Genomic DNA, 72,089 nt, shown 5'->3' with positions numbered 1-72,089 from the left:
TGGACGGTATCTCGGAAATTAGTTTCCAAATCGACGCACAAAGGGAATTTATTTTTATTCTAGCAATATTTTGGGAAATTGCTCTCAAAATACAGACGACCTTGTCTAATGACTTGACGTGACGATCTTCCGTGCACGGCGTCGCGTTCATCCGTCTACGTCGTCAATCTTAACTATGATCGTCAGTCGTCAACAAATAATCCTCATTTATTCACCGATTTCTCAATTTTTTTTTTTTTTTTAAACAAAAACAAAAACTCAGTAATTATCAATTTGACCTATAAATACCCAAAACCCTTGACCACTACTCACCCCTCAACCCCTTTTGAGAGGAGAGAGAAAATCAAAAAAAAAAAAAAAAAAAAAAAAACCTCCATTTCCCCAACAATGGCGGTTACCATCCATGAAAACCCACCTCCATCCCACAATGTCCGGCTCTACACCATCAGCATCTCTTCCACCCACACCATCTCCACCACCGTCACCTCCCACCCCGGCGCCGCACGCGACTGGATCCACCGCACACTCCACCAATACCGCCGTAACCGCCACCGTCTCATCATCGGCCTCGGCGTCCAGTGGACTCCAAACACCATCTCTCTCATCAACAGCCCCGCTTCCACCATCCAGCTCTGCATCGGGTCTCGCTGCCTCATCTTCCAGCTCCACCACTCTCTCTCCTCCCCACGCATCCTTCGCCGCATTCTCTGATGCTTCGAAGCTTCTGGAGTGTGATCATAAGCTTGAGATGGTGAAGGGTATGCCGATTGATCTCAGGAATCATGTGTTTGACCGCCATGGGAGGTCGCTTCAAGGTGGTTCGATTGTTGACATTGCTGCTCAAGTTCTGAAAATTGAGATTGAATGGGATCGTCAAACTTCAATGACTGATTGGGAGGTTCATCAGCTTAGTCGGTCTCAAGTTCGTCAAGCTACTGTTGATGCTTTTGTTGCTTTCGCCATTGGTATGGATGTTCAAGCTTGGAAACTTAACAATTATATCTGACTTTAAATGTCATAATCCCACTTTTTTTTTTTATTAGTTGATTAAGTGGTAATTAATTAATGTGTCGGATGGTTTTATGTTATCCTAATTTTTAGCCTTTTAGGGTTTGTTTGGAACTTTGGATGATGGGGTTTTTGATTTTGGTGATTTTGTTTTACCATTTTGATGTAATTTTTGGTTTAGGTGAAAACTGCCATTTTGATGGAATTGTGTGTAGCACCAAAATCTGACATGTTAATTTGTGAATTGTGAATTTAACCTTTATCCGATTTTTTTTTTTTTTTTCACAATTTATTTATTGTAGCTTAGATATTACATGTGGAATTTTATTGGATTTTTTTTTTATTTTTTTAAAATATAATGTAGGAGTAATGTTTCTAAAATGAAAATGTAGGAACAACTTATATAAATTATTTTTTGTTTGAAAAAATGTGATTATTACTTCGTATTAGGATAATCTTGTGGGATGGTGTTGAATATAGTAAAATTTAATGTACTCCGTATACCTTTAACAAAAATTGATTTGTACAATTTAATATAAACCTTTGCAAAATTAAATTTGCTAAATTTTTACTAAAAAAAAAAAAAAAAAAAAAAAAAGATTAAGGTCAATTAATCAAAATAAGTTGAAGATCATGCAAAAAGAAAAAAGAAGTAGGGAACATCCCATGATCCCATCAACCTCTCGTCTGGTTTCCGAATCAGGTGAAACATAGCTCAAGGATTTTTCAAATTGTGCACAGCTAATTTTGGTATAACTGGAGAAAGTTATGCATCCTTGACTGTCATTCAACAAATCAAATAGGTGCTCCTGTTATTCACTTTTGGCCAAAATGTTACAACATCTTCTGTGGAAAACATGAGAATTGTCCTAAAGTTCTATGTTGATCTCATCCATTAATGCCCAATATCTCCATCATATAAGTGTTTGAATCAATAAACCCATTTTTTATGTTTATTACTCCACTCAGTATGTGCTTACAAGTTACAACATATACAACGTGTGTATGAGAAAATACGTCTTTACCTCATTAGTAACCTAAAAAGTCCATCATTTGAGATTGTTTATAGCTTATAATATTAGTTTTAGGCTCTAATCTAATAACTTAATAAGGGCGTCAAAGCTCAAGTTACAACAAAGAGTACATTATGTTCACTTAATAAAGATCATCTTATCGTTTTTGAATTTAATTGAACTTATCTGAAATTACTATAACTTATTTCAAGTAAAATTGAATGTGGTTAGCCCTTATTAACTATTGCCAAAATTTATTTTTCCTTAACTTAGCTTATCAAAACTAATTTTCTATAAGAAATAGAATAGGTTTAAGCAAACATATTGAGTTTTGTTAAAATCTAGTAAAAGCTTAGATAAGGTAATAAGACAAATTAAAATTAGTGGAAATGAAGTAAATAAAATGAATTCTTAGCAAAAATAGTACTAGTATATAACTTATCGTTAATATATGATGTGGAAAAAAAAAAGTCTTAATAGAAATATTTTATGCATCTAGGTGTATCGTGCATCTAACTAATCCAAAGTTAGTTTTTGAGCTACTGTTTGTGATTAAATGAAAAACAATTATCAAAATGAAACAAAATACTAATGGATATATCATGTACTTAGGTGAGTCTATATCTTTCCCTCGTCAAATAATTGGTGATTCCATCGAAATTCAACATGCTAAAATTTATTGAGATTAACCGGGATAATAATGATGTTATATGTGGAGAATTAATTTTTAAAGCAAACTAGGGCCTTATTATATTTACGGATTTACCTATGCATAAAAGATAAAATTGAATAAGGATTGATAAGTAGATAAAAAGTACAAAGTAAGATAAATTCAAATGAGTTTTGAGAGCTTATAATTTCTTATCTATTTTAACTGATTTTAGTCATAAATTTAACTTAGCTATCCCTCATTTAAAGTTGTAGAATAGATCGATCTAGTTGTAGGTATTTATCAAAAATTATGGTGAGTTATATTCATGTGCTTTTCACTTTTAAACCTATCTTATCTTAAACTTATACATAAGTGCTAAATTTACACAACTTTAATTAACTTTTTGAAAATAAAATTTAGGAAATCACCCTAATAAAATGAAAAGTGAGCAAGTTGTTTGGTACTCCGTTCTTAGCATACAATTCAAGTATGAGAAATTGAGAATTGTAATTTTTTTTTTGTTTTTTTTTTGACGAAGAGAATTGTAATTTTAAAATTAGTAAAAAGTACACAAAATGAAAATAATTTGAGAAACTGATGATTGGTGTTTGATGGATTGTTTTTATTCAATAACATCATTTGTATTTTTTTAAAAATGTAGGAAAATCGGTGCACACTAAAGATTGGTTTGTATATGGAATATATCCAAATATTGATTTTGACTACATAAATCATATGACAATGAAATAAATAATGCATATGTTCAAAATGAAATGAATCTAAAATTCTGGTAAATCTTTGAGAATTATTTCCTTACAATAAGTATATTAAACCCTATAATTACTCGAATTTAGGTAGTTTGCAATAAATTATTCCCCAATTTTGGTCACATAGTCCTTTATTAGTTAATTGATCAAAATTGAAATTTGATTTTGAAATTTAAAGTAATGACCAATTATTTTGAAACTCCATACATAAAATTAAAAAAAAAAAAAAAACAGTCTTATCCACTGAAACACTCAAGTAAGCCTATTGCACCGCAGCACTTACCCCGTCCACCGTCAGTCCTACTCAGTCTGCACTGCTGAATACTCAAGTCCACTCTTTTCTCCCTTCCCTCTGTTTCTCTTTGCGTACTTGACAAGCTTTTATTTTACATTATTTAACCAACCATTTTCACAAAAATCAGTCATCATTACAAACCATTTTCTCTCTCTAAAACCAAACCCACAACACAAACAATGAACCCGGATTCCATAACCATCATTCCCGATTCGAACCCCAAACCCAAATCGTCGCAAAACTTACGCCGTCAAATTCTTCGCCGAAAGAATTGACACCGTCGTCACCTCCACCCCCGCCGTCGCACGGCAGTGGGTCTATGTCAGATAATATAAACTCCTTAATCAGAGTGATTTCCATTGATCAATATTTATAGGGTTACAATGAGAAACCTAATCATATTAGGTAACTATAAGATATGTACAGATATCAAAGATAATATTATACAAAATATATCCTAAACCTAGGATGAGAATATTCTATGGATATTCTCTATCACACCCCCGCAGTCAGAGCGGGAGAAAATCGGATGCTCAGACTGGATTTAAATCACGCATCGAACGGTAAGGATAGTATGATAACCCATGATCAAAAGAGAAGTAGTAGACATGTGTCGGTGATGACGACGAGAAGCAACAACCACAACCTATGTAGAGTAGAGATAAGCACTGCTAGGCCGGAGGAGAAGGAGAAGAGCCGCACACAGACTTGGGCTAAGTTGCAAATCCAGAGAAGAAGAAGCTAAGGGATCAAACCATCATCGGGGAGAAGACACTACACTACTACGTGAAATCACAGTGGAATAAAAACAAATAAAATAGCGCAAGAAAAGATTAAATTTCACCGCTTGAAATTAATCTCAAAAGAGAAACCCAGGTAGCAAGAATCAATACTCCACAAAGATTCCAAGTGCTGCAACAATAAGAGGAGCCAATTTGATAGCAAAAGAGATGTGCAAAAGTAGTTGACCTTGTTCTGATATACGACCACCAAAACAAAATCTATGTGATTATGTGTAGAAAAACCAATGGGGCAATGTAAGCATCATTGTTGGTCATGAGGAGGTGGAAATAGAGTGCGGCACATGGAGAAGGTTGGTAGATGTGGTTACTGCCAGTAGTGGGAGGCGGTAGTGTATGCGATTGCCACCAATGATGGAGGCGGCTTTCGCGGTTGCTACTGTCGGTGGGAGGCGCAAGGTTACATAAAGATTCTAAAAAAAACTTTGAGAAAAGGAAAAAAAAATCTATATGTGTGTGTTTGCGGAAGCATAAAAAATTTGTGTATATCCCGCCGGTAGGTTTAATTTTCCAACCCACCGGCAGGGTGAGAATTTTTATATATGATCCCAAGATCTCACCTAAGCTGTGATACCATGTCAGATAATATAAACTCCTTAATCAGAGTGATTTCCATTGATCAATATTTATAGGGTTACAATGAGAAACCTAATCATATTAGGTAACTATAAGATATGTACAGATATCAAAGATAATCTTATACAAAATATATCCTAAACCTAGGATGAGAATATTCTATGTATATTCTAAGATATCTGTACATATCTTATATCCTAAACCTAGGATGAGAATATTCTATGGATATTCTCTATCAGTCTACACTCTCCGCCGTGCACTACACTTTTTCCCTCACCATCGGCCTCGGCGTCTAATGGCGTCCCACTTTCTCCCCTGACTTCGACACCGCCGCCACTCTTCAACTCTGCGTTGACTCCGACTGCCTCGTCTTCCAACTGTCTCACGCCTCCTCCGTCCCCGCCACCCTCCGGAAGCTTCTCGAAGATTAATGGGTGCTGATGACGTGGTTAAGCCTTATCGGTTGGGAGTGAGTAATTGGGAAGCTTATTGGTTGAGTGATGAACAGGTTCAGTATGCTTCTGTTGACGCTTATCTTTCTTATTGTCTTGCTCGAGCTCTGCAAGATGAAGATCAAGATGATGATGATGATGATGTGATGTCTTCTGATGGTAATGATTCTAATTATTATTAGTTACGCTGTCCTTCGTAATTTAAATTACATTATTAACATCACTATTAGGGAAGCTATACTAATTTTCCAAGTTAAAATAAATACGGATTTCTAGTTTTTGTAATTTTGATTACCTTTTTCGGGTGGTCAATGTTGCTTGCTACACTCATTGTTTGCTTTTAGTGCTTTACTACGGAGTAGTTTATTCGTAATTATAGGGGTGGTTATTGGGCGGGTCACTGCGGGTCATTAGCGGGGCGGGTCAGTTGCGGATTATGATGAATATTTAGTGGATCAGGGTCGGGTTAGGGCCAATACGGGTTAGGGTCGAGTCAGGGTAAAAATGAAACGGGCCTTTACCCACATACTTCTATTTAACTGCTCATGTAAACTGGAAACAAAAATACTCCCTTGAACATTAATACTCCTTGAAAATAAATACATTTAATGGGAAACATAATACTCGGTATCATGTAAACATAATACTCAGTTAAATTAATACATTTAACTGCTCATGTAAACTGGAAACAAAAATACTCCCTTGAACATTAATACTCCTTGAAAATTAATACATTTAAGTTGGAAACATAATACTCAGTATCAAAATTGGAAAAATTTTGAAATCCACAAAGTTTAGATTACATTTTGAGCAACCAATGTACTACAAACCAACTAGCACACTACAAAGAGCTATCATGGAAGTACAAAGACTGGTGCTATGTAGTTGAATGCACCCATAATCATCGGCTCATCTTGGCACCACACAATCTCAGCATCTGAAACAGTGAAACAGTCAAAAGAAAAGTACAAGAAATATAAAACAACAATGGATTAGTCCACACTTGCCGTAAAACCATGAAGATAAGCAGAAATAGATATCAAGCCATTTTAATAAAGAAGACCAAGAAAAATTCTTAACAGTAAGTAGAATAATGTATCTAAGAAATTACCTAGTAGAAAGGGTCTGCATCATCATCCTCTTCTTCTTTAATGATTTCATCTTCAAGTTCACTATCAACCTCTACTTGATTGCTTTCATGATGCCAATCTTGCATACATACTAAAGCTTGAATTGTTTTTGACTTTAATGAACTTCGCGATGCCAAAACAGTCTTTCCTCCAATACTAAAATCAGACTCCGAAGCTACAGTACTCACTGGAATAGTCAACAAATCCCGTGCCATCTTAGATACCACTGGATACCTCACAGAACTTTAATGCCAAAACTCCAAAATATCAAGTTGTGAATTTAGATCTAGAGGATCATCTTTAAGATACATCTCAAGTTATGACTTTCCTACTTGAGACCTTATACTAGTATAGACAAAGTGGTCATAATCATCAAAGTAGTTTCTAGCTCCGGAAGTACTAGGAGGAGAAGGAGCAACTAAAATAGGTGAACTACTAGCATATTGCAACTTATAATCCTCAAACATTGACTTCATAGTTCCCAACACCAAGTTAATTCGTCTTGAGGCCTCTACACTTCCATATAACTTATTAAAACAATATTCCACAAATTTCACTTTGTACCTCGAATTAAGAATGGCAACACATGACAAGTACAAATTGTAATCCGACTAATACTTGTCAAACTTTTCAAGCATTGGTTTCACTATTTCCTTTAAATAATCATAAGGACCTTCTCCGCCTCAAGCAAATGGCGATGCACCATCCATGCACCTTTAAAATACACATTAGAAGTAGGATAATTCACTGCCGAAAACATACAAGTAACCTCATAAAACAACTCTAAAAAATTGTGAATCACGCTTACTTTTTCCCACTCATTCTCTAAAGGAATATATGATTGAAATGAAGCATGACTAGATCTCAAGTGAAGAAAAACATCTTTGAAGTAAAGAGAAGTGCCAAGCATTTTATATGTGAAATTCCAACAAACATGCATATCAAGGTTCAATTCCCTTTTTACATCAAGGTGAAATATCTTCTCCGCACAATCATAGAATTCTTCACTTCTATGAGAAGATTTGATCATCAACTTTATTAATGAACGAATTTTATCCAAAATTCCACTAATACAAGTCAATCCTTTTTGCACAATAAGATTAATTATATGGGCACAACATCGCACATGAAACAATGTCTCACCACAACTTAACCCTCCTCTAGGAACAAGACTTCTCTTCAAACAAGATATCATTGCATCATTATAAGTTGCACTATCAACGGTGATAGAGAGTGTCCTATCATCTAATTTCCATTGACAAAGAAACATACAAATCTCATTAGCAATACTTACCCCATCATATGGAGGAGCCAAGGCCCTAAACCTAAGAATTTTTTTACGGAGTTTCCAAGAATCATCAACAAAGTGAGAAGTGACACAAATGAAATGTTGTCTAGTATGATTTGATTTCCAATTATCGGTTTTTAAACAAATTCTACCCGAAACATTAGACACAAATCTTTCAATTTATGCCTCTCCAATACATAAGCCTTCAATAAATCTCTCTTTGTGGTTGCACGACTAAATGGTATAAGCTTAGGGGTAGCTCTTTTCATCATTCTCCTAAATCCTTGTTCTTCAACCATAGTGAATGAATGACCTCCTTCAACAATGAAATTAAGAATCTCTTTTCGAAGTTCATTCATGTCAAAAACAAAATTTTCTTCATAACTATCTTCCTCAAATGTGATTCTTAGAGGCCTATTTGCACACCTCTCTAAATGACGCTTCAAATGAGATGTACCACTATCACGATGTGCAGATAAAATAGAATTACAATGTACACATGTAGCAATTCTCTCACCTTGAACATTCTTCCCTTCAATAAGCTCTCTCCAAACTTTAGACCTCTTCTTTCTCTTTCGTTGCGGAGTGATGTATTCATTATATCCATCATCATGTGTCGTAGAAGTAATAGTAGTATCATCGTCCATATTAAGGAACACACTGCACAATTGCAAGCTCAGAAAGATTAGCAACAATTAATGAGATTTAATTAACAATTGCAAAAACTCATGTCAACTAAAAATTCAGAATAGCAATTATAATTCCATTTCAATTTTTTTTATTTAATTCAGAACAGCAATACAAACCCACAAGACAGATATGCAAATTCCTAATTAGATCTAAAAATTTAGATTAGCAAATTCATCTTTGATAGTACAATATTCAAATTCCTAATCTGATTTACAACAAATCTTGCTCGTCGAATTTCAATTAACTAACCTCAGTATTAATCGAAATTTCAAATCCTGCTCGTCGAATTTCAATTAATTTGACAGTACAATTGATAGTATTCAATTAACTAACCTTAGTATTAATCGAAATTTCGAATCATATAGCAAAATAATCGAAATTAACTAGCCTCGGTATTAACCTAAAATTTCGAATCATGTAGCAAAATAATCGAAATTAACTAACCTCAAAGGAAAAACAAAGAAGGTCGCCTAATTGTGAAGCTTGAAAGCTCGAAATCGCAATAATTTGTAAATCAATTGAAGAACTTAGGGTTTATTTCTTCAGAAGATCGAAAAGAGGGGAGAGAATGAAATTGGAGGTTCTGGTTTTTTTTTTGCCCTTTAATTTTTCTTTGATATTAATGGTCTGTCAATAAAAACCCATTATTGACCCTATATCTTAAAGCCCTTTAGTGACCTTGTCCACTAAAATATTAAAGGGTCAAGACCCTTTTAATTTTGGCCCGACCCTATTATCAATGGGCAACCCTGCCCATTAACCACCCCTACTAGTTGTCGTAATATTTGGGTCTCAGATTAGTAGAATTTGTGTACATGAAATTAAAAAAATAGTTTAATTCCACGTGAATAGGTATAGATTTCCTCGGATAACAATTTCAATGGATGTTAATGTTTAGGAATTGGAAATACTTCGTATTGATTTATTTGCCATTGTTCGATTTAATATTTTATCGATTTCTCTGATTTTTTCTTTGGAACAATTTCTCCTATAGCTGCAACATATTGCTATCTAAACTAGGGAAGACTTAACGGTGTTACTATGTTATTACACTAAACAATTTCCCAACTATATAATGAGAGTATTAAAATCAAACCTAATGTCATATCTTAAATTGCATATATATAATGAAAATATGATTGGTTATAACTTATAAGTCTAACATCATATAAGTCCAATACTATTTAATGGACCTACAAAAATACTACACAAAACCTAAAACAAGTCTAACAAATAACAAAGAGGGAATAACTATCCTGTGATAATCGACCGAGTGTGTCGCCTTGTTGCTGAGTGGCCACCTATGCTAATAAGATTTATGGTGGAATTAAAAAGCCAGCTCGCAAAAGTTCACGAATTTGGAAACCCCCTCCTGAGGGAATAATCAAACTTCCTTGAGAGATGAGGGGTCGGTGGATAAGCTTGGGTGTTGCAGCAAGGGACTCGATTGGGGATGTCATCTTCACAGCTAATCGTTGCACCAAAGCCTTAGGCAGTAGATCTGGCAGTCAAGCTAGCTAGCAAAGCGTTTTGGCCTGACGAACATCATCATTGAATATGAATAATAGGTGCTCATCAACCGGCTATGCAAAGGCTCGATCTTCTTCACTGATTTAGATGCCATCTTGAATGATATTTTTGCTTCTTGTAGTCTTTTTAATTCAGTCACTTGGTGTCATGTTAAGCTGGACAGAAATATTGTTGCCCATAATTTAATTAGACTGTTTAATTCCTTTTAGTGTATAACAAATTTGGGAGAACCATTGCCCGTATGATGTGTCTCCGATGTGTTGATGGACAAATTATCAATATAAGACACCTATGGATTTTCCAAATAAAAAACAAAGAAGGAAGATCGGAAGGAGATACGTATGATACACACATAACACATCAGAGATTCGGGGTAGGAAGCTTTTTTTAAACATGACAATTGAATCAAATAAAACATAATTACATGACAATTGAGTCAAATAAAAACATGTCGGAGTACTTGTAAAAAAAAGGGAAATTTTCTCTGGTAATCATGAACTTTAATTTTTTCTCGGTGTAAAGTATGAAACTTTTTATTATCAATGGTAATCACAAAGTAATATAATTAAGCCAATGGTAACTTAAGTTAAACTTTTTGTTAATTTTTTTAACCAAATTTTAGCTTTTGGACTGCAAAAAGACACAACTACCCCCACTATTTCTTCTTCTTTCTCTTTCCCCCTCCATGCGGTTCTTTCTTCTTCCATTCTCTTTCCCCCTCCCCAATAATTTTCCCATCCACCCGCGCAGCTACTGACTCCGTTCCCTGCACCCCGCCGCTACCCACCTCCCTTCCCCGCATCCCACACCCCTGCCTCATTGTACCTCTTTCCTCGTCCAAACCCAGAAAAAAAGCCACTACCTCCCTCGAAAACAACTGAAATCCATACCCCTCTCCCTTTGAAATGTAATATAATACAACCTCACCCCACACTCAAATTCAAGGGTTTGAAGAAGTTATTCATATCAAATTGCCGCCATCGACATGTTGTTGTTGTTGTTAATGTTGAATGATAACTTGTTATTTGGTACGATTTTAGGGTACTTTTGAACCTTGTTTTCGTGATTATTCGACATCAAAGTTCATTATTTATCCTATTTTTATACAAATTTTGTACCATCCATGCTTCATGGGTTGTCTGTGTTTTTGATGTAATGTAGCTATTTTTAGCACCATATATGGATGTGATCAATCATGAGTGAACAAGGAGAAGGGAAAGTTTGGTTGATAGAGCAATGGAGGAAGAAGGATGAGTGCCTTAAAGAGAAATGGAAAGCTTTGAAGGATTATTTGCACAAGGGTCAACTTCAACTGACTCTAACTTTTGTTCTACTCAACATTTTGAAGTGATTCAAATTGGAGAATAAAGTTCATCTCGAGAGCTTTCCAACGATTAGTCACATGCCTTATTCCGATGAGTAACGAAGAAGTTATGACCTTCCAAAAATAAGCTGTTTCGCCAGAAAAGGGCTGTCCGTGCAGGTCCCTGCACGTCCGTGCCAAATGAAGCACGTCCGTGCAAGGTCAGGCAGTAGCTACTGCTCGAATTTTAACAGGTATGCACGTCCGTGCAAACTTTGGCACGCCCGTGCCGACCTGTAGACGGGTCGTTTTTCTCGTTTTCTCCGTCCTTTCTATTTGGGGTAATATAAATACCTTCTTAGCTCCGATTGTAAAAGGGAGAGCTTCTTAGTGTAATTTTAGCTTAGGTTAGGGTTTTTAGAGAGAGAAACTCTCATTTTCTAGAAAGAGAAAGTGGGAAAAACTTGTTGAAAGCTTGGAATATGAAGAATTGAAGGAAGGAGACTTGAAGATTTGATTATTTCTTGCAATATCAATGAGACTTTCTTACTCTCTCTCTTATTTTATTGATTTAATTGTTTATTTTTGTATCTTTTCTAGTTTTATTACTTGTTTATGTTAATTTAGTGTTTGAATTCATGTTCTTAGTTGTTAATTCCTTAGCTTTGCAATTTATAATGTTTTGTGAGTAGTTTATTTACTTGGGATGGTTGAAACCATTAATGAATTCACAAAATACTTATCTGCATGTGTTGATTTAGCCAATGTGAGATGTTAATTAGTTGAGCTTAAATGGTTTCTTTGTTAGTTCTTGTAAGTGGCCATTGCTAGAACTATTTATCTAAGCTTTCTCAACGAAGGATCGAGAGATGAACTTGAGTTAGCTCCATTATGCTTAATTGACTTGAAATGCCATGAAAATAGGAATTTCTAGTCAAGGGAATGTTTATGTCATTGTGATTATGTTTTAACACTTGCTTTATGCTTTGTAACCACGAGAGTAGGTTGTATTCATGATTCAAGTAATCCCTCTAGCTTGAGAGAGTAGTTGGGTGCCTTAGATGACTTCCCCTAATTTATCCCCAAATGCTATGTTTTGTATGTTAAATTGTAGTTTGTGAATGACTTAATTGGTGGATACCTTCCCAAGATCCTTTTTATATTATTGTTTGTAGTTTTTCTTTATAACTCAAAACCCAAAAAAAACTTGTCTTAGCTTATCACAAATCAATATTTGTTAGTGCTCCCCTTAGTCCTTGTGGGATCGACCCTTACTTGCCCTTTCTACCCATTAGAGAGACAAAGTTAGGACTTATTCTTTGGTAGGATCGACGACGGCCTATCAAATTTTGGCGCCGTTGCCGGGGACTTTGGTTGACATTGGATAAGTATTGATTAGATGAGTCTAGGTCTTTGTACATTTTTTTTTTCTCTTTTTCTTTATTTTTTTTTAATTTTATTTCGGTGTTTCTTCCATTGAAATAAATGGCAATTTTTTCCCTTCCCCAATATGAGAATGAAACATTTTGGAGATATTTCCATAGGGTTAATGATTATATTGGTTATAACTATGGTCATAGACTTTTAAAGGTGGATATTTGTGAAGTAATTCTTGAAGGTTTAAATGATGAAATGCGAGTTGTTGTTGAATCCATGTCCGAAGGTCAATATATGTCTAATACCATTAATGAGAATTGGAGTATGTTTGTGTGGCTAGCTAAAGATACCTATGATTGGGAGATGGCTAATTACGAGACATATGATAATTTTAATGATGCAATTTCATTTGAAGAATGTGGTGATAATGTTTTGGATTCTAATGTTTCGAGTTTTGGTGATGCAAATTGTCAAAATTCTCCAAATTTTTTCTTGGATTCCAATTTTATGTCATATACTCCTTATGATGTGGCTAATGTGCATAATGTTGACACCTCTTCCCAATGTGATTTTCGAAATTTCTCCCATCCTCGAGAACCCAAGTCTTCTTTAGAGCTTGCTCTAGAACGTTTTGTGGAGGGTTGTGAAGAGTATAGGAAAAAAAATGGACATAAACAACACTTGTACATCCATGAATCATCATAGTGAAACTTTTAGGGTTCAAATGAATGAGAATGAAAATTTTGAGAAGCCTCTTCCTGAAAAACCATTGCTTGATGACCCTATTTTTCCAAATATCATTAATTTGCATAATGAGCTTAATGTACCATTAATTATGAATGATGACAAAGTTGATGATTGTTTGTTGAATTCCACTAATGATATAGGCCTACTAAAGTCCCAATGTAATGTTGATGGTATTCTTTAATTTGATTATATTGATGATTTTTCAAGAGTTGTTGAGGATAACTATCAATTTGGAAAGAGTAGCCTAGATATTCATGATGAATTTTGGGAAAATAAGCATAAAAGGAATGAATTTGAGGAAAATTCCTCTTTTGAGGACCATAGAGTTGAGAGTGAGGTAATTGTTGAGTCTTTACCAATTGAACATTCTTTTTTTGAGCCTCATGTCCCTTTCTCAAAAACTCTTGATATTATTGTCTCATTTCCAAACCTTTGCCCCCCTCCTCTTCCCAAGTTCACTTCACATGAGCCTCTTTGTATTTCATTCTATGATTTGCATGACCATTTTCCAACCAATGATACTCAATTTGGTGAATTTGATGTAAATATAGTTTTTGATTTACCAAATGAATCTCCAAAGTGTTTTGTTGATAGTTATACTTTTATTTTTCCTTCTTCTTTTCAATCTAGGACCTTTTTTAGATCTTTTCATTTTTATTTTAGGAAGCTTTGTAAATTAATGTTATTCTTTTCTTCTTCTTATTAAATTTTCTTCTTATTTTTATGGTTTTAATTTATGAAATGTGTTCAAGTACATATGATAAGCTCCTTAGGAGTTTGTCAAATTACTTACTAGCTAAGGTCTAGCCAAAGACCGAAAAGAAAGGCAAATTTTCTTTCCCTTTTTTTTATTTGTTTATTTTTGAATAATGATGTGCATGAATTTTAATTGTATGATGATTTGAACTAACGAGCTTTATGAAACGATTCTCAATTTGGTACTTTCTATGATTTCTCCACTCCAAATTACATCTTATAGTCTCAAATTCACAAGAATTTTGGAGTTTTAATTTTGCTACATTGGAAAGACACAACTTACTCTACCAAATTTTGAAGATTTTATGAAGAATTTTGCATCAAATTGAGTAATATCTCTTCCTCTATTCATCTCTTCTCAAGCTATTGATTTTATAATTATTTTTGCCATTCATTGGTTGCTTGTTTAAGAGTTTGGCTTGGGGCTAGATTTTATTGTATGTTGTGGTTTTTCGTTGTAGTTATGGATGTTGGACTAGATGTACTTGTTGAGATTGATTGTGTTCCTTCCCTCCCTCTCTCTTGATTATCTCTTCTAAGCATTGGGGACAACGCTTCGTCTAAGCTTGAGGGGGTACCTTCACGCTTTCATGAAGGGGGGTTGATTGTTAGTTTGATGCTTGAATTTGTTCATAGTTGTACATTTGGATATTCATGCTTTTTCTTCTTTTCTTTATCATAACTTAAAAAAACAAAAAAAAAAAACACAAAAAAAAGCCCAAGGATGAGACTCAAATGATGATGCTTATATGTTTTGCTTGCTCGACTCTTGAGTGATGAGTACTAGTTCTTTAGATGGGTGTATGCTAGAGTTGGGGTCATTTAGAAGCTTATTAATCTTGATTGCATTAGTGTATATGGAATGAAAGCCAAAGAATGCTCAATTGCACGTCTAGCATAGGATATTGTCAAATTTGCCCAAAGTAGGATATGTTTGAATCGAATTGCGGTCCCTTGTGCCCTTGATGTGCCTCCTCTCCTCCCCGAAATGAAACTCTATTAGGGAATTGGTTCTACTTGTATCATGTGTAATAAGTGGCATAATAAGCCACATGTTTTGAATAAAGAAAGAGCCGCTCACAGTTAAAAGAGGCGAGGGCAATGAATGTTGAAAAAAAAGAACAAAAAAAAAAGAGAAACCAAAAGAAAAATTATATAGAAAAAGAAAGGGAGATAAAAAAAGCTCCTCCAAAATTCTCAAAATTTTCACTTTTTCTATTCCAGAGGTCAACTTGTGGATGCCTCCCACACATTATCTATTTTGATGTTTCTTGTGTAATTCCCGAGTTAGAGTGTAGTTAAAGGGGCTTGGGTGTGCATTTTGGGAGGTGGACTTGCATTTTGAGATTTTATAACCGAAAGAGGGCTTGTTGCAACTTTGGAATATCTAGATGTGCTCTAATGAACTAGTAAAAGGTATAAAGAAGTATCCTAGTGCAACCTTGCTTAGTTTTCCTCTTTACCCCCAACTCATGTGTACATTTGTATGATTGGTAATTCTTGAGAGTTGCTCACTTGTCTTGCTTGTGTCTCATATCCTGATGAGTTGAATTGGGTGAAAAAAAAATTGAAATTGTATGCATGATTTTTGATGATGTGTTGTGGTTTGTGTAAGTTGTGGGTTAAGCTCAATGGAAACCCTCACGAGATAAAAACTCGTCCTCTTAGGCGACTTAGGGGTTTAAATTGCTTTTCACTTGTGCTAAAAGTGTTTGTGGTTGTTACCATGCGGATTTGTGTTTTTGTGTTTCCTCTTTATTACCTCTCCTTGGTTTGATCATTAGCAAGTTATCTTCCTTCTTGATTTGACATGTTTGTTTTGCTCGAGGACTAGCAAAAGCTTAGCTTGGGGGGATTTGATAACTTGTTATTTGGTACGATTTTAGGGTACTTTTGAAACCCTGTTTTCGTGATTATTCGACATCAAAGTTCATTATTTATCCTATTTTTATACAAATTTTGTACCATCCATGCTTCACGGGTTGTTTGTGTTTTTGATGTAATGTAGCTATTTTTAGCACCATATATGGATGTGATCAATCATGAGTAAACAAGGAGAAGGGCAAGCTTGGTTGATAGAGCAATGGAGGAAGAAGGATGAGTGCCTTAAAGAGAAATGGAAAGCTTTGAAGGATTGTTTGCACAAGGGTCAACTTCAACTGACTCTAACTTTTGTTCTACTCAACATTTTGAAGTGATTCAAATTGGAGAATAAAGTTTATCTCGAGAGCTTTCCAACGGCTGGTCACATGCCTTATTCCGATGAGTAACGAAGAAGTTATGACCTTCCGAAAATAAGCTGTTTCGCCAGAAAAGGGCTGCACGTCCGTGCCAATAAGTGGCACGTCCGTGCAGGTCCCTGCACGTCCGTGCCAAATGAAGCACATCCGTGCAAGGTCAGGCAGTAGCTACTGCTCGTATTTTAACAGGTATGCACGCCCGTGCAACCTTTGGCACGTCCGTGCCGACCTGTAGACGGGTCGTTTTTCTCATTTTCTCCGTCCTTTCTATTTGGGGTAATATAAATACCTTCTTAGCTCCGATTGTAAAAGGGAGAGCTTCTTAGTGTAATTTTAGCTTAGGTTAGGGTTTTTAGAGAGAGAAACTCTCATTTTCTAGAAAGAGAAAGTGGGAAAAACTTGTTGAAAACTTGGAATATGAAGAATTGAAGGAAGGAGACTTGAAGATTTGATTATTTCTTGCAATATCAATGAGACTTTCTTACTCTCTCTCTTATTTTATTGATTTAATTGTTTATTTTTGTATCTTTTCTAGTTTTATTACTTGTTTATGTTAATTTAGTGTTTGAATTCATGTTCTTAGTTGTTAATTCCTTAGTTTTGCAATTTATAATGTTTTGTGAGTAGTTTATTTACTTGGGATGGTTGAAACCATTAATGAATTCACAAAATACTTATTTGCATGTGTTGATTTAGCCAATGTGAGATGTTAATTAGTTGAGCTTAAGTGGTTTCTTTGTTAGTTCTTGTAAGTGGCCATTGCTAGAACTATTTATCTAAGCTTTCTCAACGAAGGATCGAGAGATGAACTTGAGTTAGCTCCATTATGCTTAATTGACTTGAAATGCCATGAAAATAGGAATTTCTAGTCAAGGGAATGTTTATGTCATTGTGATTATGTTTTAACACTTGCTTTATGCTTTGTAACCACGAGAGTAGGTTGTATTCATGATTCAAGTAATCCCTCTAGCTTGAGAGAGTAGTTGGGTGCCTTAGATGACTTCCCCTAATTTATCCCCAAATGCTATGTTTTGTATGTTAAATTGTAGTTTGTGAATGACTTAATTGGTGGATACCTTCCCAATATCCTTTTTATATTATTGTTTGTAGTTTTTCTTTATAACTCAAAGCCCAAAAAAAACTTGTCTTAGCTTATCACAAATCAATATTTGTTAGTGCTCCCCTTAGTCCTTGTGGGATCGACCCTTACTTGCCCTTTCTACCCATTAGAGAGACCAAGTTAGGACTTATTCTTTGGTAGGCTCGATGACGGCCTATCATTGAATAGGTTTAATTGACCTCTAATTCATAAAGAGGTCCTAAAGAAGCTTCTGGAATTGATTGTTGTACGTGATAAGTCATAAATTGCTCCATTTGTCTTTGATCTTTATGATAAGTCTTAGGGGGGCGTATAGGTATAAAATGAGTAAAACTCATTTTATATGTTTCTTGTTAAAATTCAAAATTATAAATTTTAAACCCATACCTTAAACCCATGAGGTATGGGGTTTAGAAACCTTTGGGGGAGATGAGTTTGCCTCATTTCATTCCCTTAAGTGTTGTTAAACGTCGCTCCCATTTTAATAGGGAACGCTCTCATTTTTTGTATGAAATTCAATTTTTACCCCTAGTATATAAATACGGTTTTTTCACTCTACGACTCACATTCTCACTCTCTAACCTCATTCACTTTCTCTCTAACTCTCTTACTCTCTAACTCTCTAAAAAACTTGAAAATTAAAATCTGAAATTTATTTTGTTTAAAAAAAAAATCAACAATCTACAAGCACCTACACAAAAAAGGATGGCTGATTCGAGGCGCATAAGGGTCACATACGGAGGAAGGGGTTTGGCCGGCGGTGGAGGTAACGGTGGCGGCGGCGGCGGCGAGTAGGTAATTGCTGAAAAAAAAATCGGAATCCAGGCTTCCGTCCAGAAATTTCGGAAGGACCTAGGAGGATCCGCCTGGAATTTCCGGATCCTCCTAGGTACTTCCAGAAATTCTGGGCGGATCCCCACTTCCACCTAAAATTTCCGGAAGTACCTAGGAGGATCCGGAAATTCCAGGCGGATCCTCCTAGGTCCTTCCGAAATTTCTGGGCGGAAGCCTGGAATTTTAATTTTTTTTTTCGTGAATAATATTATTTGAATTTATGATTTGGTCAAAAATTTCTATTTAGTATTATTTTTATTTTTATTTTTATTAGTGTTGTTATTATCATTATTGTTATTTTGATGATTATTGTTGTTGTTGTTGTTTATTTTATTTTTTTTGGATTTTGTTATTGTTGTTGTTATTTGGTTATTATTATTAGTGGTACTATTATTATTATTTTTTAATTATGATTAGTATTATTATTATTGTTGATATTAGTGTTGTTATTATTATTGTTATTATGGTTATTGTTCTTGTTGTTAATTTTATTTTTTGTTGTTGTTGTTGTTGTTGTTGTTGTTATGATTATTGTTGTTATTATTGTTAATATTATTATTAGTAGTAGTAGTAGTAGTTGTTGTTGTTGTATGATTTTTGTTATTTTTATTATTATTGTTGTTATTATTGGTTTATATTAGTGTTGTTATTATTATTATTAGTTTAAATTAGTGTTGTTGTTATTATTATTATTATTATTATTATGATTATTGGTGTTGTTGTTGTGATTATTGTTATTTTTGTTTTTGTTGTTATGATTAGTGTTCTTAATATGTATTATATTAATAGTACATTAGAAAATATGTGGTTTATTATTATTATTATTATTATTATTATTATTATTATTATTGTTAATGGTTTGTTGTTATGAAATTAATTTATTTGAATAGTATTTTTTGTAGTCCAACTTTAAACAAGTAGTATTTTTTGTAATTATTACTAAAATTGGATTTTGTACTTATTTTATGTAGATCGAGGGTTCTGGTGCTCGACATGCAATATCACGACGTTTGAATGCGTCTATTAGGAGACATTCATCTCGTTCAGCACCGTTTCAGCCCGAGCAGCAATACGGGTCTACTAGTGGTTGGTCGGGAGACCAACAATCAGGAAGTAGTCGGCCCATGTATTCGCCAGGTGGAGTACCTACGTCTGACAAGGAGGACGAAGTCTTGGCTAGTCATGCTGGTGACCGAGATGAAGAATCGAGCCCTCAGGATTATCATATGGTATATAGGGGTCAGTATGGGAGATTTGTTGGTAGTGGATTGAGTCAGCATACTACCAGCTCTGTAGAGGCATGGTTAGTGCAGGAGCCGATGTCGGGTGGTCTCGAGGATGGGACTGTTATCCTTAGTTTTAGTGGTCACGTGGCACGATATATATGGGTCGAGCAGGAGCGAAGTGTTTTGCGGTGTTTGAGTAGGTCAAAGCTATGTTCTAACTTGGTTACGTGGCGAGGCCGTCAATCAATGGAGAGCCTGCAGTTGATTGATGCCAGTTGGTTGTCTCACTAACCCGGGCTTATGTTTAAAAAACTTGATTGGCCGTTGATTTCTGCTTTTGTTGAGAGATGGCAGCCAGATACAAACACATTTCATATGCCATTTGGGGAGATCACAATCATGTTGCACGATGTGTACAACATTCTTGGGCTACGTGTACATGGCAAGATGGTCACCACTACACCTAGCACGGACTATTTACGGGACGCGTGCTCGGTTACCATGGATATGTGATAAGTCTATTTTATATATATATTTATTCCCCGTCCCACGGTCATATTTGTGCTTATTTGAGCTCTACGGAGCTATTTTTATTACTAATATACGTTTTCTAGTGTTTTTGTAGAGTTGGTATTATTTTGTAGGAATTTACAAATTTATGACGATTCCCGAGCTTATTGAACCACTACAAAGATATTGGAGTTTGATCGTATTTTATGACCAATTATTTTAAGCCCAAGACCGAGCTAAAGAAATTTGGTTCGGTGATTAAGGGCTCGATATATGAAGAGGTCCAAGATATTACAAGTTATTATTGAAGACCAACCAAGGAAGGGATTTGGGTCCAAGCTTCCAATCCCAAAAGAGCAGTCCAAGCCACGAGTCCTGAACCGCGAGAATGCGTGATGTTATTATTTTGGGTCCAAGTTATTATTTTAAGCGTGATGTTTGCCGGGCCCAATTAAGTGAGCATCAAATTGGGCCGCGAGAATGCGTGTGTAGCTGCTGCTTTGGTGGGATGATGATGTGGCTTTGGCCTTTGAAGATTACTAGATATTAGTTGGCAGCTTTATATTTATCCTAGTTTTAATTAAGTGCTAGGGAGGTCGTGGCGGAAGTATAAGTGCCATATAGATACATGTAAAACAATACGAGTTTTGTCGAGTAGAAGAATAAAATAGTTTGACAAAGAAGTTCATTGTATCAATCATATTTATATATAAGACTGCTTATTTGAGACCTAAACATATAAATCTAGATTCCTAATACTACCTTAAAAAATATTACCTTAATTAATATCATAATTAAGAAATTCACTGGTATTCTTAAGAGCAGCAAATTCCCCTTCTGAAGGACGAAAATCTTCAAAGCAACAATAATCACTATCATCCCCATGACCCAAACCTTGAGGTTTATTTTCTCCATTTTGATTACCACCATCCTCATCATCACTATACCAAGTAAAGACCGGCCTAGCATTAACTACAACAGCACCATTATCATCATCATATCGTCGTCACTAAACCAAGTAATATTAGGTCTAGCCTCAACAACAACGGTACCATTATCATCACTATACCACATAAACTCGGGTTTATTATTTGAATTAATATCATTTTAGTCATTGTTGTTGTTACGTTTGGGATGACCAAAAGCTTCCGTAGGAAGCACAAAAGAGATAAAAAGCATCACCACAAGCATATTGAACTTGATCATTAGTTAACCAAAATTGTTCCCAATCACTCAACCCTAACTTGTTAAGTTTAACAACATCATCAGCACCCATAAAATAAAAAGCCATCTTTTCCATAGACCAAATTCGACACCTCCAACTCCAGTCTACAATTTTTTAAAACCTTTTTATCTCTTCCATTATTGACCCCAACAAAGGTGATCCTATCATCCGCGAGGAACTTACGTAGAGTGGCGGGTGCCGAGGCGGGGTAACATAGCTGGAAGATGAGGCAGTTGTAGTCTATGCAGTATGCAGAGTTGGAGAGTGGCTGCTGAAGCGGAGGTGCCCTTAGTGCAGGGATAGTTCCATTGGACACCGAGGCCGACAACGAGGAGATGGAGTGTTTGTAGTCGCGGCGGATGTTGTATATTCATTGGAGTGCAACGGCGGGAGTGGAGGTGACGATGCTGTGGATTGGAGCTCTGAAGAAGCTGACACGGCGTCGAGTGTTGTATGAGTTGTCGAGAGTAGACGTAATTTTGATGAATTGAGGATTCATGTTTCACTATTTTTTGTGATTTTGCGTGCTTTCTTTGGGGTTTTTAGGGCTAGGCCTTAGGAGAAATATGTACTCAACTTTATATGAAGATCAAACCTTGAAGCTTTCTCTTCTTTTTTTTTATTTTTTTATTTTATTTTATTTTTTTTTAATTATTTGACAGGATAATAAGATAGTTAGTTAACAAAGTTTTAATCTTTTTTTTTTTTGTATATAATATGTCCTTTGTTTTTTTTTAAGTTGACACTTTCTATTATCACACTTGCCAACACATGTTTTAAACAGTTAATATCTATAATTATCAATATTGTAAAATTATAAAAAATGAATATTAATACAATATACATTGAAACGATTCAACCAAGATCTTATATGAATATGTTTTATCGTATATATAAACCATAGTCCACAAAAGCGAGTCAAAACGTGTTGTGTGAATAGTATAAAAGTCAAACAGTGTCAATTAAAAAACGAAGGAAGTATCTAATAAGAGTGATTGGAAATTAATTTACAACTAAAAAAATTTAGATAAATTATCTAAGTAAGTGGTCATATGTTAGGGTTGTGTCGAGTTTAAGGCACGAGGCAGAGCTTGTTAGGTTCACTTAATTTTATTATTAACTTATTTAACTAGGTATTACGGAGTATATATGTTAAGCTCAAAATAAAAATTTGTCAGAATCAAAGCCAACAAACTTAGGGTCTGTTTGGTTGGGGGTATTCATCAAAGGGAAAGGGAATCAACCACCCTGATTCCCTTTGTTACTGTCGTTAGCTGTTTTTTCCCATTCCCTTTACCCCCTCCATTCCCCCAAATCCTTCCAAGTTCATTCCCCACCCCCAGGTATTTCCATTCCCATTCCCTACCACCACCACACCACCACATCATCACCACCTTTCTACCTACCCACACTATCGGAAAACCCAAACACCTTCCTACTTGACCCTCACCGCCCCTCCCCCGACCCTCGCGCGCCTATCCCCTCCCTCGCAAAAACATTCCCCTGGCCGTCGTCGTCCCTCCTTCGCCACTGTTCACTGCCCATGTTTGCACCTCCCTCAACCCTAGAATGAAAATTAATCTTCCTAGAACGAGAATTAATTGGATTCTTAATTGGAGTTTTATGGGGTTTAAAGGGTATTGATGATTAATAATTAGGGTTTATGAGCTTGGAATTAACGGCAATGGCTGATTCAGAGAGGAGAAAGAAAGGTGAAAGAGATTAGGGAAGGTTATCCAAGGAGGGGGGAATATTTTCGGGAGGAGTGGAGGGGTGGGGGAGGTGTACCGGCTCTGGGGGATTCCAACAAGGTGATGGTTGGATGGTGGGGTGGCTGGAGAAGTGGGAAAGTGAAGGAAAAAGGGGTTGTGTGGTGGTGTTGGTGGTGGTGATTCCCTTTGTTTTTTATAAAATAAACAACACACTACATGAAATGGTTTATCATTCCATTCTATTTCATTCCTTTTGTTCATTCCATTATGTTTTTAGAACCAAACGACCCCTTACAATTTAAGTAAAACAATGTTTCAATAAATATACACATTTTGATATTTTTAGTATTGTTTTTATCTTAATTTCAAAAGTAAAAATATAGTTTAATTCATTTCCACCCTTTTCAACCGTTAACCATACTTGTTAAATCTTGTGTAACCAATTTTGGGGTCGAGGTTGGCTAGGAGGTGGTTTCGGGGATCGGGGGTACAGTGGGTCATAGGGGGTATAAAGGGTCGGCCGACATTTTAGGTGTGTGGTTAAGGGGGGTGACTAGCTGGTTTCAAGTGAGGTTAGCCCCTTAGGGGTGGGGTCAAGGTTTGATGGTGGGGGATGGATGGGTGAGAATTTTGGATTTTTTTTATTTTGTTTTCTTTAATTGTTTTAAATTTTTTAAAAAATTTAATTTGGACCAATTACATGATGACATGTGGCTAATAAAAAAAAAAAATTCTTTCAACAGGTTATCGATCATTGGGACCTTAGAGGCAAATTAACAATATAATTCGGGTTATGATAATAAACCATTAAAAAGTAAATCACTGAATTATAAAGTGTTTTTTTTTTTCTTAAAATAAAATAAAAATCGTGAAATAACGAAAGCAATCCCAAAGAATTATAAAGTTTTTTTTTTTTTTTTTTTTTTTTACAAAAAGTACTACAATTAGATCGAACACAAGTAGTACAATTAGTCGGGCACTCTAATCACATCAGGCCATCAATCGCACATATTCACCCTTGGCAACACACACTCTTCCTCTTCCGCACCTCCTCTCTCTCTTTCTCCGGCGAACCAACCTTCTTAGGGTTAGGGTTTGGGTTTCGATTCTCCGACCACTCTCCAATGATGGAAAGGCACAGAGGTGATCGTGACCGCGACCGCGACCGAGATTATCGTGACCGTGACCGAGACCGCAATTTCCACCACCAACAACGCCGCCCTTCTCGATTTTCCGATGGTCCTCCGGTGGACCACAGCCGTAGTCCTGGAAATTACCTCGGCGGCGGTTTCTCTGGTAGCCGCCGCGGGTTCGAAAGCCCTCCTCGGCAATTACCCCCTGTTGGCGATAACGGAGGTTTTCATCATCCTCCCGTTGGTGGGTTCTGGCCTTTGGGCGGGGATGTCGGAGCTCCTGAAGCTGGTTTTGGGAATGACTTACCCGTTCCGCCTCGGCCGATGCCGCAACAACCTATTCCTTCTGTTGCTGGGCAGAAACGTGGCTTCCCTTTCTCCGGTCGCGGTGCTTCTCCAGGTAAATTATCTTCTCTCTCACAGTTGAATTCAATACTTGTATAATTTAAGCTTCATGTGTTCTACTAATTTACGCCTTTCTGTTATTCAAGGAATTAAATTGGCCACCTTTAATGAATTCAATCATCAGTTTAGTACAAATTATACAGATGATTGAATGTAAAAAGTAGAGGATCTGAATGTTGAATTAATTTAGTTTAAAACAACCTTTAATTGCCTCTCCCAAGTTATGATTTTTCTGTCTTGATTTAATTTAGTTTGGAAGAAATCGGCTACTAGCATGACCCAAGTTAGTAACTGCCCACTCTTCTCTTGTGGAAGGCTCTAACGGTGGTGCAACATGTATGTGTGAACCTTTTAGTTTGAAATCAAGTGGGCATCTGATTTTAAGATGGGGCATTCTTGCCTATTGACGATAAAAGCTGGGACAAGGGTCAATTGGGGTGTGGTGTGCGTGCTTATCAATTAAATATCAAGAACTGAGTTTGAGGGTCTATAACACTATATAAGTATTAAAGCAAGACGACAATGGGTGGGTCCAGCTTTGATTTTTTTTTTTTTTTCATTGATATCAATCCATAAAGAACTTATTTTTTGAATTACATTGTTTTTACAATGAACATTGGTTTGGCTGTAACATAATAATTGCATATAAGGCCTAGAAAACTTGATTTATAGGCCTAGGAAACATCTAAATTCTAAACATCGAAAGGGGTTGAATTGCGACACTAGGATCTTAATTTGGATGAAGAAGTCAAAGAAGAGGCAGAAATAAAGAAGAGAGAAGCTTGAAATCACCGGCTACTTATTTAGTTTTAGTAATCTTGGGTGGTGACACACTTGAGATGTCATATTCCTAGGAGTACCTGGACATGCTTTCAAAGTAAAGGTAGGGTCAAGGAGTCTATATGTCCTAGAAATCTATCGTGTGGGGTCAGCCTTCCATGAGCCCCAGTGGATGGCCTTGCAAGGGTTGTGCTTAAGCCCAGGATATTGGATTCTACTAAGCAAAGGAGCTTTTGACCTTCTCTCTCAAGTGAGCCTTCTACAAGCTTAAGTTGATTATGGGCTTATATGGGTTATGCACTTTAGCTTGAGAGCTTCTATATTTTGCAAAGTAAACCTCTTTCACTATTAAACTTATCATGAGATGAACCACATTCAAGGCAAGACCTAGTCAAGCTCCATATAGATTAGGTATAGTCTTTACCAAAGCTGTGTAGAACTTGGGTCATGGTATATGAAATGCCAAGGGAGGAAGGAGTACTTATAGAATATAGATAATGAGGTCTAATTATTTTCTCAATATTCACTTAATTACTACCATTGGATTGTTTAGGTGGATCTTGATTCTTCCATTTAATTTTATCAATGAGTAAAGTTTAAAATATGCTACCATATGTTACATTTCATGGTGAAATTCTATTGACTAAATATCCTTATTTTCCTTATGTATAACTAGTAAAATGTTTCATAAACTATAAAATCTACCAAATTCACTTTGAATCTCATTTTGAATAACAGGTGATAAGCATTTTAATTGATTGATTCTAGGGCTTGCAATCCCTGACCCGACCCGAACCCGAAGTTATCGGGAGAAACCCGAACCCAACCCAACTTCGACCCGATTTGACCCAAATTTCATATTTCTTAATAATATTAAGTGTTACACTATTTTTGATAGTTTCTAAGCACAACTCGAAATTGACTCGAACCCGACGTACTAACCCGAATTGCCACCCCTAATTGATTAAGGCTCTTGTAACTATAGTCTTTACTCATTTTGCCTAGTATCTTTAGCGAAAGGGGCTTGTCACTTGTTTGCACGTAGGAATACAAGTGGGCGTCTGATTTTAAGATGGGGCATTCTTGTCTATTGACGATAAAAGCTGGGACAATGGTCAATTGGGGTGTGGTGTGCGTGCTTATCAATTAAATATCAAGAACTGAGTTTGAGGGTCTATAACACTATATAAGTATTAAAGCAAGACGACAATGGGTTGGTCCAGCTTTGAATTTTTTTTTTTTTCATTGATATCAATCCATAAAGAACTTATTTTTTGAATTACATTGTTTTTACAATGAACATTGGTTTGGCTGTAACATAATAATTGCATATAAGGCCTAGAAAACTTGATTTATAGGCCTAGGAAACATCTAAATTCTAAACATCGAAAGGGGGTTGAATTGCGACACTAGGATCTTAATTTGGCAAATTTTATAGTGAAAAATGTAGCTTGAGTGTTTCTCTCTCTGACATTTCTCTTACTATGGACATGCTTGTTAGTTCTGTGATCTTGTTTCTCATGAAGATGTAGCTTCTCATTGGAGCTTATTCGTGAAATTTATGTCTTTATGAGGTGCATTTGATTGTTCCAAGTGATTTGCTTTCTTTGTTTTTTTTGTTGTGATTCATGGTTTACATACACTTTCTCGTCAAAGATCTTTTTTCATGAATTAATTTCTTATATCATCTTTATTTGATTTTTTTTCCTTGTTTGGTGTGATGTGGAACATGTGCATTCCTCTTATTTCTATTTAATTTCAGCTTATGCCTTCTCCCTCTTAACCATCATTTTCCTCTGTGAAAATAAAGGACGAAGAAAAGAATTGGTCGTCGTTATATGATATGTATCTTTGTTTCCCTGTTAATTATCTGACTGGTTATTTTCATTTCCAGAGCATTTTGCTGGGAAAAATTTTGTTAAGCTTTTTGTGGGCTCTGTACCCAGAACTGTGACAGAAGAAGAGGTAAGCTAGTCTAAATTATTCTATTTCACATGTTATTCCTTCTGATCTTGGGACTCTTGGTAATCAAAGTCAAAGAAAATTGTATCTGGTGTTAATTTTGGTTGTGTGTGGATGAGAAACACTTTGTTGTTAAAGAACATGTGGCCTAATATGACTGTTAAAATTTTATTTGCATTTTGTGTGTAGATGTACATGTGGTTGGCAGTAGATTTGATGCTGTTTAAGGCTTTATGCAGTCCATGCTCCTTGTTCTATTTCCATCTATTGTGTAGATGCATATCCTGGGTTATTTGAGCTGGATATGACTCATGCTCTTACTATGTTTTCACTTTTGGCGGAAACAAACTTATGGCAAAAAGTGAATTTGAATTTCATCTTGTTTTGTGGGCTGTGTTGATAGTTTGAATTCTTTAAATGCTGTATCTACAATATCCCCAAACCTATTATGATACTAGGACTGTTTATGCTTGCATTTCCACTTTTTAGGGTTTTTTTTTTGTGGGGGGGGGGGGGGGGGGGGGGTGTGCTTGCAGAGGTTTTTCTTGGTACTATCTTGTCTGTACTGGTTGCGTCTCTTTCTTATGCCCAACACCTCTCTCTTATTCCCCCAAACCTCTGTGAGGGTTCTGGTAGTGATCATTAGACTATATTGCGCACAATCTGCAGCTAGAATGACAAGACTACCATCCAGTATGTATCCTGCCATAGGCAGAGCTTGAGGTGATCTAGATATATGCAGTCTTACCCCTTTCTAGGGGTGCTAATTGAGCGAGTCGATCGCGAGCTAGGGTGTGCTCGACTCGTGATCGAAAGCCGTGACTCGTGCTCGTTACTCACTAAGCTCGTTAAACTACTGCTCAACTCGTGCTCGTTTAATCTTTTCGCAGCTCGTAAACTAATGCTCAACTCGTGCTCGTTTAATCTTTTCGCAGCTCGACCCGTGACTTGTTAAGCTTCGATTTCTCACTTAGCTAAATCTATTGAAAACACCCAAATATAAACACCCAAATTAATCCTTTTCCACACATATTATAAACGCCCAAATTAAATGTAAAATTGGAAAAATAAAACGCCTAATTTAGTCCTCTAATTTCTCAAGAACATAAAAAATTGTTCAACTTTTTGAATAAATTTTATCAATAATCTAATAAAACTACAAGAACATATATAGATCTACAAGAAAAGAGAGTAACAAAACGCAGCTTCCATGTTAAAAGCTTGTTCTTTGTTAAAATTGTCTTCTAGTTGACCTTGATTCTTTCTTCCTTCTTCACTTGAAATCCTTCACGAGCTTATTACTTCAATTTTAAGGATGAAAGAAAAAAAAAAAGAGCAAAAAACTAAGGAGGGAGGAGAGTATAAAGGCAAGTGGCGGCTGTGAATGAAGTTATGGAGGAGAAGTGTTTAGGGTTCTTTTTTTTTTTTTTTTTTTAAGTGAATGAGTGATAGAGTATTCTAGATTTCTAGTACTCTAGTATTGCTAATTACGAAGGAGTGTTTTATGTTATTTTTTTTTTTCTTTTTCTATTTTATAATTGCTGTATTTTTTTCTTTATGCCACGTTTTAGTATCATTTGTTTTATTTTTTTATTTTTTTTTATTTTACTTTTCTTATAAATTGTTACATAATAATTTAATAATAAAACATTATCGAGCTGCTTGCGAACTTATCGAGTCGAGTTATAGCTTGCTCGACTCGTGCTTATTAAGGTTTCGAGTCGAGTTCGAGTCGAGCCAACTCGAGTCGAGTTTTGACCGAGCGTTGACCGAGTCGATCTCGAGTTGCTCGAGAGCTGCTCAACTCAATTAGCACCCTTACCCCTTACCATTTAAATCTGGTGGAGATATTATAATTTATCTGAATTCTGGAAGGTCTGCGCCATTGTTTTCTAAAACATATTAGCAAATTTTTTCTTACAAATAGAAGAATAAACTAAGAACAGAAACTTCTTCCAAAAAAAAAACTAAGAACAGAAACAATGTAGGTGGGAATCAGCAATTGTAATGTACTAGTCAACTTGCGAGTGGATTCAACTGCTTGCCTACTTGCCTTGTTATGGTTCTTTGCACTTTTTGGAAAAATTGCTAATATGTATGATTATTCTTGTCAGATCCGACCATTGTTTGAAGAACAAGGAAAGGTGTTGGAGGTTGCCTTGATAAAAGACAAGAGAACTGGGCAGCAACAAGGTATGTGTTTTGAGTTTTTTTAAATAATTACTGTTTGTACCCCTTTCTCCTTTCAGGTGTGCTTCTGTGATGTGCGGTTGAAGGGGAGCAAGTGTAAGCTATGTTTCGTCTCAGTTAGTTTTTGCAACAATTTCGAGCCTGTTGATTTTGGTTGCAACCTTTCTTTTAAGTCTGCAGTGTCAAACAAGAAGAGGCAAGGGACGTAGACCTACTTAGATTGACTGTGTAGACCAGTCTTAAAATTGGAGCACCTGCTCTAGTACTAGTGGCTTTAGCAGTGGGGAAGGCATTACCCAGCAAGTCATTTGTAATGGGAATGTCTTCTGCAGATCTATAGCTAATTGTATGTCAGGATGTCTTGTTCTGAAACTCTTGTACACTCAAAAATTTTGGATTATTATTTGAATGGGTGTTTGTGACATTTAATCTAAAGGGGCTCCTGTTGGTCAGATTTCTTTTACCATGGTATATAGCAAAAGTTTGGATGCCTTGGATTTCTTTTACCATGTTAGGCTGATAAGTTTGGATTTCCTTTTAGCTGTCTGAATGTTAGATGAGTTGGCTTTGATGTTGGTGACACTTTATGGTGCAATTATGGGATATTTTGATGATTTGCCTCCTGAACCTCTCAGGCCTCTTGCTGTTGGCCTAGTAGTTTTATATGGCAATACTTCTTTCTGTAGGGATTCAATGGTTTAAGTTCTTGTTTCCGTATAAAGCTTGGTCACTGGTGTATGGCATCAGAACATATTTAGTTTCCACACATTATCCTACTGGAGGATTTTGACAATTGGACATGATTGTATTTATTGCTGAGGAAATTGCAGTGGATTCCAAGTCTCTTATGCTAGATACAGACATTTTCCACTCGGTGAATCTGAAAAGTGTAGTCCTGAGCTTTGTGGGCAATTTAGTTTTAATGAGTTCAGTTTAGCTGGATTCACTTAGAATGTTGGCTTTTTAAGATTCGGTAGCTGTCTAGTGGTATACTGCATGTTTCTTCATAATGCGGCAGTGTGTTATCGTGGTATTTGGTATCGTTTTTCTTTTGCATTTATTTAATAAGGTTATATTTAGCTTGTATAGTTAGTATTTTTTCTCATGGTAGTTGGTATCGTTTTATATCTGTTTCTGGGTTGGTTCTTTGTTTTAAAGATTAAAGTGCCCGAGGCATCAAGCGTTATCTTCAGGAATTGGTTGGTTTCCTCATCTGCCGAAGGTGTAGCATTGTCTAATCACAGATGGTGGGATTTTTTCCTGGTTTTTGACCATTAACCTTCCGGAATATATTCTACCTTAGTTAGGGCTTTATCCCCATCGTACGGCCATATGACAGTTGATTCAATTGAACACACGAAACCCAAGCCATTTCGTTAATTTAGCTATTTTTCTCAGAGTACTGAATTCTGCGCCTCTGATTATGAATCTAGGTGTCGTGTATGGTTGAATTTTGCAGTGATCGGGGTTTGTTTTTTACTTTTAATATTGCTGATGCCATCTGAGATGTTGCTGAATGTTGTGATGTTCCATCCTAATTGAATGATTTTAATCTCTGTGCTACTACTATTGATGTCTATTGGTTATCACTAGACACTACTATGTGGGATGGGTGCTTGGATATATAAGTTTAGGTTAAAGATAAGCAATATTTTCCAATGCATCCTTTTAATGATTGGACACTAGTTACAGGTTATGGTAACGTGGATAAAATTTTCCTATATCTCAGCTTCAAATCTTTAAGAAAGCTGGCTCAGCTGTGAGCTTCCCGGATTCCAGGTTACGAAATCTGACAGATTCTAGGTCGTTTGAGTTGTTGATTTGGTGAAACTTGTAGCAAGTGACAATTCCTTTCAGCATTTGTGTTGTTTTTTTTAAATACTATGTGTCTGTTATGCTGGCAGCTTTTCCTCAAAATCTTAAAGGTATCATTCTTTAGTTTTTGGTAGTCAAGAATACAGGATGCGTCAAAGCTTTTGGACTTGGGACAGCTTTTTATATTCAAGGGTTTATTGGATGGTGCCCATATTCTTAGATGGCAACAAGTTTGATATATCTTTTTTTAATTGAGTCAGAATTGATGATAGACTGATAGTGCAATATTGTTGTATAAAATTCCTTTTATTCTTGCTCATCCTAAACTTTGTTAGGCTGATAAGCTTTTTGAAGCAAGTTTTGTGCTGCAGTTAGTATCTGCTGGTTCTCAGTGATGTATTATTCTGGGTTCTCAGTATTTTGCATGGAGCAATAATTTTCAAGATTGTAATTGTGCGCAATTTAATATCTCCCATGACTCCCATTACCTATTTACTGTGTGATCTTGAGCACTGTTCGTCTCTTTTCATGCAATGAGTTTCACGATTCCAAATGATATCTGCAAACCATGTCTGAGAACGTAGTTGACTGTTTGTGACTAGCTGGATAAATATTGCGTCTACCAAAAATGTCTCTAGTTTTGTCGATATGAAGTAAAACTTGTAGCTATTTGAGCTGAGCTGGAGGAGTTGTCACTTGAACCAGCTGACACACATCCTTATCTTGCTATGTGGTTATTGTCATATTCAACCAATGGCATTGCAGGGGCTTTTATGTATAAATCTGTAGCATATTATTTCCACTTTTCTTTTGTGTGGTTGTTTATTTTTGTGAGTCTTGGATGTGTTTCTATGTTCCTATCTTGGGAAAGACAAGTATTTATTGTTAATTTTCTATTTGGTCTTTATGGTTGAGCTCTTGTCACATCGTTTTACATTCTAGGCCTGACTAGCTTGCCTGCAGTGGTTAGGTATAATATTATTAGAATCCTTTTGGGAAGAAATATTTTGTTTCTTGGTGTTCTATATGTTTAATACCACAAAGTGCTGAATTTTGGGCTGCAACGGTCGTCGCATGATGTATCTTTGACCTTAATTCTAAAATTTTGATTGAGTTGTAGTGAGGCTTCGTATCAGTAATGTAGCAAAACAGGATGGACCTATTATGCATTAATACATTATTCTGGATCAACACAGGCATTGTTAAGGAGCTGTAGTTGGACTGTCATTTATGAATGTTGAGCACCGAATTACCGGTTGCCATTGCCAGATACCTTAGTAGGGGGGAGTAGTTGATTTTATGGTATCTAATTATCTATGATATGGAGACCCTTTTAGTTTATCCAATGGTTTATGCCTTGTTAATGAGATGTGTCAATCCGGAGTATTATCCGGATTGTTAAGCTCATGTTCCAGAGCCCGGTGTACAGAATTTCAAGTATTTTTACCCGTATTTGCTGCTATCCTGCTTTCATTACTAATTTGGAATAGAGGCTGCGATTTTATGAGGTGGCTTTAGTTTTTTTTTCCCCTTCGATTCTCTTCCTTGGGGCCACACCGTCTTCATTCACAGACCTATGACAATGGACCCACTTGGTGCTTTTGGAAGTTACATCAGGATATGTAGAATATGTTCTTGAGTCGTCTATGTTGGTTTTCATAGAGAGTTGTTGTAAGACTAATGTTGGCTACTATGTTGGCTAAATGCGACACTTTTTTCCCATGTATTGCTTTCTTTGTGAACATTCAAGAGCTGTTTTCCCTCTCGGATTATGCAATTCCGGGTGCTTACCCAGGATTATTAGGGCAAGCATATCTTGCTTTTCATTCTTAAAAATGGAAAGGTATATGAGTTTCCAATGTCCACTTGTGAACCTTTTTAAATGATTCAGCTGTGTCAGTGGTTTATTATGTCATGCCTGGCCAGTTTTGGCTCCTCATTTTCAGGACCAGTCTGACTGCTCTGACATTTGATGCTTTAATCCAAAAGTCATCTTATGTAGCCTAGAGTTGCATCATCTTATTGCACCATCTGTGCATTATGTGTGTTATTTGTCCCTTTTTATTGTCTCATTGCTTAATATCTCACTGCTAGATGCATAAAGTAGCTCAGTGAATCATTTTATGGGCAAATTCTTGACTTCTGCAGGGTGTTGTTTTATCAAATATGCTACTTCTGAAGAAGCAGACAGGGCAATTAGAGCACTACACAACCAATATACTTTGCCTGGGGTGAGTTATCTTGCCTCTGGAGCCAGTTTGGCATATTGGACTATGCTAACTATACATGGTTTGTCATCTTCAGGGACTTGCTCCTATACAAGTTAGATATGCTGACGGTGAACGTGAACGTCTTGGTAATGGTATGTAATCTTCAGGGTTCTATGTGTTAAGCTTCTGAGATACTGCTCTGGGCTTTCATTTAAAAAATTGTTTTTTTGTTTTTTTCCCCTTCCCATATTCTTTCACCCAATTACTAGATTCTTAATAATATTATTATTATCTTGGTTCCTGACTATGCTAACTATACATGGCTCCCTGAGTTTGTCCCGTTTGACTTTTTCAAACTTTCAATACATATTTTTTAGTATTATCTTTAATTGCGTATAATTTATACTTATAAAAATGAATATATTGAAACTAAACATTGAAACAAATTTCTCAAGATACCTCATGATTATGTTTAGGTTAAAGTTTCTTTCTCTTTAAATGTGATATGCCAAATGTGACAAACATAAATGAACGTGCTAGGAATCAGCCACCTACAAGCAAACTCAGACTTCAAACAGCAATTAGAAAAGAGAGGGGGATAGATTGCATTGATTGATCAGTGTAATCTCTCAATGCACCCTTTCATTCGAGAGGAAAGGAGCTCTCCAACTAAGCAAAAGCTTAACAATAATTTTCGCATGCTTATTACAACTGAATTCCCTCCCTTAATTAAACTTAGCCTGCCAACCCTCTTGTTAATAGATTCTTCTCTCACTATAACAAACTTCCCTAACAGAATTATAAATGCTAATGACTCCCCCGCCCTTGCATTATTAATTGGTTTTACTGCCTTTGCCATGCTTCTTCCTTGCGTATGTGATCACCACTGGAGGCCTAGGAGTATCTCTAGCAGAACGAAGGGAGTATTTTTGTATGATTTAGCTGCAAATTTAGCTCTCTTGAAGTTATTGATTCCCTTTTTTGTTTTAAAATGTCTTTGGGCCAGTGGGTGTGCATTTGTCTCCATTGATCTTTTGCATTCTTTTCTTGTTAAAAAAGATTATGTATCTTTTGTATTGCTTGTTTTAGAGATTATGGAATTTTGTGGAGGGAGATTTTAAATTTTGAAGGGATGACACGAACTGGTTAAATAGGCACCATTCTGCATTATTGCTTGATTTGTTTAAAGCTCATTGTGTTGTTTTATTTGTTAGGCACAGTTGAGTACAAGTTGTTTGTGGGGTCACTTAACAAGCTTGCTACAGAGAAGGAAGTGGAGGAGGTATTATTTGGAAATTCTGATCTTTTTTGGTATTTGTAGTCCATAGTCTGTTTCATATGATCCAGCTGATGAGGTTAATAAATATAAAAGTATGTTACCACTTTACCTTATTGCTCAACTTTGCTGAAATTTTTTGAATGACATGTCATCAGGTCATCTGTTAATATGAAGACCACTATTCTTGTGATTAATGTCTTGTTCATCTTCTAAACCTAATTGGATCTTTTGCTGTCTTTGAGCCGAAATCTGTTTAATTCATCATATCTAATGGCATAAATGTTAATATCTTTTTTTTTTCCTATAGGCATTAAAATGCTTTCCATCCGAACAATTGAAGAGGGGGGTGGGGGGAGGGGGGCTCTCCATGAGGTGCCTACTGCAGTTCCTAGACTCATGTTTCTCACACAGGGTCTACTCCTTGATGTACTTCTTTCCATCTGAACAATTGGGGGGGGGGGGCTCTTCATGAGGTGCCTACTGTAGTTCCTAGACTCTTGTTACTCATCCAGGGTCTACTCTTTGATGTACAAACCATTAGAAACGGTTTTAAAGTGTTCCTTCACCTCTATGTTACCCCCATCCTTTCCCATCCAGCACTACTGACTCCCCACCTTTTCTTCTTTATAAACAACTGATTCATCTTTCTCTCTTATAACACCACCTTCTCACCAATCCTCTTACAGTTTTATGCCCACCTTCCTTTCCTTGTTAATGATTTTATCGGCATTCTCGTTGTTTATGCTGTGTTCTGCTTCTCTCCATTTACCAAAAGATTGATTTTTTTTCTTCTTCTTTTGGTTCAATATTTTTAAAAGTTACTCTTGTTCCCTTAAATTTTGGGTCTCCCGTCCCTTTCCAATAGTAGTTTTAGCTGAATAATTGATTGGCAGTGATTACAGTAAGACTGCAAGAATTTTTGCTGGAGTTCAAAAGTTTAGTGTAATACTGCCAGCTTTCGAGCTGTGGTGACTCCGAAGGCAAAATCAAAGGGCATTATGATGGAGAAGCTCTGCAAGCCTTCCGCTAAGTGTTTTAATACCATTTATTCATTTAAAGCACTTGTAATTTTAGGTACATCTTTTGATCGGATATTATTAATTTATGATTACCTTTACCTTATCGCAAGCTTTTAAAATCTTTTGTCAAAACGGCTTCTACTTGATAGCTTCCTCTTTCTAGTCATATGGTTGTGCCAATATATGATAAAATAGCTAGTTTCAGAATTTATAGGTTCTTCTCCAAAACCTAGTGAAGAACTGCTGTTACCATTCTTGTCTGGTAAGGGGGATTTGTATTCCTCCTTTATCTCTATCATGACGGCATTTACGGCCTTAACCATCAAGGTCTTTACAAGTTTACATCCATCATAGTTATGTTGTACACTTGTACTTACAGATAGGAACTCAACAACGTGTTAATGGATAATTGTGAAAGATTTCAGTTCACTTGAATAGTTTCTGTGTTGAAATGATTTTTTGCGGTCTAGGATTGCAGTTTTTTCTACTACCATCTTACCATTGATTTCCTTGCAAATTATCCTTGGATGGTTGGCAATAGCTTGAACTAGATCTAAGGAATAATGTATTAGAGCTTTTCTTGTGCAAAGACTTGAATTGAGTTCTGATTACTCTCAAATGAACTTGGGTAAGCTGATCATTAACTTCATTGTACTTCCACAAAATCTCCTTTTTGGAGTGCCTCAAATGCAACTAAGTAAATCCCAATCACATATGTAAAACTTGTCTCCACCACGTTCCACAAAACATGCCTACAGGATACAGTGATACCCTATCATAATTTTTTATGTTCAATTTTGGAAATTTAGCTGAAATATGTTTGTTTGTTTTTCCTTAGTAGACAAGATTTACTGTATTTAGTAGCTTTAAGTAGAAGGTTGAAGAATAATTGGAGACAGAAACTAGGGAATGTTGTGCTAGAGTGGCTAGCTCATGCGTTGAGGCCCTGATCTCCCAAGAGGCAACAATTATATATTGATTTTTCAACTTCTGTATGTGCTTGGGAAAAGAGGGGTGGGGGGGGGGGGGGTGGGCTTGGGAATTGTATCTATAGCAATGAGAGGTCACTTGGCCAATAACTGGGGCAAGCTACTCATTTTGTGTCAATTAACTTACCTGTGGAGATACTATTAGATTAGTTTTTAATACTACCGGAAACCTTTTAACTTTTACCAGATAATATTCTAGTACCATATATAGTACTGCCAAGGGACGTATGAAACTGACTTTAAATTTGACAGTTCTACCAAAACGTTTCAATTTATCATTATAAAATGTTATAATACTTCCCAACACTTGCTAGTATCGTTGAAAAACCCTCATAGTACTGCCAATCCGCATCGGTCTTGCATTGTTCACTTACCTGGTGAGGTACTACCGGCACACTTTTCAGTACTGCTAGAAACTTTCCTAGGTCTTTCAGAACCATTTTTAGTACCACCAAAAGGTTTTCCAGCGAGCTAAAACATTTATAGAGTACTGCCAAGGCACTACTCACGTGTGGGACAAACTTTTATATTCAATAGTCCTACCAAACATTATTGAGCACCTCCATACATTCCATATTACTATCGTAAGACTTTCTAGTAACAAAAAAATTCATGGTACTACCAGAACAAAAAATTTCATTGTGCAAAAATATTGTTTTTAACCTTTTGTATTTGTTCCAAGCCAAATGTAGCCTAAACCTGTTAGAAGTTTATACTCCCTGGTGGGAATTAGGGACATTTTGAGTCATCAGCTTGAGATAAGTGCCTGGGTGGGGCCTTGTCATGTCTACTAGTAGTTATTAAATATTTTTTGTAATTCTGCTGCTGTTTCATATGTAAACCTTGGTCTTTTTCTGTTATGGTGTTACCTGCTCTTTCCTGCCCTAATTTTCAGGCCTTTCTAATTTCGTAAAATTATCTACTTCTGTTGTGCTATAATTCCTTGAATGATAGCTACATATTTAGTTGCATTTTCCCGTTTAACAGATTTTTGCACCATATGGTCGTATTGAAGATGTATACCTCATGCGTGATGAAAGGAAGCAGAGTAGAGGTTTGTTGCTATTTGCTGATTAATTTGATAATTTTTTTTTTCTCTATTAATAACTATTCTATCTTATGTTTACCCTTCTTCCTTCACTTCACCCCTCCTGAAATTAATAATTCATTTGTACTTTTACGCTTAATGCTTCTTTTTGTACCCCAAGTGAGATTTATGTGGACCTTTCTCAGTCGTTTGATTGATAATTCTTTTATTTATGGGGAGTAACTCTGTTGATCCATCTATTGGCACTAGTGTCTCAGTGGAACTAATACCCCTGTTGTTAAAGCATTGGTGATTGGAACATAGCTATCTAGCCTTGGGCCGTGGAGGAAAAGGAATAATTTAAATTTTCTCCGTGTCTTGACTTTTGGTTTGTAATATCTGTCACTGTGTGGTCCAAATGATAATTCTTTTCTGGCCCCGTGTGTGAATTTAAGAATTCTTGTTATGAAGTTCTTCCTCCCACTTTCAACCAGTATTTAGTTATTTACTATTCAGGCAGTAGCCGAATTATACCCACATGCTACGGTTATGTATAGAGATTGGTTCACTGATTAAGTCATGATTTTTTGTATTTTCCCTATGAAAGGCGTGACACTTATTTTTGGATGGAGAGAGATTCTATTTAACCCCATAGAAGAAAACTTGACAACCTTCTACATACCTAGTGTAGTTTTTGCTTTGTTTGTTTCTTAGTTGTCACCAGTTTTTCTTTGTCACTGATTTATGACTACTTTTGTAAAGGCTGTGGATTTGTCAAGTTTTCCAGTAAGGATTCGGCAATGGCAGCTATCAACACTCTAAATGGAATATTTACAATGAGAGTATGCTTTTATATATTTTACGATTATTTTATTTGTAAAAAATTTTGTTGCTATCTTCTTCCCATGGATAGTATGCATGGGTTGTGATAGTATCTAATTCGACAAACTCAATTTGCTTGTAGGGTTGTGATCAACCTCTAATTGTTCGGTTTGCTGATCCAAAGAGGCCTAGGGCTGGAGAACCAAGGTTGACTATGCTTATAATTTGGATCTTACATTATGTGTTTCTTCTGAAACTGTTGTGATGATCAACGTCTCTGTTCTTTGTCAATAAACATTAGATGCTGCAATTAACCCCAACTTGTAGAACACTAATATCATTGAACATTTTGGTGTTGTTTATAGTTTCTATACCTGTAACCCCTGTAAGTCTTTAACTTGCCCATGTGTCCAGTAATTTTCTTTTGTTTAGGGTTGTGGTTTGCCAGCATTTTATCCATCAGGCCTTTTAATATTTGCCTATCTATGTTTTTTGGTTCATCTATGGTGTTATCTGATTCAATGTTAGCTGTTATTCTGTTGAATATTATGTCTGGCATTGTGGTGCAACCTGTAAATAAGACCCATAAATAAAGCTTATACGCAGACAATGACTCTGGATAATCTTCATCATCTGACAAAGTATACCAATGTGATTGCTGTACTATTTTTACTGTGGGGTTGTCTGTTGAATATTGTGTCTGGCATTGTGGAGCAACCGGTGAATGAGACCTGTGAATAATGCAGAAAATACCTCTCTAACTTCAATTAGAGTTTGATATTCTTCATCTTTTGACTAATTATACCGAGATTGCTGTACTCTTCTTACCATGGGACTTTATGTCTAACATAAGCTTTGGATTAGTGAAAATTAATTTCTTATAATATTACACTACCTGAATAGAGGAAGTTTCAGGTATAAAATGCTGTGTAAGTGTCAATTCTTTGGGTTGATGCTTAATATGTGGCTGCTAGCCTGCTACTGATATACCTTAATTGCAAATGAATATATCTTGGTTTCAAAGGGGGGTTTCAAGGTGGTTTATTCAATATATTTCTTTTGCTTTTCTTAGGGCTAATCCTGCTTTTGGAAGTCCAGGTTTCGGTCCTTCCCCACCACAAGGAATCCGGTACAGTACAATTTTTCATAAAATTCTCTTTTGTGGGGGTGGGGGAGCAAGGATTTTTTTTGTTATCAATTTCAAAGTTAAGAAAAATGTTAATTTAAAATGGTCTGATGATCTATCTGTCGGCAATTTATAAGTTGTTTTGACGATCTGTTTGTTGATGTTTGTTATTTATACGTTTATGTTTTCAGGCCAGCCTCGGGTATCAATATTCCTGGTCCTATGGGTGGTCGGGGACCACCAAATGCATGGAAGCCTATGAGCCCGCAGAATCTAGGCCCATCTCCAAGCGCTGGTGTCCATGGGTTTGGCAATCAGTTTCCTCCTAGGTCTGGTGACACAGCAATTTCTGCGACTCCTGTAAGTGGAACATATCTAATTTTGTTTACTTTTTCTTAAAAGTTAAAACATCTGACATCCCTGTGAAGAAGAATTGAAACAAAAAAAATTACTCCCTTCGTCTCTTTATTAAGAACCTATTTGGGTTTTTTCACGGGAATTAAGAAAGTTGGTGAAAGTACACAAGTGCATGTGGAGTTAGACACAGATAGAGAGAAAAAGAAAGTGGTTGGGAATAATTGAAGAGAGGGAGAGAGAAAGTGTTGGGAATTGATGTTAAAGTACAAAAAAGAGATAACTCATCAAAAAGTGGAGAATATTCTCATATAGTACAACCTTAAAATAGTAATAGGTTCTTAATTTTGGGCTCCTAAAAAAGGAATACGGGTTTTTAATAAAAGGACGGAGGGAGTATTTTAAGGCCTGGGATATATGTGAAGTGGTATTACGTATATATACTTCTCAGAAAAATAGGTGGACGTGGAGCACCTAGCTTCACTGTAGTATGTTGTTAAAGTTGAATTCAGAGAAAATATATGTGGTTGAACTATGCTAGTTACATAAATCTTTTGATATACTCCGTTACATCATACCCCTCTTACCCCACTGTATCTACACCTTTTTACCTCTCTTACTTTATCTTACACCACATACCTTATTACAATATCTTAGTTTTTCTTATACCCTCTCATCTTTATCAGAGTTTTCTTAAACTACATAGCTACAATGAGTCGGGGGAAAAGGAAAAAAAAAAAGAGGTAGTACTACGTATTTTAGATGATAAGTTGCATTATATTTTGTGTTCCTCTGAATGAGAAGTATGAATGTCTGACATGAGGGTTTTACTACAATGTATTGCCAATCTTCTCCCTCTCTTTTTTTAATTTTTAATTTTTTTTAATTTTATTTTTTTTATTTTTTATTTTTATAATAGCAATAACATGAGTAGTGTGAACTGTGAATTAGTCTCTTATTTTGCCCCAAATGCTAGGGTTCTCATTTTGGTCCTGGAGGCAGGCTCACAGAAGCTTCCATTGGAGGAACTGTTCCTGCTGCTTCAACATCTCCACAGGTAAGTCTTTTTTCTACGTAAGTGTGTCCATTGTGTTCCTTTTTTCACTACGCTTTCATGTGCTATTAGTAACTTTTAAACGTTGGTTGTAGAATTTCAAACAATCTTTTTCACATGTGCCTCCAAGTGGCCAGCAAATATCACCTTTGCAGAAGCCCCTTGAGTCACCTCAGCACATCCCGACTCCCTTACAACTACATCAAGGTGCAGGAACATATAATCAGGCACCTGTTTCTCAAGCTTCTGTGAGGCCCCATTATCCCCAAGCTGGTGTTCAAGCCCCATACAGCCAACCATATCCATTGCAACAGCTTCATGGTTCAACTGGCAATATGCCTACTCAGTTTCAAGCGCAGCAGAGTGCCACAACACCTATGACCATACAACCCCGGCCTAATGCTGCATCTACAAACACAAATTCACAGCTGCCTACTTCAACACCACAGCAACCGCTTCCTTATCAACAATCTCCATCTCAGATAACACAGATGTTATCACAACAGCGACAGACTCTGCAAGCTAGCTTTCAGTCATCTCAGCTGGCATTCTCTCAACTTCAACAACAGGTTCAAATGATGCAACCATCAATGCATAACCAACCAGTACAGCAGAATTTTCAGGCTTCCAGGCAGCAGGTGGGCAAAAGACCATTCTGCAAGTGCATTTTCCTTATTTGGTTGTTTGTTTTAACAATTTGATGATACTATGCTATGCTTCTAGGGATTTTTGTATGATTGTCTCAGCTGCATGATAATTTTTTCCCATGAAAGAATTGTAGTTCTAGGGGTTTGTTTCTGGACTTATTTTGTAATATATCATGTTTTCACCTCGTCTTTGCAGACAAGTGATATTGTGTGTTTGTGTGTGTGTGTGTGTGCTCCCGTGCAAGCATACCCACCTGTATGGATTCATGCACTGACTTTATGGTTTGTAAAGGTTGTCTGTACAGGGATTGTTGTGTATGGATTCATTTACTGAAATTGTAGTTTGTAAATGTTGACTGTACAGGGATTGTCATGTAGATAAATTTATATTTTAATTGATCTTAATTGCTTATCTTACCGTAATCTTTGTCTTGTGAGCTTTATTTTCTGTGCTTGGTTGTAGTTATTATTCTTTGCATACACTAATAAGCAATGCCCTTCTTTTGTTTAGTCACAATGGGCTGGTGCCACACCAACAACAGCTTCCAGTACACCTGCTGTCCCACCACCCTCTGAGACACCTTCCACATCTTCTACACCTGTTGCAAGTGCTGCTGCTAGACCAGCTCCAGTTAAATGTAACTGGACAGAGCATACCTCTCCTGATGGGTACAAATATTATTATAACAGTGTAACTGGTGAAAGCAGGGTAAGATGGTATTTCTTTCACTTCTTAGATGTGTTGTCTTACTTTTTGTTTCATTTATAAGTTAACATGTGAAGTTTTACATTCAAAATATGTAGTGGGTGAAACCCGAGGAATTGGCGTTATATGAGCAGCAACAGCAGAAGCCAACTGCTCTACCACCATCTAACCTGCCAAGCCTGCAGGCTGTTCCAAATCAGCAGGCAACTCAGTCACAACCACCGCAGTTTCAGACACAATTTCGCAACACTGAGCAGTCACAGAATCCGCCTTTGTCATCAATGGTTAGTCATCATCCATGTTTTCTATTATAATTGCTTATTTTACAATTTACTATGCTTTTGCTCACTTTTGTTTGTTGTCTTGTTTTCTTTATGATTATAGTACCAGGCTCCTCGAGGTATGGGCAACGTTATGGCTCAGGTAGGTTGCTTAATTTACTGTTTAAGCATTTCAATTTCGTACTCTCCTTTTTCAGGCTTCTTGTCAATATAAAGGGTGGTATAACTTGGCTTATCCTGGGCACTGTCTGACAAATTTGTCCCGAATCTAATCTATGCTACAACCGTTTATTGTATAACTTCAAATCATGCACTTGTTTTCAAAGGCAGCTCATTTATATCTTTTCTTTCTTTTTCCCCCCTCTCCTAGCCTTTATCGGTAAATTATGGACTCTAGTTACAGACTTACAACAAAAAAAAAAAAAAAAAAAAAAAAAAAAAAAAAAAAAAAAAAAAAAAAAATCAAACTATTAATTAAACCAACAATATCTATTGCTATGTTTCGAAATTTCAGCTTTGCCTTGTCTGGGTTTTTAATTGCCATCATTGCAGTCTTATTGCCAATTCTTATCTCGACCCTGTTTCCTCGGCATGTCACATCAGAGTGTCCAAGCCATATTTCTGACATTTCTGCTTGTGATGCTGATCTTGCCTTGATTCTGGTGCTTCCATTACTGACTACTTTGGTTGTTCTGTATTACTACATTACCCGCAGCAGCTTCCCCTATGCCTCAAGTCTTTGCCTTTTGCTTTCCAGGCTCTGTCTGCTCCTCCATGATTGGCTTAGAACCATAAGACTCTCTTTTCCCAAAATCTACATCTATTTTGTGTAAAGCTTGTACTTATGGCTGTTAGTGATCGGGCTATCTGGGTGATTTGGAGGGTTAAATCTTGACTAGTTTATCAGGCTCTTTTACAAGTCGTCTGTGTTTATAGTCTTAAATCTTTAGGAACTTCATATATTGAAAAGATGACAGAGAACATAGCATTATGTTAATTCGAAGAATTGTGATTAGAATTTGCAGTATTAATATGGCAGGGATTAGGGTGTTAGTGGAACTTGGTTTTGTAACCTATTCTGGGTAAAATTTATTTACGGAAGGGCATAGATAAGGAGTGGGTAGCAATAATGGACGTAGAGGGAGGTCATCCTATGCAGTATCACCAGCTTTTGAATCCTCTGAAATGCATGTGCTGTATTCTTGTCTGATTAATACTCCTGCTGCTCTTTTAATGTTCTTCCTTCTCAGACTTTTTGTCTCGCGAAAAAAAACTCCTTGTAGGAAGAACAAAAGGAACAGATGGATTTTTCTTTTTTGTCCATATAAAGATATAATAGGGCAACAGTTTTTTTTTTTTTTTTTTTCTGAAAGGGGGGCAACATTTTAATTGGTGTTCTAAGGATTAAGAGTGGATATACTATAACTATTGTTCATTATATCAAATTTTATGTCTTTAACAATGTAAGTGCAACCTTTGTTTTTTGTCAAGGTTATCACTTAATATGACATGTTTCGAAGCACAACCTGTTAAATTTAGGAAGTGTATAATATATTAATATTTTTAAGGTGGCTCAACTTTTCATATATTTTCTTTGTCCCATCTGAGGTCTTATTTTCCCTCTCATTAACTGTTACTGAGATATATAAGGCCTAACATCCGATTGTGTATGCAAGTCTGCATGTGTGTGTATATTAAATAATTGTAAGGGGTTGATATACTGTGCTTTATTTTGTAGGAGGCTTCTTATCCACAATTACAGGCACCTGCTAATTTAGCCAATGCTCGCTTCCAACAAGTACTTCCTAGCTCTCTTGTATTGTCTGCTTTATATAAAGTTAGTGTCTTTTAGAGTTAGTTTTTCATCTTATGGGTTCATTTATTGCAGGGCCCACAGGCTGCACAGGAATGGAATTGGAAGAGCAACTCTGGTGGTCAGTCAAAGTATTTCATTTTCGCTTGGACATTCAAAATAACTCCCCCCATCACCCCCACCCCCACCCCCCTCCCCACTGAGTAAAATAGTGCTGATTTTCTCATCTTGTTTTTGGCATACCTGTAGGAACCTGAATTCATAATCCAGCTCTGCATCTGAGTGATGTTCTAATCAAGGATTGGGTCAATGGAATCCATGACGTTTTGGAGCCAATGTATCATCAGTTACAAATACCTGGGCGCTGTGTATGTAATGTAAATGTTGGGTATTTTGCTCTCGTCCTGATAATTTTTTCAGCCTAAGTTAGTTTACTGTCTACAGTAGGTCTCCTGATCGCAGCATTGTTATTGCTTCTATTATTGAGGCATTCTAGGTGGAGCTTTGATATTGTAGTATGTAGTAACTTATTCATCCCCGCTATCATTTTGGTAACTGATAAGAGTCTTGAGAGTAGGTGCTCTTATCCCAACTTGGAGTGGGAAGTTGCCAATGTAATAGCATAGATCTGTACCATATATTTATTGATAATCACTCATACCAGGGAAAATAAAGAAAAATGATAGTGAACACCAATCTTTCAATAACATCATTATTATATTATAAACTACTCTCTCCGTTCCTTTTTATTTTAAACACTTAGAATTTATAACATTAAAATTTTGAAATGTATTGAAAGTTGACTAACAAGATCTCTTGATATGGTTTGAGGTTTGTAATTTGTATTAGTGAGTTTTGTGGTCAAAGTTTTCAAAAGGTGACCATAAAAGTCAAGGCATAATTAGGAACGGATAGTATATGAATTGTGTCCCGAATTGGGCGGTGTTACTGTGTTGGTAAAGAGTGGCGTGGAGCTTATTTACATGCTACTTTAAAAGAGTATATTTTTACTCATTTTGATCTTTGCTACAACACACTTTGTCCTGACTTGTGGGTTGTCTAATCACCTTAAGGTTTAGTTTGGTTCAAATTATTTTCGGGAAATTAATTTATTTGAGATTGTCTGAAAAATTTGATCATATAAATCATTCACTTGTCATTTAGATCAGTCCAATTCCTTCTTCCTAACTAAAATGACAAAACTCTACTATTGCATGATTTGCTTCTAACCCAAAACAGATTTTGCACACAATTTAAAGAGTAGTGCACAATGTTTAGGATAGTTTTTATGGATTTCTATTTCAGATGATTTTCAAATCAGAGTTCACCAACTTCTTAGCCATACATAGTACACGATTACATTAACACATAAATTAGAAAATTCCAAACATCAACACTTAGCAGTTCACACAATAGTACTAATTAAAATAGTCCACCAGAACGCCTGCAAACATCAACACTTAGCACTACTTGTTTATGCATCATCAGTTAATAACACGGCAATTACGACGAATTTCACCATTATTCTCAGTAAGAACTCCTATGCTTCCCATCTTGAGCATTGCAGCAATGAAGTCTTCAAAGAATGCACCTTCATCCTCAGCATATGATCGGACAATCTCACCTGTTTGATCAATATCGCCGCCTACAAGGACTTGATCAGAGGGCAGTAATCCTTCTCCGGATAAAAGGTTAACATAGTATTGATTGTCAAATGTAGCTGGAGTTACTAGGTCTAAGTCAGCTAGAATATTGCTGTTGCTGTTGGATTGTAAGCAAAGCTGCTGCAATGATTGCAGGAAATCAACATTGATGTCCCCTCTACTGGTTTGAAGCCGAGAATTGAAGGATGAACACCGAGCTTTACCAAGAGTATGAGCACCTAAAAAAAAATGTCATTTTACAATTTTAGTACATGACTATACAACTATACATTGTTTTCCTAACTTTTTCGCTGCAATCTATTATACACTTGGGTGTACTTAGAACAGATGGAAATAAAGTAAAAGTCTAACCATTTGGAATAGAAATGAACATCAATTTCGTCTTACATCTGAGTGCATGCAAGAAGTTGCAACTTTTCGCCGTTATTAAATTAATTTTATGTAAATTAACTTACAACAAAATAATGTGTGCATAAATAAATTGCAAGCCAAACTTAAAGCATATTTTACCTGAGAGAGCTACCATGTCAGAGAGACTTAAGCCTACATTTTGGAACATTTTTACCAAGGTTTGGGCTGTTGAATTTGGGCCTGGAATGTTGGTATTTGCTGCTGATTTACTAGCACTTAAACTGTCCCTCCTTCCTGTCTGGACCTCCCACCCAGGCCCATTAGACTATAAAATATTATCAGACAAAGCTCAGTAACCTTTAAAAATATTTAATTTTTATTCATGAAAATAAAACTCAACCAAGAAATTACCATAAGAACGGAATCTCTAGCTGCAACAGCTAAAATATCTGCACAAGAAACAACTCCAGGGCAATTAGACTCCAATTCCGATTTAATGGAATCAATCACTTCAAAGCCTCTTAGAGAATTTAAGTTCGGTGCTGCGGTTTTCTCTCCAACAAAGTTACCAGTGTCATCTAACAATACCGAAGCATCACATCCCTACAAATACAAAGAAAAATCAAATTATCTATGCTCTATTGTAACAATAAAACAAATTTGTATAGGGCTTCATGTTAATCTATGCATTCAACAAAACAGTCCCGATTAACTTTTGAGGTCAGACCTTTGATACAATTACCATTAGTTACATCTTATTCCATTTGAATTATTAAGTAAAATAATATACGTGCAATAATTGCTTTAGGATTAATCTCATCGAGTACAATATTTTTTTTTTTTTTATTATTATTATAAACCATTTGATTAAGTTTGACCTCTTTGGCAAACAAAGTCATACACTTACATATAAGTTCATAACTACAAATCCAGGCAAAGAGAGTAACTGTGCCTTGAATTTTCAATGCTATGTATACTACCTAAGACTTATGAGAATATTTTACAAAGATAACATTAAACAAGATTATTTCTGAGTCATAGATCAGATCAGTTTATTAACTCTAAATTAACGGGAATACTTAGTTACATTAAACTTTCTTCTATTGTAACATGTTATTTTGCAACAAGTTTAATAGAAAGATAGAGATGATGCTTACATTAACAAAACAGTCATGAAAATGGAGGCGAAGCAAAGAAGCAGCCATTCTAGGATCATTAAGCACAGCATTTTCGACCCACGAAAATATTATTGATTCAGCATCAGGGCAGCTATCTTGATACGCATCAACTCGCAGTACACCACTTGGAGAACCCCCTGTATAGGCTACATTGCCATCTTCAAGACATGTTTTATTCAAGGCTTTCGGCGGTCTTGCTGCATGAGCAACTACTAGTAGTAGTAGTAACTCTAGCACCAAAACATTGAACACGCTCATTTTCGAACACATAATGATTAATTAGTCAGTTCACTCGATTGCTGGCTAAAGTAGCTTAAATCGACGATAAATTAGTATGCAAGTGATGATGCATTTATAGTAATGTAGCGTACGTAAGAAGGTGGAATAGTGGTTAAAATTGCAGTGGAAATAGTCAATTAAAAGAAGAGGTGACATTGTAAGTGATTGAATGAGTATAGAAACAAAGAAAACCTAACATGTGAATGTTAGCTACTATGCAGTCATCATTTTGAAGCATTTCATCTTCTCAACGTAGGAAGTTATGTATGCTTTGTAACTTTGTAAGTACATCTTCTTAATTTTAGCTACTACATTTCATTATTGAGATTGCTGCTTGTTTGTTGTTTCGCTCTTTTATGTTTGTTCCATTTAGAATCTTTCGAGTCAAGAGATGGAAACATTGATCTTTATAAGTAAATAAACATCCTAGCAAACAAAAAGAAACAGCGAGCGAGAGTACTCCAATTCGAAAACATATTGGATTAAGGAAAGTGTTTTCCTCTAGTGTATATTATTATGTCATTCTCTAGCATCATTGTTATAATGTTTGTTCAATATATTCTAGTATTAGGAATGCTGTTTCCTTAGTTCTAGTGGTTTTAGTATGTTGTGATTTTCTAACAACCAAAATTATGACTTTTAGGTCAGTAGGACCAGTGACATGAATTGAATACAACCTTAATTATGACAAAAATAGAAGCCCATAGCAGCCCAAAGATATAGTTTTAGCCCACTTTCAGCCCATTTTAGCCCAAAGTTGCCCACTTTCAGCCCATAGCAGCCCAAAGATAAATAGGCTTATTTCATTTTTTAATGATAATTTCTCCAAATTAAACAGAGTTTTGCAAGGGAAAGTGATAGATAGAGTCTACAAATCCAAAAAAAATATGATGCCATTAAGAGTGTACAAGATCATTGATTGAAATAAAAAGCTACAAGTAATTTTCATTACTCAACTTATTCCTTTTTTTTTTTTTTTTTTTTTTTTTTTTTTTTGTATCGATCAACATCATAATGCAATATGAAGTGCATAATTATTACACCTAGAATGTTCCACTGAAGACCATGAAGCCGACATGATAATTCTAACTAAACTTGCCAAGCTTTTTTAGCTTCATTGATCAAAAACCATTGGATCGGATGTAATTGCTAAAAGTATATATACATGAAAAGCAATTAAGCAACACTTGATCATTTTTATGATCATCCAAATCTATTGGTTAATATCTCAACGTACATAAAAAGTGCTAGGATCACATTTATTTTAGACACAATAGGATCTTTCTTTTTGACTTAATTGAAAAATTATAGAAAGTATTCCCACTCATCATGATTTTAATGTCTCCTTTTTCAAAGGATTCGATTATCCACCATCCACACAAAAGATTTAGGAAAAATTTATACTTATTTTGGATGAAAATACGAGTTGTAAATCTTGTAATGCTAAAAAAAAAAGGTACTCCTATTAAGGGAAAAAAAAAAAAAAAAAAAAAAAAAACAGAAAGGCATAAATAAGAAAAGAAAGGTGATGGCTACGCGACGGTATAGCAATTACTTGATAATAATCTCTCCAGCTATCTTGAATATTCGTTTCACCAGTTTTTACATCATTTTATGATGTTGATATGTATGTGTTTTAATTTTCTGTATGGTAACGTAATAGTATTTTGTACATCATTATGATTTTTTAGAGATTCTTGTCGAGTGATATATATGTACATGAGGCTATATCCACTAATTTATAAGGTTTTCAAATCATCATATTATTTATTCGTAATGTGTTATAAACGCATCTTTAAAAATGCACACATGTAGCCCTAGGGGCTTGCCCCTCGTTTGCACCACATATGTCACGTACATTTAAGTTGGGACGTATGCTTTCCTAATTTGAGTATATCTTTCTTTTTAGAAAAAAAATAATAAATAAGATATGCATCTCATACGCTAGCACATATGACATTACATGTATGGAAGTACCTAATAAACATTTACTACACTTCATTTCTCAATTCTTAGAGTAGAGTCCATTATGCAAAGGATAACATTTTCCATTGATCCTACATTCCTAGACATTACTTAATATATCTTGTGTTTCGGGTAAAAACAATGGGACCTTGCCGAAGGTCCAATGAGGTGGTGAAGACTGGGCTCGATCCAAGTGATGATGAACCGAGGGTTTCCTGCACAGCAAACACACGTAAACTAGCCTCGGGGGTGTTGCCGAGGAAGGCCCCTCCGATGCTAAAGTTAGTACAGTGTGTAGAGAGAGAAAGCTATGCAAGAGAATTAATTGCTTGAGGCTTTTGTGTGTTGTGTACAAATGTAATATTGATGACTTTTATACCTTGGCATATATGGGAGAAATGGGCTTGGGCCCAATTGACTTGCCTTGTGGACTGATCTTGACTTTAGCATTGTTTGGAGAGTTGAACCTTGACTTTGGGCTTTTAATTGGATCATTTAGTGACTTGGCCCAATTGGACTAAATTGGACCCAAACAACTTGCCCCCCAGACCCGATTTGGAAGAATGACGGGTCGGGTTTTGATTAACCAGAAAAAGGAGGGAAGTAAATGATTTAATTAATCCAAAAAGATTTAAATTTAAACCACCATTAACGAGATAACGGCTGACGGATGGATAATTTGAGGAAGTTGGACGGATAATGGGTAGTTAACCATTAATTAAGGGTAAACGTGTTTAACGGTTACTTAATGAGGAATTTAAGAGCGAATTTAAGCGTGAACCCCTAAAATTCCCATTTCTGGAAATAAAACCAAAAAGGGACGCACTCTTTCCTCATTTCTTCACCAACACGAGATTAAACCCCGCAAAAGAATCCCTGAATCCGCATCAAAACTTCGCTGAATCCCCGAGAAATAAGCTTAGAAACCGAAATTCGTCATTCCGAACTTGTAGATCGGCGAGTTCCGCTTCAGATAAAGGTAATTTCCTCCGATTTTTGTTTGATTTTTTTCGAATTTGAACTCCTTCCCCCTTTTCTTTCGACTTTTTCTTCAAAAACCGACAATGGTGAGAGGAGTTAGAGGTAGAGCCCGTGCTCCAAGAAGAGCAAGGCAATTCCCCGATCCCCGGAATAGGGTTGGGACCTGGAACGGACAAGGAGTGGGGTCTGACCCTGCTGAAGGAATTAGGGCGACCCCAATTTCATCGACGCCTCCTGAAGGAACGGAGGAGCCGAGCGTCTCTGGGAAGGACGAAGTAGTCCCCGCTCAACTTTGGGATGTCCTTCCTGGATTTCAGGAGTGGCAGGACGCTGAAGTAGCCTCAGCCATGATAAAGAACTGCCCCTACCATTGGTGGGTAAAGCACGCCGAAGTGTATCGGTTTGCTGAACAAATAGAGCTGCACTATGGCATAATGGAAGCTGATGGGTATTGGTGCAGAATGCCCGTTGCATCTGATAGAATCCATCGTCCACCCCCGGGGTACGTGGGGGTGTACACAAGACAGCTTCAGTATGGGTTGAGGTTTCCTCTGGACACATTTGTCCGAGACTTGCTGATCCACTACAGGGTCTCCCTGTGCCAGCTAACTCCTGTCAGCATCCGAAGGGTGATGACGTATTTGTGGGTCTGCAAGTTTTTCAGATATGTGCCGAACCTCCACTGCTTCAAAAAGCTTCATCGGCTAGTGCCAAACACTCAAAGTGGGCACGGTGATCATGGTCCTGGGTGGTACCGAATTGAGTCTCGGCCCCAGTATTTAACCATGTGGCCGAATGACTCCTCAGATAAGGAATGGAGGGGTCAATGGATCTGGGTTAGGGCGCCCACAGATCCTGCCCATCCTTACGTCTTCAGCGCTCCCAGGTATCTATCTGATCCTGACCCTGAAATGGGAAGCCTGGGCCCTCCCGAAGATAGAGGCCCTGATCTGCACCTTAACCAGCAAAATATTTTCGGCCGAATACTGAACCCTGGGGGTGCTGGAGGCCGAATGAAGTATATCCCGGAGACTTGGCTCCCGGATAACCACTATATTTTCCAAGAGCACATGCTAGCAGCTGTCGGCCTCAGCCGAAAGTTCAGGGATGGTAAGTTTCTTCGGCTGGGGCCGAGGCTCTTTTCTTACACTCAGAGCGGAACGAGACAAACGTCGGCATCGACTACAATCGTCTCGGCGTCAACCAAGAGAGAGTTATTATCGATCGGGCCCCCGCTATCACTGATTCAAAGCACAGGGAGGTCCATCTAGATCACTCTCATCTCCAAATCGAGGTTGTTGCCCTGTATCAGAGGCAGAAGCCTTGGTGGAAAAAGAGAGATCCTTGGCTTCAACTGCTAGCTGAGGAGCTTGAAGCCGCCCGTACAGCCGAGGAGGTTGCACGGGCTCTTGAAGCTTGTGAAGGAGGAGAAGGGTCCTCCAGGGCTGCTGAAGAAAAAGCAGCAGCGAGGGCGGCTGAAGAAGAAGACGAGGCTTTGCTGGAGACCTCGGTGAGTTGCGCTTAACTTTTTAGCTTTGAAACTTCTTTTCTTCCTCATTCATTTTTTTTTTTTTTTTTTTTTTTTTTTTACTCACTCTTCTTGCCCCCCCTGTTTTTTGCAGTCTGAAGGGAGCAAAAATCAGAGAGAAGGAAAAGCTCCTGTTCGTCCCGAAGATCAAATCCAGGAAGACTCCGAAGAATCGGATATGGATGAACAACCCCTTCAGAAAAGGAGGAGACGGATGGCCATCATCGGCCCTCATGACTTCCAAACGGGGCCGAGGCCAGCCGGCATCAGCATCAGAGAGCCCGGGGAATTGCCGAGGGTTCCCCCACCACCACCACAATCTCCACCGAAGACCCCTCCCCCACCTCCTGAGATGGAGGTGGACCAAAAGACTCCCGATCCCAAGGGAGGGGTTCCAGCCGAGGGAATTGTAGATAATGCCGAAGGGCATAATGTTGAAAGTGCTGAGAAGCCCGCTGCTGAGGGTTTCTTAGCTGATATTGCTAGAGAGGTTGAGGCTTTCGTCCTCAACCCCGAAGAGGAAGCAGAGGTCATTGTCATCGGCTCTGCTGAGGAGGAAGAGAAGACTGCTGAAGAAGAAGAAGTTGAACCCCAAAGGGTTCATGAAGCTCCTGAGTCTTCCTTCCCCTCCTTCCAGACGCTGCACTCTGGAGAGATGGGGTTCTCGGCCTCCCGAATTCCAATTCCAGATCACATCTGGGACGTCATATGGGGCCAGAACCGAGAAGGTGCAGAAGCCTACTTCGGCAGTTTTGCTGGAATGTCCGAAGTAGACAGGGCAAGGGCCTGGTCGTTGAAGGCCACTGCTGGGATGGGTGAATCCAGCAGATCTGTCCCAGACCCTGTAAGGAAGAATCAACTGCTGATGATGCAGGTAAATCCTTACTCTTGTTTCTATTTTTCTGTTCAGCTCTTCAGCTCTAAGTTATTATGCTTGTTGTTTGTTTTTTTTTTTACTGAGTTGTGCCTCTGCTTTCAGTTTGTGCACAATCAGACTCTCACTGTAGAGCTGATAGACACCCTACAAGATAGGGTGGACGAGGCCGAGCATGCCCAGAAGGTGGCTGTTGAAGAGTTGAAGCTTGCTCAGATGAGGCAGGCAGCAGCTGAAGAAAAGCAGAGGGAAGGGGAGGAATACGAAAAGAAGGCTGCTGAAGCCCTCCAGACCTTCTGCACTGCTATGGAGAGGGAGGTTTTCCCCCCGCTAATAGAAGGGGAGAACTTTCTCCGAGATCACATCGGAGTGGACGTTACCAAATTCAAGGCTGCCATTGAAAGCCGAATCAAGGATGGAGCTACTGCACAGGCTGAGGTGCAGCAGAAATTGGAAGCTTCAGAAGCCAGTAGGATGGCTGCTGAAGAACAGCTCCAAGCCCAAAACGTCCAACTCTCAGAGGCTGTTGCTGCTGCCGAAGCTGAGAGAGCGAAGCTGAGAGAGCGAAGCTGAGAGAGGCTGAGGATCAGCTAAGGGTCAAAAATGACGAGCTGACTCAACTGAAGGCTGAAGCTTCAGAGGTTCAGCAAGAGCTGAACAAGCAGAAGGGTGCCTCTTCCAAGCTCGCTGAAGAGCTAAATCAATCCAAGAAAAACATGGAGGAGGTACAGAAGAAGCTAGCAGATGCTGAAGCCCTGCTCAAGACCCGCATTTATACTCAAGAAGAGTACGAAATGGGATTTAAGAACGGGTTCAGAGTATGCCGAAGACTTTGTCTCCATGCTGAGCCGAATCTGGACTGGTCCAAGTGTGCTGAATGGGGCCAGGATCCAGAAGATCCCCATATGAAGTTCCCTACTCAAGCCGAGGCTGAGATCCTTGCAACTGAGGAAGCTGAGGAAGAAGAAGAGAGGAGGGAAGCTCAGCAGGGTGCACAGCCTGCTTCATCTGCTGCTGGAGCTGAAGCCAGCATTGCTGATCAGTCTGATCCTCGGGCTGAAGCATAGGAACTCGGGCAGTCGTCTTCAGAATCTTGCGGTTCATCATGTGCTCAATTTTAGACTTGCCGCTTCTGAAAAAATTATTTTGCCTTGTTTTTTGCTTCAGCTTGCCTTGATGTACAAACTGCTTTATTTGTTTTTGTATTGTACCTCGGCAACTGTATTTTTCCGCTTGTGGGCGGCTGCCGATATTTCGTTATGTCCTAGACAATTCTGAATTCTGTAGCTCATTTTCTGAGCCTTTGACTTTTATCTGATGCATTTCTCTTCAACTACTTTGCCTTATTTTGAATGCTTTGCTTTTTTCTCAAAAACTTGCTAAGTACAAAGCTTTCAGCTTGAAGAATACTGCTGAAGATAAACTTGCGCTGACAGTGCTTCCTGCCTCCCTCAGTAATCTGAAGACTCAGGTCTTTGGATTACTGAATTGGATTTCTGTCTAACTTTAAAAAACGGGTATCTGAAACACAAGGCCAACTGAAGGCAATGTTTCGGATAATGGTTTTCTGGGATACGAGGCTCAGTTAAGGCAATATCCCAGACTTGTCCACAGATTTAGGCCTTTGGAGAACAAGTCTTGCTGAAATTTAACCTCAGCTGAAAGACCAGAGCTCTTTGAAAGGCGAGTTCGTCAGCAATCTGAAACCCAGTTACCCGTAGGCGAAGGTTTCAGACGAGGCTGAATAGATATTTTATAATAGTTGCCGTTATCCTTGGTTTTCTCTCTATCTTTAGAAATGGATATCTGAAACACAGGGCCAACTGAAGGCAATGTTTCAAATAATGGCTCTCTGGGATACGAGGCTCAGCTAAGGCAATATCTCAGACTTGTCCATGGACTCCTGTCTTTGGAGAACAAGTCTTGCTGAAGTTTTAGCTTCGGCTGAAAGACCAGAGTTCTTTGAAAAGACGGGTTTGTCAGCAATCTGAAACCCAGTTACCCGAAGGCGAAGGTTTCAGACGAGGCTGGATTAAAACCCTTAAAGAGTAGATAGAATGAAGAAAACTTAAAAGAATAAAAAGTTGCAAAACTTTATAGAAATGGTGGCTCTGAGGCCTTTCATAATAATTCAAAATGTACTTACAAATATTGTTCTGCCCCGAAGGGTTTACACATGGTATTTCTTAAGTACATCGGCGTTCCAGTGATTTTTCAGCTCAGTTCCATCTAACTGGCGGAGTCTGTATGTCCCTGGCTGAAGCTCATCATAAATTTCATAAGGTCCCTCCCATGCAGCTGAGAGTTTCCCATGGATTCGGCCTTTCTGAACTGCAGCAGCATTCCGAAGGACAAGATCTCCAATTTTGAGAGGCCTTGCATGGACCCTTCGGTGGTAAAATTTGCTGATTCTCTGCTTGTAAGCAGCCATTCTGTCTCGGGCTGAGTCTCTCACTTCGTCAAGGAAATCAAGGGATTCCTTCATAAGTTGCTCGTTCTCCGCCGAGAAGTGGTGCACTCTTAAACTTTCAGAGCTGATTTCCACCGGAAGAACGGCTTCGGCACCATACACCAACTCAAAAGGTGAATAGCCCGTTGCCTCTTTTTCAGTTGTCCGAAGTGACCAGAGGGTTCCTGGAAGCTCCTCTATCCACTTGGACTTTTGATCTTCAACCCTTTTCTTCAAGGCGTTGAGGATTTGTTTATTTGCAGCTTCGGCTTGGCCATTACTTTGTGGATGACACACTGCTGAATATGCCAGTTTGATGCCGAACTGATCTGTGTACCGCCTCAGCGGTAGATTATCAAATTGCCTTCCATGATCAAAGACAAAAACCCTCGGAATACCAAAGCGAGTAATAATATTCTGCCAGATAAATTTCCTGACAGTTTGCTCTGTGATATTCGAGGCTGCTTCAGCCTCAATCCATTTGCTGAAATAGTCGATGCCGACTATTAACCATCTTTTTTGGTAGGGTGCATCTGGAAATGGCCCCAGAATATCCAGCCCCCATTGGGAAAATGGGAGCGGATTTAAGATCGGCTGAAGGTTTCTAGCTGGCTGATGGATGACTGGTGCGAATTTTTGACATTTCTCGCACTTCCTGACCAGCTCCTTGGCATCAGAGACCATGGTGGGCCAGTAATATCCGGCCCTCAATGCCTTATGGGCTAGGGTCCTTCCCCCAATGTGGTTTCCACAGATGCCGAGGTGAATTTCCCGAAGGATATACTCTGCATCTGTTGGTCCCACGCATTTCAGCAATGGGGCTGAGAAGGACTTTTTCAGAAGCTCTCCTCTGAAGACGATGAACCTTGAGCTAGTTCTCTTCAGCTTGGAAGACATAATTTTGTCTTCGGGAATTTCTCCCCGAAGCTTGAAAGCTAGGATGGGGTCCATCCAGCTGGGCTCTGGGTCGGCGCAGCACACTTCGGGTGCTTCGTCGACACTTCTTTCTCGGCGCACCTCCACATATACAGATCTGTTCAGCTCGGTGAGAGTTGAACTGGCAAGTTTGGAGAGTGCATCGGCTTGAGCATTCTGACCCCTTGGGATCAGCTGTACTTCAAAGGTTCTCAGCTTTGCAATAACTGACTTGATCTTGGCAAGATAATTTACCATGGAGGGCTCTTTGGCCTCGTAACTGCCACCAATCTGATATGCAACTAGCTGAGAGTCTGTTTTCAGACAAACATGCTCTACTTCCAGAGAGATGCACAATTCTAGGCCTGCAATTGCTGCCTCGTACTCAGCCTCGTTGTTCGAAGCCTTGAAAGAAAATTTTAGTGCATACTCAAAGGATTTGCCTTCGGGAGAGGTTATCACTACCCCTGCCCCCGAACCATTTACGGTGGAGGATCCATCCGTGAACACGGTCCAGATTTTCTTTTCATCATCTAACGTCTCCTGGTACGAGCATTCGGCCAGGAAGTCCGCTAGAGCTTGAGCCTTGATGGCTGCTCTCGGCTGGTAGCTGATGCTGAATTCAGTGAGCTCAAAGGCCCACTTGGCCAACCTACCTGATTTTTCCACTTTGCCGAGAACTTTTTCCAGCGGCTGATCAGTGAAAACCACTATCTGATGGCAATCAAAATAGGGCCTCAACTTCTGAGCGGCTACCACTACTGCAAAGGCAATTTTTTCGAGTAGAGGGTAACGAGTCTCGGCATCTGTCAGAGTGTGACTGACGAAATAGATCGGTTGCTGAATTTTGTTTTCTTCCCTCAGCAGCACTGCACTGATGGTGGCCGGGCTAACAGCCACGTACAGATATAAAGTTTCTCCCTCCACTGGACTAGCCAGAGTTGGGAGCTGAGCCAGATGCTCCCGAAGCTGCTTGAAGGCCTCTTTTTGCTCTTCTTCCCAAATGAGCTCCTTTGTTTTTGGAAGTTTCAGGGCTTTGAAGAAGGGTAACCCCTTGTCCGAAGCTCTTGAAATGAACCTCGAGAGGGCTGCCATTCTTCCGGTGAGCCGCTGAACGTCCCTTTTTGTTTTCGGCTCAGGAAGATCTAGAGCTGCTTTAACTTTGGAGGGATTGGCATCAATCCCCCTCTTGCTGACCATGAATCCAAGGAATTTCCCTGACTTCACCCCGAAGACACACTTCTTCGGATTCAGCTTCATTTGATGTTTTCTTAAGGTGGCGAAGGTTTCAGCCAGGTCCTGGACATGGTCTTCAGATTTCTTGCTTTTGACGATTGAATCGTCAACATAGACTTCCATGTTTCGGCCTTTTTGATCGGCAAAAACCTGATCCACCAGCCTTTGATATGTTGCTCCCGCATTTTTCAATCCGAAGGGCATCATTTTGTAATTGTACACCCCGGCGTTCGTGACGAATGCCGTCTTTGCTCGGTCGTCGGGGTGCATGAAGATCTGATGATACCTCGAGAATGCGTCCATGAAACTAAGCAAGGCGTGACTGCTCGTCGAGTCGACTAGCTGATCGATTCTCGGCAAGGGATAGAAATCCTTCGGACAAGCCTTATTTAGGTCCGTGAAGTCAACGCACATTCTCCAGGTACCATTGGACTTCTGAACCATCACCACATTGGCCAGCCATTCTGGATACTGACAAGGCTCGATGAAACCTGCGTCCAGCAATTTTTTGACCTCGGCTGTGATGTCTCGGTTCTTATTTGCGGAGTAATTCCGCTTCTTTTGCTTAACTGGCCGACACGTTGGGTCGACGTTAAGCTTATGGGAGATGAGGTCTGGACTTATCCCAGGCATATCGGCTGCCGAGAAAGCAAACACATCTCTGTTGTCCCGAAGGAGTTGAATAAGTTCACAACGGGTGTTCGGATCAAGGTCCATCCCGATTGTTACACATCTCTCAGCATCTCCTTCGGTCAATTCGACCGTTTCAGTCTGATGATCCGTGTCCATTGCTGATGGACCGGATTCTTCATAATCCGGCCTGCTGTCTATATCAGCAGGCATCCCAGACTTCTTTTTCTTCGGCTGGCTCCCTGAGTCTTTCGGCTCAGATGAAGAGCTTGCCTTCTCTTTTTCTGACCCTTTTTCTTTGGGTACAGAACCTTGCGCTGAAGCACTTAGGCCTTTCGGCTTCTTCGTGTTCGGCTCTTTTTCTTTTTCTTTCTCCTCCTCATCCTCATCATCGTCCTCTGGGCGACTAGTGGATGGCTTGAGGTAGTTGCATCTTCGGGCTTCCTTTTGGCTGCCCTGGATCCTTTCGGGGAAGCCGGCGTCTGAAACGTATATCATCAGCTGATGATAAGTTGAGACAACCCCTTGGATCTCGTGAATTAGGGGTCTCCCCAAAATCACGTTGTACACTGAAGGAGCATCAATGACCAAAAATTCGGTCATGACATTCCTAGCTGCTTCGTCGCAGCCGATGGTGACAGGAAGTAGGACCTTCCCATCAGGATAAGTTGAAGCCCCATTGAATCCGGATACCGGGTAGGATACCGGCGTGAGGTGCTTGGGCTTCAGCTTGATTTGATTGTAGGCCTTCCGAAACAAAATATTTGCCCCGCTACCACCGTCAATTAAGACTTTGCTGACGTCGTGGTTGGCCACCGTGGCGATTATCACCAACGGGTCCTCGTGAGGGTACGTCACCCCCCGACAGTCAGCGGCTGTGAACGTCATGTTCGGCACCGGTGACTGGGGTGGCTGTATATCAGCATGATTCACCTGATGGGTCAGAGCCCTCAGGTGACGTTTGTGCTCCCTCCGAGAGCATGTTCCTCCCGAGATAACATGGATTGGAGGGAATTTTCCTTCCGCAGTTTTGCTGTTCTTTCGGGGGAAGTCAATTTCTTGCCGAGAGTCTTTCTCAAGCTTCTCGGCCTCTTTTTTCTCGCGGTGATCCGCGATATATTTTTTCAAGTACCCTTTCCGGACCATATCCTCGATTTGGTCCTTCAGCTGGATACATTCTTCAGTGTTGTGTCCCGGTGATTCATGGAACTCACACCACTGATTTTTATTCTTGCGCTGATACCACTCTGGGAGCGGTCTCGGCTTTCTGTAACTCTGCTCCTCCTTCGTTACACTGTAGATCTTAGCGCGCGGAAGGGAGAGCGGAGTGTAAGATTCGTACTTGCCCGTGAAAGGAGCAGATTTTTCCTTCTTCGACTCGTTGGCCGAAGAATGTTCCGAGGCTTTCGCCTTTCCCTTTGCCTTCTGGCCTTGGCCTTCAGACGAGGGTGCTTGTTTTTGTTTCCCTCCCCCAGATTGAGGTTGGGTTTTTGCTTTGTTCCACTCCTCAGCTCGGATGAACTTATCCGAGGCATTCAATGCCTCCTCCAGGGTCTGAGGTGAATTCATGACCATGAAGTCGGAGAACGGCCCAGTTCTGAGACCATGCTGAAGGGCGAAGACTGCCAGCCCTTGGTCCAGCTGAGAAATGCTGGATGACTCGTTGCTGAAACGAGTCAGATAGTCTCGGAGGCTCTCGGCCTCACCTTGCTGCAGGCCCATGAGCTCTGCGGTAGTCTTTTCTCGGCGATTTGCCGTGGAAAACTTGCTCTTGAACTTGGAGGACAGATCGTCCCACCCAGTAATTGAGCCCTCTTTAACTCCCTTGGAGATCCACGCTTGCGCGACCCCCTTGAGAGTGGTTGGAAAATATTTGCACCAAGTTGCTTCGGACCTGGGGCAAAGATGCATATGAGCCTCGTACGAGGCAATATGGTCCTTCGGATCCGAAGTTCCATCATAAGTAATGTGCGACGGGATTTTGACCGTCGGCACATGGGACTCCAATATCCATTGCTCGAATGGAGAACTGGAGGGCAGCATCACGGCTTTGCCCTTATTCCCAGCCGAAGGGACCGCGCTCCGCCCTCTCAGAGAGGTAGAAGTGGTTTTCGTCCCGGGCTGGGAGGTCTGGGCCTCGGCTGCGGGATAGGAGAGGCGACTGTGCACACTCCGTTCCCTATCGCCGAGCCGGTCGTGAACGCTTCGGCGAGCAGTTTCTGGCCGAGAGGCAGAACTGCTGCTTTTATGGGTTCGGCTCGTGGCGAGCTGAATGGAGGAATCCCTGAAGAAGTGAGAGTTCCTGTTTTTCTCCCTCTCGGTTCTCCAAGTATCCTCTTCCCATTCGCCAAGCTCCTTAAAAGAGGAGAGTTTCCCCCCCTCCTGGCCGAGGCATCTCCGCTGGTTTCTGGTTTGCGGAGGGGTTCGGCCGCGTGGAGGTGGCACGTTTTGAGCCTTCATGGCTTCCATGAGGACCGCTAGGGCTCTCACTACCTCTTCCGAGTTGGGTCCCGTCAAGGGTGTCCTCGGCTGAGAGCGAGAGTTGGTGCGAATGCTCCGAGATTGGCTCCGGGCATGAGATTGAGTCCTTTGACTGGACCAGTTGTCCTCATTTGACCGAGGTGGGCTTGGCGGATGATTGGACTGGATGACAGGAGATTCGGATCTCTCCCTAGGCTCCTCCCGAGAGTCGGGTCCCGCGGAGGGGCTCCTATCCCGAGGAGGAGATAGGCTAGAAGTGAGGCGTTCCGAGGGACCCCCTCCTAGTGACTTTCGGCGCTTTCTCATAGGAGAAGCCCCGTCATTTTTGTTCTTGCGATTCTTAGCCATTGGAACTAAGATTGAGGTAGAACGATTGAAATTGGCTTAAAGATTTTTTGAAAGTCTTCCCCACAGACGGCGCCAAATTGTTTCGGGTAAAAACAATGGGACCTTGCCGAAGGTCCAATGAGGTGGTGAAGACTGGGCTCGATCCAAGTGATGATGAACCGAGGGTTTCCTGCACAGCAAACACACGTAAACTAGCCTCGGGGGTGTTGCCGAGGAAGGCCCCTCCGATGCTAAAGTTAGTACAGTGTGTAGAGAGAGAAAGCTATGCAAGAGAATTAATTGCTTGAGGCTTTTGTGTGTTGTGTACAAATGTAATATTGATGGCTTTTATACCTTGGCATATATGGGAGAAATGGGCTTGGGCCCAATTGACTTGCCTTGTGGACTGATCTTGACTTTAGCATTGTTTGGAGAGTTGAACCTTGACCTTGGGCTTTTAATTGGATCATTTAGTGACTTGGCCCAATTGGACTAAATTGGACCCAAACATCTTGAATTAGCCACCATATCTTCTCAACTCGCAAATTACTAAAATTTTTTTGCTAGGATTATTTTAAGTGGTAACATTGATTTATAACAAGTGTTCGATTGTATATTATGACTAATTTTATAAATTTACAATTTTTGTGACATTTATTATTCCTAATGTAGAATGAGTTACTCGAGTTTTAAAAAAGAAAACTTCGACGGTAATAGCGTAACTTTTGTTGGACATCCTAAATTAATATCGTAAATCATAACTCATAGAGTAGTGTGAACCAACTTTCCTTGTATTACATGCACGCTTGGATGATTGGATCCGTGCTCACACTCTTCCCCGGCCCCCAACTCATTATCTTATCAAAGGAATGAAATACATGTATGGTGTGTCTAGGAGATTGTAAACGATGGATATAATGAGAAGTGTGAATAATTATGTTGAGTTAGAAAAATAAATTAAGATTTAGTCAATAATAAACAACGGGACAATCGTAATCTGATTAATTAAATATGGACGTACGTATCATGCCCAAAAAAGAGAAGGTTGTCGGTATGTAATTTGATTTAATAAAAAATGTCTTTTGCAATTTGAAAAATATGAATAATTGTATTTGTGTGCACTATTAAAATTGATAATTTGTCAAATTATTGCCATATTTGTTGTAGGCCTAGTTTAATCACAGTATGCTAATATAACGGATAGTACAAAGTATATGTTTGGGTTTGTAACTGTGCATGCGTAGGGCCAATCATATTCGGCGTAGTAAATCAAGGAGACAATTACTCTTTTCATTTCAATTGGCATAAATTATTTTATGCACTCGGAATACAATGTGTTATTACGTAGTATATAAGAAGAACCGCTAATCTCATTTTCAATAAGAACACCCTTTTTTCTTTTCTTTTTTTTTTTTTTTTTTTTTTTTTTTTTTGGAATACAAAGAATGGGTATTAATCTTCATTTTGACATTTTTTTTTTCCAAAAAATATTTTTTGTGGGCCCCAAAAATGAAAAAATAAGTGAAAATGGCGGTAATTTAAAAAACAAGGAAAGTTACTAAAACAGTCCCAAAAGATGGGGAAAAGGTTTGGAATAGTAGGGGATGGGTTTTTAACACTTTAGTACATCCCATATTACCATTATTGCGCGTTTTTTGAGGTTTGGGGTTGCATTTGACCGTGAATGTGCCAATTGACCCCAAAATAAGGTGATTGAGGATTAATTTATGTTAATTGATGATGGAATATGAGATAAGAGTGATACTTAGATTACAAACATGAATAGTAGTATGATTATTATCCATAGTCTATCAATCAACACATCACATCACATCGCATTCATCAACACACATGTGAAAGTAATATGATTATCCATAATTACAGCATAACATGTGTTCTTTTCCAATTCTAATCCATAGTGTCAAGTCAAATCACACCAATATTATGATATTACGACACTATTTTCCTTATTTGAGATTATTATATTCTTACGACATAACTGTTGTCAAGTCACATCATATTATGACATCACATCATTATAAATATAATTACATAATATGACATCATTATACTTATATGCCATCATTAGATTCATATGACATCATTATTTTAGACATGGAAACAAAATTTGCCGAGATCGTGACATCAAGTATTATAACCTTCAATTTTGGACAATTTTTCACTATTTTAGACACGGAAACAAAATTTGTCCAGTTACTTCCCATGGACCCTAATACACCCCGGGAATCCATTTGGGTGGATAAAACCATTTAATTTGCCTTCAAACTGTCAATTTATCCGTTTACATCTTGCACCCATTTCATAAACTCGAGGCTACCACGGACATTTATGACAACATATAATGATCATATATGATTCCAAACGACAATATATGACCCCGGAACGTATCCCCTAATATCTCGAGACTTTTCAACACCGGGTCCTGAAACCTCTGAAATTGGCAAAAAAAAACGTGTATTATAGCCTTCAATTTTGATAATTTTTGACTTTTTCTCACCTGGAAAAAAAAATCGCCGAGAAACTACCTATAGACCCTAATACCCTCCGGGAGTCCAATTGGGTGGGTGGAACCAACCAATTTGCCTTTAAGCATCCAATTAACCTATTTTTGTACACGCCTCTTGTATTGGCTATAAGCTTCCATGGGGCCTTTATGTAACCGACTTATGGTCGTATATGGGTCCAAACAATATCATATGACCCAGGGATGCATCACGTATAATTTTGTGAATTTCTGACACCAGGTCCCGACACCTCCTAAATTGCTCTAATTTCGTGAATTATAGCCTTTAAATTTGGCTTCCGTACATCAGTTTTTCAGCTGGAAAGATTACATCCAATTACTTCCATGGGTTCCCAAAGGGCCTTGGGAGTCATGGATAATGCCCAGAATCATCTCATTCGTCTTTAATCATCAAGTCTTAAGGTAACGACGACATACCCTCAAACGACCAAACTAGTTGTTTGCCTTGTCCTTGGGCGCACATGTCTTGTGCACATGCCACACACCCCCTTGCCCATCTCATACCCCAACACTTAGGCTTTGTGACTTGTCTCAATTCAATACTTAGCATTTTCTAGTTTATAAGAAGCACCGTTAACCTCGTTTTCCAAGATATAGGTGTTTTTAGGGAATAGGGTGGGGGGTGAAATTTTTTCTGTGGAGACGAATGCACCAAGCATGGTACATTCGGATTTTTGATAAAAGGCGGAATGAACATCTAGTTATTTTGTAAAAAACATATAGCTGTTTTGTAAAGAAAGTATAGGTATTTTACAAAGAACATCCAGTTTTATGTTCTTTATGTATATCTAAAGAACATCCATAGTATTAATAAAGAGCATAATAATATTATGTAGTGAACATTATTTATATTCACCCACCATAATCTAAAGACAAAATTTAAAGAACATTTCACAATAAACAATTAATATTATTTTACAAATAAAAATACATTACACTGACAATCAAATAACACGGAGATAAAGAAGTATTATTTAACAGCGTGTTCTTTATAAAATAGTGTCATGTTCATTGTTATTAATAGCTTTATGTTCTTTTTTTTTTTTAATATCTCTTATGATCTTTTTTCACGTTCATTACATTTTAAAAATATGTTATTTTCACTTTATACATATGTTCTTTACAATTCTATACCATGTTTTTCACTTTAACTAAATGTACCTTATATTTCTATACTGTACAATATTCATTCTGAACTTTTTTTTTTTTGGAACGGATGTACCATGCGCATGGTACATCCGCCTCCACGAACCACTGATTGGGAGGGGAGGGCCTATCATAAAATTTCAAAGTAAAAGAACATATTTCATTTGCATTCATATAATAAAGACATATGGTTTAAAATTAAAGAAATAAAGTTAAAAGGAATATAAATGTATAATTGTAAATCAGGGATTGCAATAAGTATAACGTAAAAATACATTAACTGTATGCTAAAATAATGGGTAGTATATAGTACGAAGTATTTGTTTGGATTTATTTTGTAACTTTGCATGGATAGGACCAATCATATTAGGCATTTATATATTACGTAGTATGTCAAGGAGACAATTACTCTTTTCATTTCAATTGGCATAAATTATTATATGCACTCGAAATACAATGTGTTATTATGTAGTATATACGAAGCGCCGCTAACCTCGTTTTGCATAAGAACTCCCAATTTATTTTAGTGGAATCCAAAGAATGGGTATTAATCTTCATTTTGACACTTTTTTCCAAAAAAAAAATTTTGTGGGCTCCAAAAATGAAAAATACGTGAAAAAAGCTATAATTGTAATAATAGGGAAAGTTACTAATACAGTCCCAGAAGATGGGGGAAAAGGTTTGGAATAGTAGGGGGATGGGTTTTTTACACTTTAGTACATCTCATATTACCATTATTGCGCGTTTTTCGAGGTTTGGAATTGTTTTTTATCGTGAATGTGCCAATTGAAACCGAAACAGGGTGATTGAGGAACAATTTATGTTAACTGATGATGGAATATGAGATAAGAGTGATACTTAGATTACAAACATGAATAGTAGTATGATTATTATCCATAGTCTATCAATCAACAAATCACATCACATCACATCGCATCAATCAACACACATGTGAAAAGTAATATGATTATCCATAATTACATCATAACATGTGTTCTTTTCCAATTCCAAGCCATAATGTCAAGTCAAATTACACCAATATTATGATATTATGACACCATTTTCCTTATTTGATATTATTATATTCTTACGACATAACTATTGTCAAGTCACATCATATTATGACATCACATCATTATAAATACAATTACATAATATGACACCATTTTCCTTATTTGATATTATTATATTCTTACGACATAACTATTGTCAAGTCACATCATATTATGACATCACATCATTATAAATACAATTACATAATATGACATCATTATATTAATATGTCATCATTAGATTCATATGACATCATTATTTTCAAGTCACATCAATTTAATATACTTTTATGACATCATTATAATCAATCCACATCACATCATTTTACTTATGTGACATCATTATATTTCAAAATTTCATGACTTGCAAAATAGAAACAGAATCATAATTAGTACTTTATAGACATCTTTATAGGTGTGTTATGGTTTACAACCACCTTATATGACTCTAGGAGTCACCTCACCCATTCAGTTCATTTTTTGAAAAAACGTCAAAAATTGACCCGAAATCGTGTTTTATAGCCTTTAATTTTGGACAATTTTTCACTATTTTAGACGCGGGAAAAAAATTTGCCAAGATGCTTCTGATGGACCCTAATACACCCTGAGAGTCCATTTGGGTGGATAAAACCATCCAATATGTGAATATGCCTTCAAGCTATCAGTTTACCTGTTTAAATCTTGCACCGATTTCATAAACTCGAGGCTACCACGGACATTTATGAAAACATATAATGATCATATATGATTTCAAACGACATTATATGACCCCGAGATATATCCCCTAGTATCTCGAGACTTTTCAACACCGGTCCCGAAACCTCCGAAATTGGCCAAAAAGGTGTATATAGCCTTCAATTTCGATAATTTTTGACTTTTCCTGACCCGGAAACGAAAATTGCCGAGAAGCTTCCTAACCCTAATACCCTCCGGGAGTCCAATTAGGTGGGTGGAACCATCCAATTTGTCTTTAAGCATCCAATTTAACCCATTTTCGTACAGGCCTCTTGTATTGGCAATAAGCTTCCGTGGCGCCTTTATGTAGACGAATTATGGTCGTATATGGGTCCAAAAAACATCATATGACCCCGGGATGCATCCTGTATAATTTCGTGAATTTCAGACACCGGGTCCCGACACCTCCTAAGTTGCTCCAATTTCGTGTATTATATCATTCAAATTTGGCTTCCGTACATCAGTTTTTCACCCGAAAAGATTATACATCCAAGTACTTCCATGGGTTCCCAAAGGACCTTGGGAGTCATGGATAATGCCCAAAACCATCTCATTCGTCCTTGATCATCATGTCTTAAGGTAACGACGACATACCCTCAAACGACCAAACTAGTTGTTTGTATGCCTTGTCTTTGGGCGCACATGTCTTGTGCACATGCCACATACCCCTTGCCCCATCTCATACCCCACTTAGGATTTGTGACTTGTCTCAATCCAGTACTTTGGCCGTGTTCACTTCACCTTATTTCCGTGTTATTACAATTACCGCCTTTTCACATATTTTTCATTTTTAAGGCCTACAAAAAATATTTTTTGGAAAAAAAAGTGTCAAAATGAAGATTAATACCCATTATTTGGATTCCACTAAAAAAAAATTGGGTGTTCTTATGGAAAACGAGATTAGCGGTGCTTCATATATACTACGTAATAACACATTGTATTCAGAGTGCGTAAATTCAGATTAAATTGATCAAGGTATTAGTTTGGAAGCTCGTATGATGGTGTAGCCGTGTAGCCTGTGTCATGATACCCCTGTTGTCATGCTGATCTCTTTGTTGTTATAAGAGCTTTCCATGTTTTGTATGTCAGACAATTTAGTTACCCTAAAGAGTCTACTGCTAATTACTCTCCTCATTTTCTAATTTTGAATTATGGTAATTTCGTAATTTAGTTAATTTGAATGAATGATTTTAGGAAGCTGCTGAATGAGTCTAAGTGATCATTGAACAATCAAAAGTTATGTATGTTTGTTTGTTTGTGTGAAGTGAATTGATGTAAAGATGGTTTGGTGTATGAAAACTTGATAGATTTTAAACTGATGCATGTTTTTTAGTGCAAAGTTTTGGTTGATTACATGAAGAAAGCACAATTAGTCAATTAAGTATGCTATGTTACAGTGTCTGGAACTAGCTGTTACATACTTACATTGGTACCTTCAAGTCAGTGACCTTGGACTTATCTTTATTTGGTTATTTGCATTTCTTTTATTATTCATTTTGTTTCTTTTGTCTCTACCAGAAAATTATGAAGCAAACTTGTCAACTTCTAAACATAGTCATTTGATGTCACCCCCAAATTTTTTTGGTAGAATACATACTTGTGAGCCTTCAGCTACATCTGGTTTTAGTTTGCCACCAGGTTCTAATTCTGTTTGTGGTGGGGAAGGTAAATGTAGGCTATGTAGCTGTGTTGTGTTACATTGGTGTGACTTGTATTTAACAGTGAACATCTTTCGAAATACTATGTTATTTTTTCATGATCAGGAGGATCAGTAAGAGTAGTCAAGCAAGAACCAAGAGAGTTAAAGCAAGTCCTTTCTGATAATTTGTTGGCAGGTCCTTTATTTGGTGCTCGCGTGTCTTTCGATAGAGAGGCCAAAAAAACTTTAGTGGTCTTGATATGAACATAAATCCAATGGAAGATGATGTTGAGGTTTTTAAAGAAGTGAAGGCAGAACCGGTTGATTTCTATGATTCTCAATTCGTACCTGCCAACAGCAGGATTATATGCTTGGTACCACCAGACAATGAATCTTTCCTTGTATGTTGGATCTTCTGATAACCTTTGTCTCAATTACCAAAGCTGGTTTCTTTCTTCAATTTTTCGAATTTTATGTAGTATGTTGCTTTTAATAGTAATTGGGATAATGGTTGCTAGTTTGCTTATGCTGATTGAATAGTAGTGTGGTTACTGTTATTGATTAAGTTGCTAGAGTAGATATTGTATGAACTGTTTGAAAACATGTTAATCAAAAGTGGTGGGTAGCTGGGGAGGGTATGGTCTGTGTGCTGGGAAAATTAATCATAGAGGCATATCACCTAAATATGTGTAACATAGTCAATCTTTGTGGTTTCTTGTACGCATAGTCAATCTTTGTCCTCCACCTCCTCCTCCTCCGCCTTTACCCCCTCCTCCTATAACACCCTCCTCCCATGAAAAATCTTTCGCTCAGTCCCTTCAGTCAAACAATCCGGAAAGTTCTCCATCTAAGAAACCCTCTGAAATTCCTCCTGCCATCAAAAAATCTCTTTCCCAATCCTCTCCTCCCTCTGAGTGCATCTCTTCTCCTCACTGTTTCATCCCGGTGTTGGATGACAATGTTTCAGCCTTAGCTAGCCCTTGGTTATTCTCAGTTGTCTTCAAAGTGATTGGTAAGTCTCTGTCCTTTGAATTCCTGAAACAGAGCCTGGAAAAAATCTGGAATATTCCTAAGGAAGCAAAAATCTTCACTTTAGGGCGTGGGTTCTATAATCTCCCTCTCCCGTCAAAGGATTTCCAAAGTTCTATTCTTGCTGGTGGTCCCTGGTTCATCGGTAAATTATCCATCTCGGTCCAGCCTTGGGAGCCAGGTTTTAAACCTTCAGAAGCTTCTATCTCCTCTGTTCCGTTGTGGATTTCTCTCCCAGAATTGCCTATTGAGTTCCACTCGCAATCGATTCTCCAAAGGTGTGGTAACGCTATTGGAACCTTCATTAAATTGGATTCCTCTCCACTTCTCTCTAAGCGATTACTTGCGGCGCGAATTATGGTCATGGTTGACTTGGAAAAACCTAGACTTAGCCACCTGTGGGTTGGTAATACCAAACAAGAAATTGTCTATGGAGAAGAACCTCCGTACTGCTCGTTCTGTCGAACAATTGGTCATCACGGGAGAAATTGCCAGAGAAATTCGGCTATAGCTTCGGAAAACAGAGAGGAGCTGTCTCAACCTCCAATGAATGGGTCTGTATCCAATCAAAACACAAGCGGCGCCGCGACTGCCACTGTTCATCCGAACCCTACTGCAGAGGTAGGGTGGACAACAGTCCAAAAGGTGAAGCGGAAACCCGTGAACAGAGTTACTCCAAAAAAGAAAGTTGTGCAGCAGAAGGGTGTGTCTGCAAAAATTCAACAAAATCAAAAAAATCAATTTTCAGCGCCAAAACAAAACGCTGGAAACGTGGCTTCATCCGAACCTTCTATCTCAATTCCAATTGCAGAAACCCTACCCGTTCATTCTCCTATGTTGGAAGATGAATCTCAACACGTGGCTTGTTCATCTACCGTCCAATCTTCTCAAAATATCCCTACCCTGGTGCCATCTTTATCAAACACTCTAGCTGCCCTACCTAAACCCAGTCAACAACAATTTCCACCTGATTTTCAGAAGAAAAAACCATCCTCCCATCATGTCTTCCGACACAAACCAATTCTCCGAAGGGGATTGTCCATTCCAGCATCGCTCCGACTCAGAGGAGAAGTCGATCTTCCTTTGCCCAATAGTAGCCAACCTCAAAGCCAGATACCAAATTCCAAACCCAAGGTTCTATTTGCCTTTTCAGCCTCTCCCGATTGCGCCTCCGTCGCCGGTCCTCTGCGAAACCAAAGTCCCAACACCGGAGAAACTAACCTTCCTGGAACCCCCAATTCCGACTTACCCGGAGTGGAACATCAACAACATGGCATTTTACCTCAAAACCCCATCTCAGCTATTCAGAGTGAATGCACAACAGATCCGCCACTTCCTTCTCTTTCCTCACCTGGCAGATCCGCCGTACCAGGACATAATGATGGCAGAAAGAAACGAAGGAGAGCTGCTTCCCGTTCACCTCCCAGATTTGAACACCTTGAAAGCTCTCTGCCCAGAACTGGAGGTTTTCACCAGGTGGTGGTTGGAGCGAGCCCGGTACCAGCACCCCTCGTGGGTTGTCCCACCCCAAGTAGCTTTCCTAATGGATCCAAAACCGATGCTTCCGCAGGAGAGGAAATTGTTCACCCTCAAGTCTCCCTCCCTCTCAATTCAGATGGGAACACCATCAAATGCTCTGGTAATAGCTCATACTCAAATGGAGTTTAGACAACTGGAGGTGAGTGCGAAGTGTGTATTCGACACGGCAGTCCAGGAGTGGCTGACAGAGATGGTGTTAGTTCCGAGGAACACCCAATTATTCAGCTCAATAGAAGGGAAGTTCATGGAGATGGGTACACATTCATCTCAGAGAGTGAGAAGGGAAATCTTTCTCCAAAATCCACTGCCTGAACCAATGATTGTGGTAGCTTGGAACACTAGAGGAATTGCAAGAAAGGGGTTCCGTACCAATATCCGTCATCTGATTGCTGAGCACAAGCCTGATCATTTGTTTCTCTCTGAAACAAAGACTAGTAGAACCTATACTGAGCGTCTCATCAAAGGTTTGCCCTTTGATAGCTTTCACCTTGCTGAGCCCCAGGGTCTTTCTGGTGGGGTGCTACTCCTGTGGAACGCGGATGTACTTGAGTTCCAGTCTATCAGTAGTGATATACATGCAGTTCATGGCATCATGAAGGTAATCAAATCTAACTCTCATATATTTCTGTCAGCAATATATGCTAGTCCTAAGTTCAAAAGAAGGCTTGAAACATGGTTAGAGTTGGAGAGTCTGTCTAATAATA

General features: G+C 38.2%; 2 protein-coding genes across 3 annotated transcripts; one reads left to right on the top strand and one right to left on the bottom strand.

The window, feature by feature from the left end:
- The first annotated feature begins 24,212 nt into the window (after positions 1-24,212).
- Positions 24,213-45,578, top strand: LOC145562891 (flowering time control protein FCA-like). 2 transcript variants are annotated; one of them, XM_081623312.1, is made up of 19 exons: positions 24,213-24,763; positions 27,443-27,513; positions 29,625-29,703; positions 33,664-33,746; positions 33,820-33,877; positions 34,940-35,007; positions 38,000-38,066; positions 38,802-38,881; positions 39,004-39,068; positions 39,934-39,990; positions 40,179-40,347; positions 41,318-41,398; positions 41,491-42,033; positions 42,554-42,751; positions 42,847-43,032; positions 43,133-43,171; positions 44,768-44,827; positions 44,918-44,963; positions 45,092-45,578. In XM_081623312.1, exons 1-19 carry the CDS (start codon positions 24,355-24,357, stop codon positions 45,097-45,099), a joined length of 2,367 nt encoding a protein of 788 aa, XP_081479438.1. In that variant the 5' UTR covers positions 24,213-24,354; the 3' UTR covers positions 45,100-45,578. The 2 variants fall into 2 exon arrangements, with proteins under 2 accessions (XP_081479438.1, XP_081479437.1); XM_081623311.1 differs by having other exon boundaries at positions 44,918-44,973.
- A 748-nt stretch (positions 45,579-46,326) lies between these two features.
- On the bottom strand, positions 46,327-48,293 carry LOC145565695 (peroxidase 40-like). Its single transcript, XM_081625611.1, has 4 exons — positions 48,015-48,293; positions 47,269-47,460; positions 47,017-47,182; positions 46,327-46,724 (listed from the first exon to the last, which is right to left on the bottom strand). Exons 1-4 carry the CDS (start codon positions 48,291-48,293, stop codon positions 46,327-46,329), a joined length of 1,035 nt encoding a protein of 344 aa, XP_081481737.1.
- Positions 48,294-72,089: the final 23,796 nt, after the last annotated feature.

Source organism: Chenopodium album, chromosome 10, assembly GCF_948465745.1.
Source record: "Chenopodium album chromosome 10, dcCheAlbu1.1, whole genome shotgun sequence".
Lineage (NCBI taxonomy): Eukaryota > Viridiplantae > Streptophyta > Magnoliopsida > Caryophyllales > Amaranthaceae > Chenopodium > Chenopodium album.
The sequence above is the reverse complement of the archived record's forward strand: the minus strand, read 5'-3'. Positions and strand labels throughout refer to the sequence as shown.

Bases quoted from the DNA above. Each gene is read 5' to 3' on its own strand.
- LOC145562891 (XM_081623311.1), top strand. From the start codon at position 24,355: ATGATGGAAAGGCACAGAGGTGATCGTGACCGCGACCGCGACCGAGAT. The intron at 24,764-27,442 runs GTAAATTATCTT...TTTCATTTCCAG, and splicing joins CGGTCGCGGTGCTTCTCCAG to AGCATTTTGCTGGGAAAAAT. The intron at 44,828-44,917 runs GTACTTCCTAGC...CATTTATTGCAG, and splicing joins CCAATGCTCGCTTCCAACAA to GGCCCACAGGCTGCACAGGA.
- LOC145565695 (XM_081625611.1), bottom strand. From the start codon at position 48,293: ATGAGCGTGTTCAATGTTTTGGTGCTAGAGTTACTACTACTACTAGTA. The intron at 47,461-48,014 runs GTAAGCATCATC...TTGTATTTGTAG, and splicing joins TTCATGACTGTTTTGTTAAT to GGATGTGATGCTTCGGTATT. The intron at 47,183-47,268 runs GTAATTTCTTGG...AATATTTTATAG, and splicing joins CTAGAGATTCCGTTCTTATG to TCTAATGGGCCTGGGTGGGA.